Source organism: Hoplias malabaricus, chromosome 5 (assembly GCF_029633855.1).
Source record: "Hoplias malabaricus isolate fHopMal1 chromosome 5, fHopMal1.hap1, whole genome shotgun sequence".
Taxonomy (NCBI): domain Eukaryota; kingdom Metazoa; phylum Chordata; class Actinopteri; order Characiformes; family Erythrinidae; genus Hoplias; species Hoplias malabaricus.
Window position 1 is genome coordinate 9,697,461 of NC_089804.1, and position 60,948 is coordinate 9,758,408.

The following is a 60,948-nucleotide window of genomic DNA, read 5'->3' on the forward strand; positions in this document are numbered from 1 at the left end:
GGTGATTGTCAGCTTTTGCTGCAGGGCAAAGCCAGAGGATTTGACACTTTATTTTATGACATTGTTTGACATTTCTTTTTAAAATAAAGGTTATAAGACTGTAACAACCTTGCTGCAGCTTTTTCTCTCCTCAGAATTCAGGTTATCAGTGTAAACATAGAACATTAAGGATGCCAATCAGAATGGAGAGTGCAGCACTAGGCCTCAGGGGCACTGCACCTTTGTGCCGGGTGCAAAATCAGCAAAGGATGATCCAAAGTCACAATCTCAAACAAAGGCCATTGATATACTGTCATTGTGAAGGGGTGGATCAGGAGGATCATTAGTGAATGGCTTGTGCTTTATGAAGGTGCTCTTTTATTAATGCAATATGAATGCAGCTTGTGTGTGAAATAACTCGGTGAGCAAATGCTACGCTTAAACAGAGCAATTATGTGATATCCATATTAAATGTAAGTGTTCTCACAATTATCTGTTCTACAGTCTGTTTCATCATGCCCTCAGGTTTGGCTTGGGCTTCTATAAAAGAGCCTCGCCCTTCAAATACATTCCTGTTCTTGTCCTGTGTACTGGCTATGGTTATTAGCTTTAGCTCCCAGTTTTGTTGTTTCTAAGAGACAGTAACAAAACTGTGGCCATTTTATCATTCATTATGATACTTGCACAACAGTGCATTTCCCAGAGTAATGCTAAATGTTTGTGGACACCTGCTCATTTACAGGTGGTTTGTCTTCTTTTGCTGATGTTATATCTTTTGTGACTAGAAGTAGGAACATTTCTGGGAGGATTCAATTGCATTAAATTTGTGAGTTAAGGTACTAATGTTTGATGTTTGTTGCCACACACTCCTATCCAGAGGATCTTACATTTTTTTTATTACAGTACAGCAGTAGGCAGGATATAGCTTTAGAAGTTTGGTATGGTTAATGTACCCCAGTAATTGCCAGTTTATGACTTACCCTTTAAGTGAACATTGTAACTACAGTTACAGATAGTTCTTTTTTTATGTTTCTTTTTGTACTTTGTTCTTCCTTTTTATTTTGTTCACCAATAGTCAGAACCCGCACTGAGCAGGTATTATTTTGATGGTGGATCATCCTCAGCACTGCTGTTAAATAGAGCAATTTTCATTACATACAGTACCATCAATACCCTTAGTTTATGGTATTGAATGATGAAATGTGAAATCTCTATGTCTGTAGATCCTTCTGATACCTCATTACCTAAGAATTATTCTGTGAGAGGATGTCTTTTCTGAAATGAGTCCTTAGTCATATCTGAGGCTAATTTTATTCTGTTTACTTTTGTTTAAATCACTCAAAAGTTCAAGAGGTTTTTCACGTTCTAATTTACAAAACCTTAACAGTGAAAGGAATAACTGACACCAACTTCATATGAGGCCTGAAGCTATGAGGTGTGGCTGTTAATCCCTCAGAGGACAGCACTCAGACTCTTAAACATACCATACATAGCACATCTTTAGAGTTATATAATCCATGGGCAAAAACACAGGCCAGTGGAGTTACAGAAAATTTGAGCCTATGCTGTTTCAGCGCTTCATGTGAGAACAGAGGTCAAGTGAGCAGGTGCATATTTGCACATGGCACAAATGTGCAATGTCTTTTTAGAGTATGCTGAAATATATTATACTGCAAACTCCTCTCTGTTCTAATGCATCTTACACATTTTTTGTATACATTGCACTGCAATAGTCTGTAAATAACCTTAGATAATCCTCTAACCTGGATCCCTTATATCTGGTCTCACTTTTTCTTCTGATTATTCATTCATTTATTGTCTGCAACCGCTTATCCAGTTCAGGGTTGCATGGAATCACTGGGCGCAAGGCAAGGAACACACCCTAGAGGGGGCGCCTGTCCTTCCTAGGGCAACACACACTCACACCTATGGACACTTGAGTAGTCAATCCACCTACCAATGTGTGTTTTTGGACCATGGAAGGAAACCGGAGCACCTGGAGGAAATCCATGTGAACACAGAGAGAATAACTCCTCACAGTCACCTGGAGCAAGGCCCATTAAACTTTTTGTTTATGTATATAAAATTAAATATCAAATTTTTCTGACTGTGTTAAATAGTCTGTGTTTATGTGTCATATTCATTCAGTATAACAGACATATTCAGTATGTCATACATTTTTATATATAAAATTCAATTTGGCGGCACGGTGGTGCAGCAGGTAGTGTCGCAGTCACACAGCTCCAGGGACCTGGAGGTTGTGGGTTCAAGCCCCACTCTGGGTGTCTGTCTGTGAGGAGTTTGGTGTGTTCTCCCGTGTCCGCGTGGATAGTGAATGTGTGAGTGTGTATGTTGCCCTGTGAAGGACTAGCGCCCCCTCCAGGATGTGTTCTCGCCTTGCGCCCAATGATTCCAGGTAGGCTCTGGACCCACTGCGACTCTGAACTGGATAATTAGTTACAGATAATGAATGAATAAAGTTCAGTGTATAGTTAATTCTGTCTTGCAGTCATTGACAGGCAGGTGTGTTAAATGGGAAAGAAACTAAAAATATTTTGCTGTAGTTTGGCCACAAGTTAGAATGGTGTTGAAAGAATTATCCATCCATCCATTATCTGTAACCGCTTATCCAATTTAGGGTCGCGGGGGGTCCAGAGCCTACCTTGAATCATTGGGCGCAAGGCGGGAATACGCCCTGGAGGGGACGCCAGTCCTTCACAGGGCAACACAGACACATTCACTCACACCTACGGACACTTTCGAGTCGCCAATCCACCTGCAACGTGTGTTTTTGGACTGTGGGAGGAAACCGGAGCACCCGGAGGAAACCCACGCGGACACGGGGAGAACACACCAACTCCTCACAGACAGTCACCCGGAGCGGGAATCGAACCCCCAACCTCCAGGCTGGAGCTGTGTGACTGCGACACTACCTGCTACACCACCGTGCCACCTCTGAAAGAATTATTATTTTTTTTATCTGACTTCATCTGAAAATGTACAATTTACATGACACTTTGTTTTAAATCACAGTGTAGTCATGCAGTAACTGGGAGAAAGCCCAAGTTTGAAGGCTCCTCCTTCTAGTTAATGCATTCCTCACAGGCTTTTCCTGTTCTCTGTAGTGATTTTTCCCACCTTGCCACCTCCCCATCTCCTCCCTCTTCTCCATGATTCTTTTACTCTACCCTTTTAATGTCAGGGAGAATACTGAAGACGCCCAGAACTGAAAGCCAACTTCCCTGAGCTCTTTCCCTTTCTACTGTTGTTAGGTTGACTCCCCAAACAGCAGTTTATTAAGTGTGGGTGTGGTTGGGGTATGCAGTAAGGTGTTTGGATCTGACGTGTCTATGCATGCATGCAGCTTTAATGTTACGTCTTACTCTCCAGTAAACTTCCAGTTTTCTTTCAACTTACTGTGAGTCAGCGAAGTTCACTATCAGTCAGAGCATTAACTGACCACTGAATCATCAATAATTAGGCACTGTGCACAGACATTACCAGCTGGGTGTTTACCCTGTTGCAGAAGATAATGTCTGCTGCATTGTATTAACCATGGGGCATCTATGCCATTGTCTGGCTAAAGCTTGGAGTACGAAAACATTTTTGCACCCATGGTCAAATTGATTTTCTAAGTGAAAACATGCTAACACAAACTAGGCACTAAATTGGCACTCCTTGGTCCCCTTCATTTTACTTGGCTGGTACCCTCAAGGATATCACTCTTTATAATCATGCCCAGGCATGCAAATAAGTCATAAATGTTCTCCTTATGAAAACATTCTTTTCAGAATGAGAGCAAGTTGTGGTTGTGAACATGAGTTGTTGGATCTGGCTGTGTGCTTACAGTACACTGTACAAGGTTGCATTCTGTAACAAAATGCAGAGTATGTCAGGAAGCACCATGCACTCATTCAGTCAATGGGAATAATGAGTCTAGCACTTGGCAGTGGGAGCAGAACTGGATTTGATATCAAACACTGAATGATTTGGGGGTTTCTCTGCTCGCATTTCTGAGAGTAGTCATAACCATATTTGGAAGTAAGTGTGGTGAGCTTGAATGTGCGTGCCATGAGAAGATGTTTCAGGGGGATGTGGCTTTAAGGGGTGGGGTTCTTTTGGCCTGAGGGTAAGGCTGTGTAGCAGCAGGGAGGAAGCTTTCACCTGTGCTTTTCCTGACAAAGTTAATGTGCCTGAACAAGCTCAAGGTGCTCATGTTCCACAGCAAAATCTGTGCAATCTTTTCTAGCATTATACAGCAGACTCCACTAACACAAGCAAGTTCATCTTTGGGAATAATACTCTCATTACTGTGCACACTTTTATGTATACATTTATGTATTATGTATTCTCAAATCAAAAACCGACGAGTATAACATTAGTAATATAAAGTCTTTATTGCAGGTTCCATTGGTTGCATTTCCAACAGTTGTCTGTCATTTTGGTTTGTTTTTAAAAATCTCTCAAAATATAAAAGCTGTTTTTGCTGACTTACCAGGTCTTGTATGATTAATGATAAAGCACTGAATAGCACCCATTGTTAAATGTGACTAAGCGAATATGTGAGAGTGAGAGTGAGAGTGAGAGTAAGAGTAAGAGTGAGTAAGAACCAAACCCTCACACACACTGCTCTAGGATGAAGAATGGCAATTCAGATTTTGCGTTCCTGAACAGTAACCAGTCATATTTCTCCGAGGCTTTACTAGGCCTAAGAAATATTTACAGCCGACTTGTCAGGGCAAAGTGACCTATTAAAATGACTCAGTGATTAAATATGCTTTGTTGGTTTAAGACATTTGATCTTTCCCAGAAGCCATGGTGCATGTAGTCACCCACATACACAATGGAACCTTTATAAAGGGTTAAATTTGGTTTTAAAACAGTTTCTCACAAATAAGGATGGCAGCAATGACCTCTTCTACATGATCAATACAAATGTCTGATGATGCTGATATGACTGTCTGTGAGGAGTTTGGTGTGTTCTCCCTGTGTCTGTGTGGATTGGTGACTCAAAAGTGAGTGTATGTGTTGCCCTGTGAAGGACTGGCGCCCCCTCTAGGGTGTATTCCTGCCTTGCCCCCAATGATTCCAGGTAGGCTCTGGACCCACCGCGACCCTGAACTGGATAAGTGCTTACAGACAATGAATGAATACATTTCTTCTCCTCTAATTATTAAATGCAGGGATCTATTAGCTATCATTACAAATCAACAGCTATCATTAAGGTTCACCTCCAAGTGTGCTGAACTGTCTAATGGCACTGTGTTAGCAGCAGTTTAAATAGAAGAAGTGACTGGCTTCACATTTCTCCTTCCCAGGAGGTTTCACTTTCCCAGCTTAGCAGTATTGAGTTACTTACAGATTGCACTTAAGTTTACATTGTTTAATTTTATATTTAATTACATATTCCACCTAAATTGGGGAGGCACGGTTGCGCAGCAGGTAGTGTTGCAGTCACACAGCTCCAGGGACCTGGAGGTTGTGGGTTTGAGTCCTGCTTCAGGTGACTGTCTGTGAGGAGTGTGGTGTGTTCTCCCCGTGTCTGTGTAGGTTTCCTCCACAGTCCAAAAACACACATTGGTAGGTGGATTGGCGACTCAAAAGTGTCCGTAGGTGTGAGTGAATGTGTGTGTGTGTGTCACCCTCCAGGGTGTATTCCTGCTTTGCGCCCAATGATTCCAGGTAGGCTCTGGACCCACCATGACCCTGAACTGGGTAAGTTGTAACAGACAATGAATGAATGAATTCCATCTAAATGCGTGAAATTGGCAATTATAAAATGGTAGGAGTATAACTGGGTATAAAATGGTTGAAAATAAATAAACAACATGCAACATTTGCATTTTAAGTAATTTGGCAAGCCCTCTTATGCAAAGCAAATTAATAATTTTAAAGTCAGAGGGCAGCAGAGTTTTCCATGCTTCATGATGAGATTGGCACTTTTTACAACAGCTGCAAGACTTTTGAAGTGTGGTTCACCTTTTATGGAACAACATTTGCTGCAGTTTTCAATTATGTGAATTTTTTGTCTTCGGAAAACACTTCAGGGAAAACCATGAAACTGAAGGACTCACATAACTCGATGGACCTGTAGTTCTTCGGAGTGTTAGCTTTCAAGTGTGTCAATCACACACACAGCTTTAGACCCCGGGGCCAATAAACAGAGTAAAAAGCAGCCGCTGTCATGCAGGCCTGTGGCACCTTACAACACGTCCCAGTGTTTCATTTATTTTTAAAGGGACAGCTTTCATTCCAAAAGGGCGGCGTCAGATTCAGGCCCACAAACTAACATGTTCAGACTGATAAAATTAAGCTGATGTGCTGTACGATGAAAAAGGTCATGCATTGCATTTCATGAATTCAAATGCACAGAATATTTACCCAAAAAAATAAAGTAGAATAATGTACTTACACCTTGTGTCAGCTTGGGCAATACTGATGTTGACATCATATGTATTTTACTCAGTACCACTGTCCAACTGTTCAATGATGGGGAGTTATACACATCTTGCCCACCCTTGGCATTAAGCATGGTGACCTGAGTATCAAGCAAAAGATGGCTTTTATGGCATTTTGTAATGAAATGCTTTATATCGACCTACATTACAGTTGTGGAGTTTGGAAGTCATGAACACATTTCAAACAATATATATTTTATTTATTCTTTACGTATTTGTAATGTATTACATGCAACACCTGATGTATTTTTAAAAGGTATTTAAGGTGTGGTTTTCTTTCAGCAAAGGATCAAGCTCCCTGCTCTGCACCAGTATTCTCACCCTGGCTCTGAACTTACCCCACTGCCACACCCTACTACTACTCTCCACCATGCCTTTAGTAGGCTCTGTTAAAAACTCCCTCCAAAGTTTCTCTTCACTTGGACAACCCCCATGGCTGTGTAAGAAACTGACCTTCCTGTCTAAGGTCTATTTTTAACACCTTAACAACAAACTAAAAACAACATGTTGCTTTGAATCTCTTGAATTCAAACGTTCAACAGCAGTTTGCACAAAGGGGTGAAAAGCACCACTGTTCCATAAAGCAGTGATGTTTAGATGATGTTTAGGCAAAGTTTACCATTTTAATATTAACACTGACTTATTTTTGCTGTTACAGATTTCTTAATGTGGAACTGACTCCAAATTCAGGAGACCACTAACTGTATGAAAGAAAACACAGCAAATTGGCACTTGGGTTACAAATGAGTCTCTGTGGTAATTCAGACAGTGAATAAAAACATATAGACAAGTGAAACCTCAGCCATGTACAAGCTGCAGTCTGTTTCTTACTCAAACATACTGTGCCATCTTGAAAAATGTGGAGTTTCAGAAAGAAAACACTTTTTCCTCCATATTCATCAAAGTAGCCATTAAATTGTATTAAAGGTATTTGTATTTTTTTATCTTTCTGTGAACTCTTAACAATAAACTAATAAATTCAATATGTCCCAAGTTATGCTGCAGCTGAAAGGAGCTGGTTACATTAGTCATGGTCATAAAAATGGATGACTTCACAACAGGCCAGTACATGTAGTTGGATAATGCCACCTATGGTCACACAGTAACAACATGCAAACTGTAGTTCTGTACACACCCATGCTCTCTTAAATGACCAGGTCTGTGCTACATTAAATACAGGATTCTTTATAATGAAAAGTTAAAAACTTTGCTTTTTAGTATTAACATTAATGAGATTCATTTGTTTAAATCACTGTCTAAATTCATGCTTAATGTTCACATAAGACTGACCTTTATGTGCACTTACTCTACAATTCCTCCTCATAAGTACATATAGCCAAAAGTTTGTACATACCTGCTCTGCCAGCATATTTTCTGAAGTCAAGTTTGCCACCATGTGCTGTGCTGTTGAGGATTTGATGGCATTCAGCTGCGAGCACACTAATGAGGTTAAGTACTGATGTAGGATGATTATTATAAATGCTACTCCAATACATCCCAAATGTCCACAGTACAATGGCGGGAGTATTGGGGGGCGGGGGTGGGGGCTGTCTACAGTGGATGCACATTTAATAAACAAGATTCACTATAAGGGATGGCGACACAGTTGGCTGTAATATTTTTGTAAATGTTACAGTAGTTAAATAATAATAAAATTAGACCTGTAGTTAAAAATGTTCAACAAGGATAGACCTGGGACAGTAATTGCATGGTCATTTTTGGCCAGCATGTTATTAAAATCTTGCTCTAGGATACACCTGTGGTAGGTAGTGTATTGACTTGTTTGACCTTTTATGACCGGTCCGGTTAGTACTAAAGCTGTTTAACTGTTTAACTGCCAGCCAGCAGATCTGAACATGGTGGTTCTCCATTCATTGTGGTTCCATAACCCTTGCTTATTGGCATGACATGCCTTGAAATATCAACTTTTACTAAGAGCTTCTTTGTGGACAATATTACTCAGCCTCTGCTAAAGTCTGAACATAGCCTGGTGTGTGTATAAGAAGGGAGGGCACAACTAGGTTGAGTGAACAGTGGCTTGTTAATGGACACAGGAGCCAATGGATGACAATAGCCTCTATGCCAACAAATCAAGTATGCATGCAGTGCAACTGTGTTAAAGGGTACCCTATACAAAACGCCTGCCTTCTGGCTGCTGCCAGCTCAGCATATCTCAGCCTCATGAAATATACATGGCAACACCCTTCACATTGTGTACCATAGCAGGGGTGGAACTGATCCTGAGTGTATCAATTGCAATGGAATATGGCTACATCATGAGCAGAAACTAGCTGCAAATTTCACATGGTCATCAGGTGTGAAGAACGTCATTTGCATTAAGATTTGATTGACTTTCTCCTTCCGTCTAATTTTCTTTGGACTGCACATGTGCTGCAGGTTTGTACTGAAGCCATTTCTCAGGGCGGTACCTTCTCAGGTGAATTTGGGGGGAGGATGTGCTTCAGGCTGAGTGGAGGAGGGCCAGAAGACTTCCCCTTTCTGAGCTCTTTAAAAGCCATCCTCCTCTACAGAGAAGTCACTTGGAGGGAATTCAGTTTCCTCTTAGTGAGCTTACCTGCTCTGATCCTCTCTGCTCTTTCTCTTTCTGTGCCCTCCCCTCAAAGCAACAATAAAAATGAGCCTCAAAGGATCCAGCTACAGCAGCTCTATGAGTGCTGGTGGTGGCAGAAGAAAGGGCTTCTCCAGCCACTCAGCCATTACTCCAAGCCGGAGTGTCAGGGTCAGCTCTTCTTACAGTAGTGTGGGCGGATTTGGTGGAGGCGGCTCGGCTGGAGGCTTTGCAAGAGGAGGTAGTGGTGGGTTCGGAACTGGAGGTGGTTTTGGAAGTGGTTTTGGAGGAGGCTATGGATCTGGAGGTGGTGGCGGCGGCGGCTTTGGCAGTGGCTTTGGTGGCGGTGCTGGGTTGGGCGGTGGAAGTGGTTTTGGCGGCTTCGGAGCTGGAGGTGGTGGTGGCTTCGGTGGTGGCTTTGGCGGTGGTGCTGGCGGTCTCGACATCATGCCTATCACAGCAGTTACTGTCAACCAAAGCCTCCTTCAACCCCTCAACCTGGAGATCGACCCCAATATCCAAGTTGTGCGCACACAAGAGAAAGAGCAGATCAAGACCCTCAACAACCGCTTCGCATCCTTCATTGACAAGGTGAGTTTTTGTCTCTCTTGCAGGGTAGACTCTTCAAAAAATGCATGTGTCATTGAATGTGTACAACAAAGAACACCACATTCAGATATATCTGAATAACTGTAATGCAGTGGTGTCCAGTTCAAGTCAGAACTGAGCAGAGGCCTGCATTGTTGATTTCCCTGATCAAACATACTGCATGATAACTAAATGCTGAGTTGAAGCTTGTTCAGTTGTGTTTGAAGAGGGAAATCATTAAACTCTAGAGCCAGAATTAGGCACTTCTACATGCCTTTGGCTTGGTGATTCACACATCTCCAAGTAACAGTCAGCGCTATTTAATGAGGGTTAATCCTCATTAAATATTTCACAGCCTGCCTTCAAACATTTCTAGTAGTGCTGCAGTTAAAAAACCAAAACACTTTTTTCTTTTTAAGTTTAGCACTCTCTTTGTATTATTTTTATTAGGTGGTGTTTGTAGGGTTTAAGCACATAGCTGTCAGGAGGACAGAGTCTAAACACAACTTGAGTGGTTTTATTTGAAAGCAACAGTTCCTCCTCAGTGGGGCTTGAGTTTGGAAACACTAGCCTAGGCAGATCCAATGACAACTAGTTCTATTCAAATTAGGGCACAGGTAAGCCTTCAATCCCTATGAGAGCTCTGTGTGTGAGGCTGTAGTGTCACAGACCATAAGCTTCATGGGGCAAATAATGCAAACCTTTGAAATTGTCAGTGTTTCTACAGAGTAGGGAGTGGCCATGGAAAATATGGGTCATGTAGCTTGCAAACCATTGTACACAGTCAATAGTATAGTGTTGTTTGGTCTTGGGAGAATTAAACTTCAAACCACACCTTGTTCATTAAATGCTTTTCACAGTATGGTGTTGCAACTGGTTCATCCATTTCTATAGTACAGACAAAGCCATTCACATTCATACAGCTGTAGTCAGTGGAACAAAGTAGAGAAGCTTAGTTTGAAACACTTTTTATTACAAATTACAATTTGAACATGCAATTTCTACAGTTATGTGCCCAGAACTATTGCAGGAATCAACATCAGGGAGAGACTATATCCCTCTATCCCTGGAGGGCAGGGAGTGTCACATGCCTGTTCAAGCCTACCAATCATTCTGCCAATATTTCTTAGGGATTTTGCCAAACTACTGTGTGACAAAGGATATTCTGAAAGCCTGCACCAAAACATGAGTCAGTTTGAAACATGTTGCAGAGCCATAGGGAAGCAGGGTTGCATGATCTCAGAAAGGGAGTGTGCTAATAAGACGTTTAGGAAAGTTACCAGAGGACCACCTCTGCCTTTGGCAGCAGTTATACTTCTCTGTCAACAAGACCAAACAGACTGTTTGCCCTTATGTTAATTAATCTTCCACATGATCGCTTAGTTATGGTTGTTTTAAAGCAAGTGGCAGCTTGCAATGGGAATATACCTTGGCTTTAATTGAGCCATTTCACAACACTTGCCAAAAGATATCCTCCATTTTTAACATGATTAAACCTTTATATCCCTGTTGTAGGTACGTTTCCTAGAGCAACAGAACAAGATGCTTGAGACAAAATGGAGTCTCCTCCAGGATCAGACCACCTCCCGGTCCAACATTGATGCCATGTTTGAGGCCTACATCGCCAACCTGCGCAGACAGTTGGATGGCCTTGGAAATGAGAAGATGAAGCTGGAGGGAGAGCTGAAGAACATGCAGGGTCTGGTGGAGGACTTCAAGAACAAGTGAGTCACTTATGAGAGCTTCTGGACTTCTGACTGACAGGCTTGCATATTCCATGAGGCAAAATTTTAAATTGGTTCTAATCTTTCAGGTACGAGGATGAAATCAACAAGCGTGCTGCTGTGGAGAATGAATTTGTCCTGCTGAAGAAGGTAAGAGGTTTGAATCTTCTCTCAAAAACTAAAACTGTGAATGTAATCTGCCACTCAGAGTAACCCAACATGGTCAACCCTTCTAATTCTCTAATAGGATGTTGACGGGGCTTACATGAGCAAGATCGAGCTTGAGGCTAAAGTTGACGCCCTTCAAGATGAAATCAACTTCCTCAGAGCCATCTATGAGGAGGTGGAAAACTAATCTGACTACATTTTCTTTGTATTGTGGTCTACTTGCATTATTTTTATAAAAGTAAGTTCTCAGGTGTAATGAATTGCTTTTTATTGGCATCTTATGCATTTAGGAGCTGCGTGAGCTTCAGGGACAGATCAAGGACACATCCGTCATTGTGGAGATGGACAACAGCCGCAACCTGGACATGGACGCCATTGTGGCAGAGGTCCGCGCTCAGTATGAAGACATTGCAAACCGCAGCCGTGCTGAAGCAGAGTCATGGTACAAGCAGAAGGTAAAAACAGCTTCTCTGGACACTACAGACACTAGACTCTAATATTCTAGGAACTGCCAACTTAAATGGGTTTGCACTTAACCTGTTTTACCAGTTTGAGGAGATGCAGACATCTGCTGGTCAGCATGGAGATGACCTTCGCAACACCAAGGCTGAGATTGCAGAGCTGAACCGCATGATCGCCAGACTCCAGAATGAAATTGAGGCTGTCAAGGGACAGGTGAGCAGTTTCCAAACACAAATATCTTCCAGTAGCCTTCATGAGGCATTCAATTATTTTGTAGTTTTAAGCGTAGTCCTTGAGTCTTCCAAATCAGTATTTAAAAACGCAGCTGACAGCAGAATGTCTTTTCTTGTATCTGTGTCATTTTTGTAGCGTGCCAACCTGGAGACTCAGATTGCAGAGGCAGAGGAGCGAGGAGAGCTGGCTGTGAAGGATGCCAAACTCCGAATTAAGGATCTGGAGGAAGCCCTGCAAAGAGCGAAGCAGGACATGGCCCGTCAAGTGCGAGAATACCAGGAACTGATGAATGTCAAACTGGCCCTTGATATTGAGATTGCCACCTACAGGAAACTCCTGGAAGGAGAGGAATCCAGGTTAGTCAATTTCATCATCAAGAGTATAATGTGACACAGGAATGAAGAGTTTATATGTAGATGGTCTTGGGCTCAAACTAAACCTGTATGTACCCATCCATAGGATTGCCACTGGTGGTGGAAGTGCAACCATCCACATTCAGGAGAGCATGAGCAGCAGCGGCGGTGGTGGTGGTAAGTTAAACATGTATCCTTACTGTTCCTTGTTTAATCTCCAAAGATTCTGAAAGTACAACTAAATTCATTCTTTGTGTGTTGTTTTGCAGGCGGTGGATTTGGCTACGGTGGCGGTGCTGGTGGTGGATATGGCGGTGGTGCTGGTGGTGGATATGGCGGTGGTGCTGGTGGTGGATATGGTGGTGGATATGGCGGTGGTTCTGGTGGTGGATATGGCGGTGGTTCTGGATATAGCGGTGGTTCTGGATATGGCGGTGGCGGCTCCATTTCTGGAGGTGGAATCTCCTTCTCTCGTACCTCCACGACATCCACTTCACGCCGCAAGTTCTAGGCACCTAAAGTCATTCCAAACCCCTAGTACCCAACTCTCAGCTCCAACCTGTACTGAATTACCTCCACTCAGAACCTATTTCCTATCTGTCCAAAAGCCTCCCTCTGTCAGTTGTTCACAAATTATTTACTTCTTCAAATTTGGACAACTCTGTATGTATTCCTAGAACGTCTGCTGACCTTTATTCGATATGTTTACATGTGTTCAGCACATAGCGTAATCACTCAGCAGCAGAAGCTCAGTGGATCCTCTAGGTTACAGAGATGGTATCACCAGCTCCAGACTGTTCTCTTAGGCTTTTGCTCTTTCTTCTCTAAAATGTTCATACAGAGTACCACCCTGTTTTCTGCAGACATAAAGAAAGTTAAAAAAACAATTAAAGGGAGAGACATAGCAAAGAGCTCACATTCTTGCACGGATGTAACAGCCTGATCTGTGTCTGTTGCTCAGTGTTAAGAAATGCTTTAAAAGTTTTCAAAAAATGAGGCAAATTGTTAGAACATTGGTCAATCCACTAAGCACTGCAAACAGTTTGCGGCATTTTTTGAAATGCACTGTGGTGCAACTAAAGACACCCATCAGCCATGTTTTTGAGGATAGAGAAGTTGTATGTTAAGCATTAAAGTTGTATGTTAAACATTAGATTTCTCCAGCTTTGTCTTGTGGATATGAGGAAATATGCAGAAAAATTTGTTACAACTTTTGTCACATCAGATACTCCTCAAAGCCCAGCTAGTGCAGCCACATTTGTGCAATGTGATTGACCATAACACTGCAAAAATGAATAAATGAGGATTCTATACATCTATTTTCTTGCCTGTTGTTTTTTCTATTGCTTGTGCTCTAAGTAACCACATTTTTGTTCAGAAAGCGTACAAGATAATAGAAAAATACCAGAGTAAGTAAAGGTCTGATTACTTCTAATGCACCCAGATGTCACAGACACATTCCACATGCCGTCATATTTAGGTAAACTATGTGTCCGCATTGGTAGATATTTTGTGAATTCAGCATTTTAAAGCCACACCTTTTGTGGACAGAGATACATCTAGACAAACAAAATAAAGCTTTGTGACAGCTACATCTGGACTCAGCATCACCATGCTCAGGGCTGAGGGTTGGATTGTGGGGTGAAAGGTAGCCCAGGTTTGGGCTGTAGAGTGGTGTAACAGTGTTCTTTGGAGTAATTTTTCACTTTTCAATACCTCTAGCAAGAGCTGGAGAGGCACTGTATTATTATCAGGAGCTTCTCACCCATCTGTAAATAAATCCTTACAGTAATGTTCCAGTATTTTCAGTAAAGCAGTCCCAGAAGAGCAGATACTGTTACTGCAGTAAAGAGCGACAAACTATTGCTTTTTATTTATTTTAGATAAAAATGGTGGATGAACAAAAAAAAAGTGTCTACAAAAATACTGTACTACACTTTTGTTAAAGGCAGAGTGAACACGTTCCTGCACTATGGCGACCTGACACTGTGAGAACAAAAGAGATAAAGCAGAAAGGTGATAAGAAAAGGCAAAAGTACAGGAGGAGCTCCAGTCAGCTGTGCATTATTTGTTAAATGGGTACTTTACATGAAACTCTTGTTGGGCAAACAGATAAATAGTAGCTTAGCGCTGTTCAAGGCAATTTCCATGGGACCATAAAACCTTCAGTGAGTCACCAGAGCCAACGGCCTGAGTTACCACTGCGTATGAAAAAGCAACTTGTATTTAGTGGTGGTTTCCTTTACAGGTCTGTGTTACTTTTACAGTCGCTTCTGAAAGAACATATTCCTGGTCATTTCCAGTGGTGGACAGTAACAAAGTGAATGTAATTCCTGTACGTCAGTACTTTTTTTGTGTATATGTACTTTACTGAAGTATTTCCATTTGGGCATTTTTTAAATTTTAATTCCACTACGTTTCTATGTAAAATATCTTACTTTTTACTCCACTACATTATGAAAACCTGCTGTGACGTTTGGTTCATGTGTGAATAAATCTGTAATGTGTCTGAACAAATCTCCCTGCTCTGCACAGCTCTCCTCACAACACACAGCAGAACTGTTGCTAGGAGATGAATAAACACGGTGAAAATATTTCTCGTAAAACCAATGATACCAAAGACTGACACTGTTGATGCTAATTTGAGACTTTACGTAATCACTTTCGGCTCTTAGAATTAACAAATAATTTGACTGTATTTGAGTCATCAGTAACTAGTATTCATTCATATACACAGTTTAAATATCTGTTGATGTAACAAATCACTCACCAAGGCTGAGAGTTATTTGAAATTATAATCATACACAAGATATAAAATATCCTGTGCCAATCTATTAGAGCTTCACATAGGGCCCACCACTCTCTCTTCCTTCCTGCAGCCAGAAAATTCCTGATGAATCCTACACCTCAACACCGCGGTTGCTGTGGCCATTCATGATCTGATCAGCAACCAGCTATCCTTAACAACTACAGTTACTAATTGAGCCCAGCGCATGAGTGCCCAAACCACTGTATCACTAGCTCTTCACAGGAGTCATCAGGTAGGCACCTCCTCTCATTGGTGTTTTACTGATTTAAGCCCACAACACCTCCAAAAGGCTCAACAGTGAAGTCTGGTGTCCCAGACCCACCCCACTCCAAGCCAGCTTTACAGTCCTTCCTTACACTTTACCATCAACAAGGCTGTACCTAGCCCCACTGGCACCAGTAATACTGCTCAGTGCCACCAGTTCCATATGAACTTTACATGCTACATCACCAACAATCACAAAAGTATCTCTACATTGCATTTCTCCAAGTAATCTGTGCTTTCCTAATCCACAAACACTGACTAGACCTTTTAGCTATTTCTGATAACTTCTTCACAGCTGTCTTTAGTTTCTGGCCCCTGATGCTGAACTGCACAAGCAACGATGTGGCAGACATGGCTACAAATCCCCTAACACCTGTCTCCACCAATCTTATATGCCTGCCACCCGCCAGTCCGCGTACTTCAGCTTATTCCTTTCAAATGCTTCGTCTACTGCATGCTCAAATGGAACCATTAGCTCCATAAAATAAACTCTCCATTTACTTACAGAGTACAGCACCTTGTCTGACCTCAGTGTAGTTAACACAAAGCACTCTGGGACCTGCAGCTTTTTTCCTACATCCACCAGTAGTCTCGTGCTTCACCCCATCTACCTATATTTGTAGTTCTTGACAACATTCCCCCTAACACACAAACCTAACTATTTTATTACTACAGCCACTCGTCAATGCATTAACCTCTAGCCGTTTGCTGTCCAACAAACGTGCTAAAACCCTTAGCACCTAATTATGTCTCCATGTATACTAATTTTACAAGCTGATAAAATATGCTTCAGTTTGCAACCCCTGTATATAATCAACAACTAGGGTCTTCAACCTATCCACTGTTCAAGATTGTGCTCCAGCAAAATCTTAATACAACTTGCCTCCATCACCCACAACTCTTGCCAGGAAATCCTCAGTTTCTCTAGATTCTCCCATCAAAGCCACTGGCCTTTTTTTGCTTGTGACACTGCTGTTGTGCACTGTGCCTCCTCTTTATGCTGGCGAATAAAACTAATCATCATTTGCCTTCTCTCTGGTGATTTGGCCTTACTAAAAGCTTTCCCCGCATCTCGTGACCCAAGGCCTGCTCTTCCGCATTGTACTTGGTTAATCACATACCTTAGCTCTAATGAGTTACTGACTAATTATACTGCCACTTTTGGGTTCCACTTTTCCATCTATTTTCCTCCTCTCTTTTTGTCTCCAATCTCAGCTTAAATCCTATTTGTTCACAGAATACATTCTCTTTCTCTGATTATTTTGTATATTCAGTTGTGAATGTTGCTATATAACATATTATAACAATTGTTATTACATGGTGCACACACAGTGTAATCCCTACAGGAAAGCATGAACAATCTGGAAGCAGCTGCACATGAGCTTAAGGTCACATGATGGAGTGGTGAGGCTGTACCTGACCTCATTAATGAGCCAAAACCAGCGCTTCTCAACACACCTGATGCAACTAATGAGGTAATTTACAGCACTTTCCAAAGGTGAAGTGTGTGTGACGCAGTGAGGAGAAACTACAGCATGGAGGGCAGTGGCCCAATAGGATCAGGATTGAGAACCATTGGCCTAAATGTAATCACACCCTAATAATCATTGAACTAGTGTAAAACCTTGTTTAAAAATGAATAAACTGTTAGTACAGGGAAACAGGAGAAACTCCATATTGATATTCTTCAGTTCAGAAGAAACGTCTGTTGATCACATCTCCACAAACCCCTTCACTGAGTTCCAGGGAATTAATAAGTTATCGATTTCTCTTAAATAGTGTGAGTGAAAGAAGCATCACCTTTTTCTGTGCCCTACTAAGAGCTAACTGCTGCCCCTTAGTGGCACTTCAACTGTCCTCCGTCCACAAGTGAAAACTCACGCATTATTAAAAGAGTGTGTTTAGTAAGATACTGCATAAACACTATTTTTAATTTCTTGTTCTTTTTTTTTTTATTTATTAATCTTTTGAAATGAATCTTTAAAAAGACAGCACCTGTTCTCAAAGCAAATACTTTCTTTAAAAAGTATTTCTCAAGTTGTAAGTGTTTTGTCACTACTTTTGAAATGAGTTAAAAAGAAGATAATACAAATTCAGTTAAAATGACCCTTTTGCAAAGAAATCATCTACTCAAGCAAAAGTAAGATTGCATCTCATTTCCTACCAAACTCAATGACTGAACATCCAAACAATTATGGTGAAGTTGAAACAGACAACGGTGCAACACATCTTTTTATGTCAATGGACTGTTGAGATTTCCATGTTTACAACAGTTTCTCAGTCCAGTTCTGAGGGACTCTCATGTTCAAACAGCTTGGGACGCTGTAATCAAAAGCTCTATAACACTGTGGTGTGTAGGGTCTAGGGCCGAACACTAATAAGAACTGCCTCAGCATCCTCAAGGTCCTGGCCGAAGTTATTCGGTTTAAAACACTTAACTGATCCATGAGCAAATATTTCCGAAACCAAATACACTGTGTGGCCAAATGTTTGTGGACACCTGCTTATTCAAGCTTTCCTCTGAAATAAAGGGTTTTAATTTGCAGTTTATCTGCCTTTGCTGAAGTAACTGCCTGTAATTTTCAAGAAGGCTGTGGACTGCTGTGAGCATTTGATTGCATTCAGCCTGATAAAATGCAGTAAGGTCAGGTGCTCATGAGGCATAATTAATTCTGGACCTCAAACAGTTTACCAACCCATCCCAAAGGCAGTGCTTGACATTACTGAGACTTGTCACATGACCTTAAGCTCATGTGCAGCTGCTCCAGAGAATTCCATTTCATTTATTATGATTTTTAATAGAGATTATCTAAAATGCACAACAGAAACAAAGCTGTGCCCAAGGTGGATGTAATTTAAATATGTTGAGTTCACTTACTGCATATATTTGTATGCAACATTTGAGTAACAAATGTCAAAAAACCTTGCATTAGAAGGAAAAGGAAACAAAAGAAGTAAAACGTATTGTAAAGTGTGGGCATTGTAGGTATTCGTGCCAGTGAAGTAATCTTACAGAAAGACTGAAAAATCCATGGACTCACAAACAAAAATTTGAATGGGCAAAAAAATCAAAACGTAAGACAGAGCTTAAGAGAGCATCCAAACAACATCTCGGCTCCCCATTTCCCTCTCTGCTACCCAAAATAAAAGTCATTATGAGGTTTATGAGAAGATAGGCAGTAGATTGGACCATTTTGCAAGCACAGTCTGCTGAACTGTCGCCAATAAACTCAGGTGAGCTCTTCCTCAGAGTCCATGCTGAGGGTCTCTTTCCTTCCACCAACCACTCTCGCACTATACTCAGTGTGGTATCATCTTTTGACATTGCTGGATGTCAACAGAAAATTTCTGGGAAAGGTCTAGAACTAGAGTGACCAGATCTGAGATGGTAAAAAAGAGGTCCTTTTAGGTACATGAGCTTTGCCTGATGTAAACAAGGACTACTGACGTGCAGACTGACCAATTAAATGTTTACAGAGAAGGTTATCGACCAATAACGGTAGCTCTACAGTCAGACCGTCCATTCAGAAGATTCTAGGCTACTTCACCACTCCCCCTTCTCACTCAAGCGAACCAATCGGAGTAGGGGAGGGCGGGACTAGTTTGTGAACGAAACGCTTCTCGAAGTTCTATGTAAGCTCTAGAAAAACAAAATCCCGGACGTTTGTGAAATTCCGCCCGGACATTTTTTTAAGTCTAACAAAAGAGGACATGTCCGGGAAAAAGAGGACGTCTGGTCACCCTACTAGAACAGAGTAAGCTGTTACAGCGGCTTAAGACGGAGAAGGCTAAGAGGTCACAGGACAGGCAGGACGTATGAGCTCAGTGTCAGATATAGGATGTGGACGATAACTGCTTGGGCACCAGTCTGCATTTCCATGTCTCAAGGCATCTCTATGCTAAGCAATGCTAAGGCCTAGAGCCCAACGTTCTCTGCGTCCAGTGGGCATCTTCTTGAACTTAGTAATGGACGGTGGTCTGTGACGATCACAAACAACTGCTCAGCACCCCGTTAAATGTGCACCAATTCCATCCAGTGCCATTCCACACATGGCTGGCATAGACCACTACTTTCTCAACACCATGCTGTTCCTGAGCAAGAACTGAGCCAATTGTATCAAGAGACGCATCAGTATAGAGTATAAAGGGAAGGGTAAAGTCAGGGTAGGTGAGAACTGGAGGGGATGAGAGAGCAAGGCAGAAAGTATTAGTATTAGAAACAGCAATAGTATGAGCAATGTTCTATGAAAGCTCTAACCTTAATTCAACACTTCCTCAGTCAGCTTATTGTCAGGCCTGATGCCATCCTTCAAGACTATATTTGTTTAGTTTGAGGCCTGCTTGGCGCAGCCTGCTAAAAACTGACATCACTGACAGGGTCAATTAAAGCATTAATTAAAACAATTATGTCATTTAACTAAAGATTTAGACCAATGGGGACCACTCAAAACTAACTCCATAACAGGCTGAAGTGTTGGGGGGGCTGGCATAACCTTGAAATGATACAGGGAGGCATCATTTGTGAACTCTGTTTTGTTCACCCTACAAGACCATCGGATTCCTCCATTTCAATCTCGTCTACATGTCATCTACATGAGGCAAAGGGTGTGCGTCTAAATCTGTATGAGCAATACTGTTTGAGTTCTCACAGCACACTTGGAATTGTCTGGCCCACTGACAGAAGCTTTCGTTTGCCATCTACAGTGAAGTTGTGTGGCAAAACAGCTTTAGGTGTACAGTAGGGGTTGTCACTGTGTACTCAGCCATGTCAAAAATATCTAGATTTCAACGCAAAAGCCTTATTTCTGTGTTGTACTGCTTTAGTCCAACCAGGTCTTTTGCCTTTAGGACATTTATAAAGTCTACCAACAGATTTTGACCAAGAATTGACACGTCTTACGTGGCTGGGCACATAAAGTCCTCATATGTTGTTTCACAGGATTTAGTCACAGAAATAGAGCTGAAGAAGACTTTCGCGCAGTTCCTACATTCGTCCACAAGGTGTCGCCGGAGGATCCGACGAATGACTCAACAACTAACCGTGGTGTTAATCACTACAATTTAGGCAGCACACTCCACCTTACACGGCCCAAAACACAGTAAAAGCTGAACAACAGCGCTAAGAAAACATAAAACTCACACAAGATGACTAAAATAATGGCCAAGAATTATTATAGAAAGAATAGTCCGTGTAAAAACAGTTTGCAGTCCACGGAACAGAAAACTCTAGTAAAATGTCCACCGCTGAAAAGCCTGGCGTAGGTCGCCCATTACAGAACATTTCATTTCTCCAAGATAAAGGTCTTGTTATTTTTCATAATAAACGCTTTATTGAATCTGTTTTAATTATTAACATTAATTATTTCAATAATAATGATGTTTGATGTATAATTTGTGCATACAATATTAAATAAATGATTTCCAACCCACACATTATTGACGGTCTTCCTTGATTCATACAATGAACCTGAATGAACATGAAATAATTAAGTCTAATTTTCAGATTTCTTAGTAATTCTATTAATAACGTTAAAACAGGAACAGAACAGAAATTATATTGTGTTTAGTATGAAATATCAGTAAAACAACACTGTGTTTTACGTCTGTCCCAATATTTTCGTTATCTCTGTTACTTCTGTTTTAAAACCACATAAATATCTGCAGTGTTCTAATAACAGTAATTTTACCTGCACCCAGTGATGTCACTTTGGTTAGAAAGCCTCTGAATGTCAGTGAAGTATGTCATTCTTCCATTTTCAATATTTTGTACAAAATTCTGAGGATGTATCAATAGTAAATTAATTATTTGTCAACTCTGTTATTGTGATATTACAGTATTGTTTCAGTTTCAACAGAATGATAATCTGAGGACAATCCATGAAATGTTTTCAGAAGAGCACTGTAATCGCTGGTTTGAGTTTAGCACATGAAATTAAAGCACAACATGATGAAAAATGTCAATATATGGTTTAGGTTGTTTAACAATAACAGAGTTGACAATGAGTAACAGGTAAATATTCCCAATTACATTTAAGTTAAAAATTTGCATTATTTTACATTTATTATGAATTCTCAACTTTGATGTAGAGCGTATCTTTTGTATTTTTAAAGCTATTTTTTAGAGAAAATACACACCATCTTGGCAGCTTCTCCATTAAAAATTTGAATAAATCAATATGGAGACAAAAGCTCTCTCAGGGAAGACAGTGTTTTAAAATGTATAAAATATGTTGACTGCATATTTCACCCAATTTGTCTGTAACAGAGTTGAAAGATTTTTCTGTTAATACCTTGTTTTTCAGAATAATGTACAATATATAAATGTTCAATTTTAAAACCAGCCAATACTGTGTTCTCTGAAAATAATATATATATATTGTTCTGTTTCTATATTTGAAATGTACCCGCAATTCTGAATCGATGGGCTCATGTACTAACATTTAATGGGGAAAAAAATCTCAACGAAAGACAGCTTAAAAGAGCTCTCGGCTCCTCCTTTCCCTCTCTGCTCCCCAAAATAAAAGTCCTTATTATCCGTCATCCAGTAACATGGGAACACTCTTTACCAAAAATTTGGTAAAGACAAAAATTTCTGTCTCACAGTATCTTTACATCCTCTTGTTAATACTGAATGATAAAACTGTATCTCTTTATCATCATCATCTTCTTTTCCGCTTCTCCATTTCAGGGTTGTGGTGGTTCTCTCTTTATATTTATCATAAAAAACGTTACAGTACCACCCATGTAAAGCATGATACAAGAGTTGGACAACACAGTCATGCACCTTAAACCTTTCAAATTGTTGATTGTTGTTCACCCTCAACATCTGACTGGGTTGTAGGTTGCAGTCTGGCTGGGACTGACAGGGTCAGACTTCATCATCTCCGTGTGTGTACGGCTTGTGACAGAAGGAAAGTTAAAGAAATAAATCTTCCCAGAGGACCTCTAATGAAGGTCTAGTTTTATGAACCTGAGCATTTTCAACTTCTCTTCATCCCTCAAAATTTTATTGTTTTATTTTTATATTCTGATCCTGTGCCTTTAAGACTGCCGGGAGTATAAGGATGACACTGTGATACTGCAAACAGAACTAAGACTTAGACTCAGTAGACTTAAAGAATGAACAGTAAAGTTTTCCCTCACCCTAAGAGTCCTCCTTGCAGCTTTCCTGTTTTCCTCTTGTTTTCTCTGAACTGGACTGATTTGAATTGTGTAGTAACTGAGAATCTGCTGTATTCTGAGTGGCAACTCTGCATTGCAAATGTGCAACTGTGCAAATATTTTTCACCCCATTCATGACAGTTAACACACACACACACACACACACACACACTAGTGAGCTAGGGATAGTGAACACACACACAGAGCGGCACTCAGGGAGCAGTTGGAGGCCTTGCCCAAGGGCAACTCAGCTGTGGACTGAGGGAAGAGAACACTCCCTGAGAGTCGTGGGAACTGAAACAGTGACCTTCCAGTCCAAAGCGGTGTTCTTTTTCATCTCATTTACTGTGAGTTATTCTAAAAGCTCAGCACAAAATGCCAATGTCAATAGTGTGCCAGTTAACAGGCATTAAGTTATATTATAACATATACAAGTTATTATAAAATATATAACTTACATAACCTACATAACATAAGCTTCCATAAATTCATTGCATGGACTGAGAAGTGAATGAGTACTGGGTAACCATATCTACGTTTTAGGGAAGAGCATACTGAATTACCTCCACTCAGAACCTTTTTCCTCTCTGTTCAAAAGCCTCACATCTCTATCAGTTGTTTAGAACCCATTTCCTTCTTCAAATTGGACCATTCTGTATGTATTCCTAGAAAGTCTGTTGACTTTTTATCCAATATGTTTACATGTGTTCAGCACGTAGCATAACCACTCAGTGCAGCAGAAGCTCGGTGGATGCTCTAGGTTACAGAGATGGTATCACCAGCTCCAGACTGTTCTCTTAGGCTCTTGCTCTTCATTCTCTGAAATGTTCCTACAGAGTACAACCCTGTTTTCTGCAGACATAAAGAAAGAAAAAAAAAAAACTAAAGAGAGAGACATAGCAAAGAGCTCACATTCTTGCACTGTCAGTGCTTTAAAAGTTTTCAAAAAATGAAGTTAGAACATTGGTCAATCCACTAAGCACTGCAGACAGTTTGCTGCATTTTTAAAAAATGCACTGTGGTGCAAACAAAGACCTATCAGCCATGTTTTTGAGGATAGAGAAGTTAACATTAGACATCTAAACATCTAAACATTAGATTCCTCCAGCTTTCTCTTGTGGATATGAGGAACTAAGCAGAAAGATTTGTTACAGCTATTGTCACATAAGATACTCCTCAAAGGCCAGATAATGCAACCACATTTGTCATTTGTGCAATGTGATTGACCATACCACTGCAAAACTGAATAAATGTGGATTCTATATATTTAAGTTCTTGCCTGTTGTTTGTTTATCTATTGACTTTGCTCTAAATAACCAACTGATTCAAGGTGTCTTTTCTGCACGTTTTACACATTTATTGAAGTTTATAAATACAACAAAATAGAAACCTACGGGTCCTCGGGTTACGTCAGTCCCGAGTTACGATGTTTCATGGTTACGACACATCTCGCATTTACCATATAAAGCCTTGTTTTGTGTCTTGTCTTGTTTGGTGTGTGCGGAGGAAGAATATGTGGTTATGCGGTTCAGGACTGAGGAGGATAGGTGTTAGGATAGGATAAGTGCTTACAGTATGTTATTTACGTATGTATGTATGTTCCGACTTACAACGTAAATTGATTTACGACGCGACATAGGAACGAATCAATGTCGTAAGTCGAGGACCCCCTGAATATATATACAGGGTGGGGTATATATACACCCATTTTGGATCCAACTGTTTTTTCAATGGGGAGACAGTCATGTGATACATCAAACGTATTGGGAATTTCACAAGAAAAACAATGGTGCTTGGTTTTAACGTGGTGTGCTTGGTTTCTTTCAAGTGTCATTTACAAGTTTCTCTTTGTTTACAGCCATTGACATGTCGCAGAGGTTAACACGTCAGGAGCGGATAGAAATTGTGTTGATGTCTGGTGAACGCAGTAACCGGGTCATTGCAGCAGATTTCAATTCAAGGCACCCTACAAGACCACAAATCTCCCATGCTACAGTTAGCAAACTGCTTGCCAAGTTTCGTGAAATTGGTTCAGTGTTGGATTTGCCAAAATGTGGACGCATGAAAAATGTCACTAATGAAGAATCATCAGTGGCTATCCTAGCTTCATTCAGCAAGAGCCCACAGTGTAGCACTTGACACAAAACAAGGCTTTATACGGTAAATGCGAGATGTGTCGTAACCATGAAACATCGTAACTCGGGACTGACGTAACCCGAGGACCCGTAGGTTTCTATTTTGTTGTATTTATAAACTTCAATAAATGTGTAAAACGTGCAGAAAAGACACATTGAATCAGTATTAGCTACTCACAAATGGCACCCTTACAAACTCCAGCTTCTGCAGCATCTCAACGAGGATGATCCAGATTCCAGCAAGATTATGGGTGTTAGGTCCGAGCATTCCTAGATGAACAGTTTCAAGTGGACTGGTCGTGGTGGGCCAGTTGAATGTCCCCCAAGGTCTCCTGATCTGACCCCCTTAGATTTTTATCTTTGGGGTCATCTGAAGACAATTGGGGGCGGCACGGTGGCGCAGCAGGTAGTGTCGCAGTCACACAGCTCCAGGGGCCTGGAGGTTGTGGGTTCAATTCCCACTCCGGGTGACTGTCTGTGAGGAGTTGGTGTGTTCTCCCCGTGTCCGCGTGGGTTTCCTCTGGGTGCTCCGGTTTCCTCCCACAGTCCAAAAACACACGTTGCAGGTGGATTGGCGACTCGAAAGTGTCCGTAGGTATGAGTGTGTGAGTGAATGTGTGTATGTCTGTGTTGCCCTGTGAAGGACTGGCGTCCCCTCCAGGGTGTATTCCCGCCTTGCGCCCAATGATTCCAGGTAGGCTCTGGACCCCCCGCGACCCTAAATTGGATAAGCGGTTACAGATAATGGATGGATGGATGGATGAAGACAATTGACTATGCTGTGAAGATATGAGATGTGCAGCACCTGAAACTACGGATACTGAAAGCCTGTGCCAGCATTTCTCCTGCAGTGTTGCTATCAGTGTGTGAAGAGTGGGAGAAGAGGGTTGCATTGACAATCAAACACAATGGGCAGCATTTTGAAAATGCTAAAAGTTTGATGTGTCACATGACCCTGTTCCCATTGAAAAAACAAAAGTTGGATCCAAAGTTGGACTTCAAAATGGCCACCATGGTCACCACCCATCTTGAAAAGTTTTCCCCCTCCAATATACTAATTTTACACAGACAGGAAGTTAATATCACCAACCATTCCCATTTTATTAAGGCGTATCCATATAAATGGCCCACCCTATATATATATATATATATACACACTCACACTCAAGATGATTTGATTAAGCCTTCAACTTAATTCTTTCAAGCCCTCATTCTCATAAATTCATAATAAACTTAATATATTGTTAAAATATTTACTAAAAAAAGTAAGCCTACAGTTTAACAACATAAGACAAAAAAAAACATTTTTATTAGAGTCCAAGCAATAATATAAAAATGTATGCTATAACAAGACTGGGGTTTAGTTGGCCTTGATAATTAAAGAACACAAATTTAAGATGTTCAGAAAGTGTACAAGATAATAGAAAAACACCAGAGTATGCAAAGGTTTGATGCACCCCATACTTTTAATGCACCCAGATGTCACTGACACATTCCCAACTTTCACACGCCGTCATATTCAGTTACACTATGTGTCCACACATCTGTAGAAATTTGTAGAGGGGATCACTCAGTTCAGTAACCAGAGGCTTGTTTGTCTTATTGGACACAGGAACCATGTTAATATTCTTTAAAGCACACCCTGAGTGTTATATACTTACTACTGACTATGGCAGTGTTTCTCAAAGTGTGGGGAGCACCTCACTGGTGGGGCATGTAGGTATTGCAGATGGGAGGCCAAGGAATTTAGACCCACAAGACCCAGGAAAAATTGTACTTGCCTCTTTGTAGATGGAATTGGGGTTTTCCTGACCGCTTCCACTATGTCCAGATGTGGGCGTAGTACTCAAGTTCCCCAAGACATATCCTTAGTATGAGACCTCGGGTTCTGCCACTTTGCATTATTAAACACTCACTTGACTCTGTAGTACATCTTTCCACCAACAAGACAATGGATGACAATAGTTACTATGACAACAAATCAAGAATGCATGCAGTACCACTGTAATAAAGGCTTTTATCAAATATTACCCTATACAAAATATCTGCCTTCTGACTGCTGCCAGCTCAGCATATCTCAGCCTTATGAAATATTCATGGCAACACCCTTCACATTGTGTACCATAGCAGGGGTGGAACTGATCCTGAGTGTATCAGTTGCAATGGAATTTGGGCACATCATGAGCAGAAACTAGCTGCAAATTTCACATGGTCATCAGGTGTGGAAAAGATTTGCATTAAGATTTGACTGACCTTCTCCTTCCCTCTCACTTTCTTTGGACTGCATGTGCTGCAGGTTCGTACTGAGTCCATCTCTCCTTACAGTACTTTTGACGTGATGAGAGCTACCTACGACCTACTCAGGTGAGGTTGGGTGGCGGGTTCTTGAGACTGAGTGCTGGAGGGACAGAAGACTCCCTCTTTCTGAGCTCTTTAAAAAGCACTTCTATGTGGTGGGATTCTGAGGGATTCCAGTTTCCTCTTAGTGAGCTCACCTTCTCCGATCCTCTCTGCTCTTTTTCTGTCTGCACACTCCCCTCAAAGCAACAATGAGTACAAGATCCCATGGACCCAGCAGCTTCAGCAGCACTGGCTGTGCCTTCAGTGGAAGTGGTGGCAAGAACCGATAAGTCTGTGGGGGCATATGGGAGTAGTTCTGATGCCTTTTGTAAAAGCACACATGGTAACTACAACAGGGCACAATTTAAATGTAATAATGGCAATCTATATAAAAAGAAAAGGAGACTCTAAAGCAATCAAGTGCAATTAGATGCTTTACTTGCAGCCAAATGGGCCAAGGGGAAATTGAATGATATTTATACGTGTTAAAGATGGGATAAAAGATGAAGTTCCATATGATGTTATACTAGGGATAGGCATGCCAGTGTTATTAGACCTGACATAACATGGCAACAGTGGTGCTGAGGTATTTGTTGCCTCTAGAAAGCAATCTAGGCTTAATCATGAAAATAAGCAGTTGGTAGAACAGCTGCCTTTTGCTAACAAAGGTGTTAAGAAAAGCAAAAGAGATTAAAGACAGGACAAAATTTGTGGTTCAAAAGTCACTGAGCCTCAGCAGCATGTTGTAGGTGAGTTGCCTCATTTGCTCCAGCGGAATTTCTCTATTTGAGGTACTCTACGGCAGAAAAGTAAGGGGACCAGTGGACATTATGAGGGAGGAATGGGAAGGGGCAAAGCCAGAAGAGCAACTCAACGTCCTTACATACATAACCAAGATGAGAAAGAAGATAACTCAGAGACAACATAGAGACGTTCTCTGATTTGCTTGGGTAATGGTATGAGAGGGAAAAAGAGGTAACTCAAACAGGGAGACAAGCACTCATTCTCCTGCCTATTTTGAACATTTCTGGCAAAATGGCATGTTCCGTATGAAGTGAGACAACAGACAGGACAGACTACTTATGAACTGTTTGCACGAGACTCATCATAGCCCTCAAGAAAGAAGTTCAGAATATGCTGGACATGGGAGTAATCAAGGCATCGAAGAGCAAGTTCCCCTAAAAGATGAAGCTAAAGAACTGACAGCATTCAGAGCCCCTAGTGGATTGTAACACTTTTGGGTGATGCCATTTGACCTCCAGGGTAGATTTCCTTTGGAATGGAAGCATTTACTGCTGCATATATAGATAGGTCACCAATAGGGCATCTTGGCAGGAGCATCTGGAGCATGTAAGGAGAGTTCTACAGCCCATCAAGGAGGTAGGGCTGACAATCCTGAGAAGTGTAGTATCGTGCAGCCCGAAGTCTCGTATCTGTGATGTGCGCTGTGGAATGGCATTCTGTGTGCAGGACTGAATAAAGTGGAGGCAGTGCAGGAGGCTCCTGTCTTGACAATGAAACAAAGGGTGAGATCCTTCCTAGGTCTCATTGGATGGTACAGAATGTTCATCCCAGACTTTGCCAGTAGAGCAGCACCCGGCAAGGCAAGGCAAGTTTATTTTTAGAGCACCTTTCATACAAAAGCCATTCAAAGTGCTTTTCAGAAAAAGCAAGAATAAAAATCCTAAAAGTCAATAAAACAATTAAAATATTACAATAAAATAAATAAATAAAAATAAATAAAAAGAGTAAACGAAAATATGATAAAAATGATTAAAACAAATTAAAATGATACAACGAAAGAAGAGAACTAAAGTGCCATTACAGAATAAAAGTGCAGAGTATTTTAAACTGAGCTACTGCTCAAACAGGAATGATTTAAGTCTTGATCTAAACGTGTCTAAAGTCTGGGCTCTTCTAATATTTTTAGTCAACTGGTTCCATTTAAGAGCGGCATAGTAGCTAAATGCTGCTTCTCCAGGTTTAGTTTTCACCTGAAGCAGGACTAACCAACTAGTTCCTAAAGATGCTCTGCGTGGCCAATATCTCTGCAGCAGATCTGATAAAAATGCTGGTCCTACCCCATTAAGACATTTATAGACCAGTAATAACACCTTAAAGTCTATTCTGTAACAGACTGGTATCCAGTGTATCCAGGATTTAAGAATGCGGGAGAGGGGGGCATTACAGTAATCAATCCTGCTAGAAATAAAAGCATGGATAAGTTTCTCCAGGTCTGGTTTAGTCAGAAAATCTCTAATCTTACTTATGTTCTGAAGATGGTAAAATGCTGATCTAGTAACCGCTTTAACATGACTATTAAAACTGAGATGTCCAGATACGCAGCCAGTCTGTGTCTCTCATTGCTGTTCCCACATAGAATCATCTCTGTTTTATCTTTATTCCACTGCAGAAAGTTGTGTACCATCCAGTTAGTGATGTGTTCAAGGCACTTGCTTAATGTGTTAACTGGACCAGAGTGGGGACAGGGCCATGTAAATCTGAGTATCATCTGCATAGCTGTGATATGATAGCCCATAGTCCAGTAGAATCTGGCCACGAGGAAGCATGTATAACAGAGCTTACGTAGAAGGACCAGCCACAGGGGGTGCAGTGGACACCAGAGTGCAAGCAGGCCTTCAAAGAGCTGTAAGTTTTTCCTCAGAGAGAGGAACTATTCAACGATGGGCCTTGGACTCCCTTGAATACTATTTACTAGGGTGTGAATTTATGTTGACCACTGCACTCTGCCGTTGGATGAGGAGTATTAAAGACAGCATTAGCATTACTCAATGGTACCTTGCTCTTCAAACCTTTAGGTGTGCAGTCCAGTATCGGAAAGGTGCAAGCAACATCACAGCGGACTTCCTTTCCAGAGACTCTTGTGAGCTCGAGACTAAGGAGGGGTGTCAGTCACCTTTATAGACCATGGACTAGACTAAGACAAACTGTGGGAGTGGGGGTGTGAGTGAGCATGTGCCAGTAAAAAGAGCAAACAAATGTTGATACAAATGATGACATTTCAGTATATTTACCTGTGACATTTTTTAATGTCACTCCATGCATGCATATTGACTTGTTAATGACATGTGTGATTAATATTTTCTGATTCATCCATTTCAGACAAAGCCATTCATATTCTTACCGCTGTAATCAATGCAACAAAGGCTTAAAGCATAATGCCAGTTTGTACTTAAGGCTGGTCAACTTGAGCGTTTGTACTTCTGTGTTTCTCACTATGAATTTGCTGCTGTCTGTGGCCTCTATAGTGTGGAGTTCATGTTCCTGTACTACTTCAGTTCATCATAAACCATCAGTCCAACTTCTGACTAATTAAAGTCATTGTAAGAGTCAACACGTGCATAGGCTATGATGTAGGGTTCACACTGACACGTTGCCTATAGGGTAGGTTCGATGCAGAAGTATATTGAACATAGCTATAAACACAACACTTTGCTCGCATTTTTCATGAGCTGACCTCTAAGATCTAAGACTTTTTCTATGACCTTTTATTGTGGCCAGCCTAAGGCACACCTGTGCAGTAATCATGCAGGCTAATCAGACTCTTAATATGCCACACCTGTGTGGAGGGATTATCTCGGCAAAGAAGAAGTGCTCACTAACACACATTTAGACAAATATTTAAGAGGAAAATGCCTTTTGTGTACATAGAAAACGTCTTATCTTTGAGGTCAGTGACTGAGTGGGCTGCCCTAGTAGTACTAGTAGTACTGCCCTAGTTGTAATTATAAATGTCTCTAAAAGGTATATACAGATGGAGATGGTGATTTGTCAGCCAGCTGACATCATCATCACACACCCCTGCTTAGTCTCGAGCTCATGAGAGTCTCTGGAAAGGAAGTCCACTGTGATGTTGCTTGCACATAAAGGTGTCAGCTCATGAAAAATGGGAGCAAATACAGAAGTGTTGCGTTCATTTCTTTGTGCAGTGTATATAAATAAAAACTAGATTTGCATTTTCTGAAGGAAATACATAATGCTTGAAGAGCTGAAAGTGTGTATGTGTCAATGTGTGTGTGTCTGTAACTATGCATGTGTGTGACTGTGTGCATGTGGATTTGTGTGCATGCATGCGTCTGCATGTGATTGTGTCAATGTATGTGATTGAGTGTACACTGATCATACATAATGACCACATCCTTTTTTCTGCACCCATTGTCCACTCTCTCAGCTCCTCTGACCCTGCAGTAGCACTTTCTAGTTCTATAATTAGAGTGTAGTTCATGTGTTGCTCTGCATAGTTTTTTGCCCCCTTTCGCCCTGTTCTTCAATGTTCAGGACCTCCTCAGAGCCAATATGATTTGGGAGGTAGATCATTCTCAACACTGCAGTGAATGTAGTGTATGTTGCACGGGTACAAGTGGATCAGACACAGCAGTGGTGCTGAAGATTTTGTTCCCTGTGTCCACTCCTATTCCACTCTGTTATACACTCCTTCCTTGTTGGTCCACCTTGTCGATGTTAATTCAGAGTCAGTAGCTATTCTGTTGAGACAGTTTGTGTTGGTCATCCTCTGGTCCTACATCAGTGGACACATGATGGCGCCGGCTGGTGACCATTCTGAGTCTAGCAGTGACACTGAGAGGTTGAAAAACTCCAGCAGCACTGCTGTGTCTGATCTATTCATGCAACACACAACAACACACCACCACCACATCAGTGTCACTGCAAGATTATCCACCATGTAAATTAAACCTACATTTTGGTGGTCCTCTGGGGTTCCAGACCATTTAAGGACAGGGGGTAAGGGAGTAAAAAGAATGCAGGGCAACAGATGGTCTACAGATGGACTACACGGAGTTACAAAGTGCTCCTATACGGGCAGTGGAGCTGAGAGAATGGACAGGGAGTGTAGAAACAAAAGCAAAGAGAAACTAGTCAAACCTAGTTTAGCAGGACTGCTATTAGCCAAAAATCCATTGTCAAAAAGTTTCATTCATTCATTCATTATTTATAACTGCTTATCAAGTTCAGAGTCACGGTGGGTCCAGAGCCTACCTGGAATCATTGGGCACAAGGTGGGAATACACCCTGTAGGGGGTGCCAGTCCTTCACAGGGCTTGTCACAAGTGTTTTTCTGGCATTTCAAAAACAGGAAAGAAAATACATACCCTTGTCATTGAAAGCTCTGGAGAAGCTTTGGTGCTTCATATCAATGTCTTTGTTTACATGTGGTTTTTATTATGTGATTGTGTTGTACAGAATTATGGAGGGCAGGACTAATAACTTCAGAAATGAAAAAAGTGGAGCAAAAATTATGTTCATAATATATAACATTTTGTTGATTTTAAGAACTACAATTACTTATTTTTCCAATGTATCGGGTTACAGTAAAACATGTTAGGATTAAAGTGGCTGTGCACAACTCTATGGAGCTTTATAAACACACTAACGTCAGAAAATTTCTCCCCACCACAAAGATACACACTGACACAAAACAAGACAAATTCAGCAGTCCTCCTCTCTCTGTGAGCTATAATACGTGTGTAAATGTTGCCGAGTTCTGAGCCGTCCTGCTGAGCCTGTGAACTAAACAACGCCGAGCCGAGGCTCTGCCTAACACGTGTGGTGTCCCGCCAAACATCTCGACGATCACGGAGACACTGAGAGTGTTCCTGCCCTGTGTCATATTATTCAGCCACGGATTGCACTGAAGAACGTACTGTCATTTGGTTCCAGCTGGGAACTAATTTTTCTGGTTGGGCGAATCAGTTTATGTTGGTGGAAGCACACAGAACGGTTCCAAATTTATATCACAAATTGGAGTGTGAAATATGGCTGAACTAACAACAGATGGTGTAGTAGCACCACCACTCTCTGTGAAATATGTCTGTAATGTGTGCCTGGTTCCTGTTTGTTTCCCCTCCATGTGATCACGCTTCCCTCATATTCCTGTCATGTGTATTGATTTTATTCCAAGATCAACAACTCCCAACACCTACCATATTCAGTGTTTGGTGGAAAGCTGCTTTCCCCTCCTGAGTTGCCTGATGGTTTGCCAGAATCTTCTCAGAGCAGACCAAAAGTCCTTTTCCATGTCCTCACTGAACTCCTCCCACACCTGGGTTTTCGTCTCGTGAATAGCCGAAGCTGTAATCCACTTGGCTCTTCGGTACCCGTCAGCAACCTCTGGAGTCCCTTTAGCCAACTTGGCTCAATAGGACTCTTTCTTCAACTTCACAGCCTCCCTACCTGGGGTGTCCACCATTGAGTGCGGGGATTGCCACCATGACAGGCACCGACAACCTTGCGGCCACAGCTCTATTCAGCCGCATCAACAATGGAGGTCCGTAACATGTCATTGTCTCACTGTCATTGCCCAAATGAGCGTTGAAGTCCCATAGCAGAACAATGGAGTCCCCAGAATGAGTACTCCAGCCCCTTTCAAGGAAGTTGGTTCCAGAGCCCAGTCGAGGTGTACCCAACTATATCTAGCCAGTACCTCTCAACCTCACTCACCAGTTCAGGCTCCTTTCCCCACCAGAGAGGTTACATTCCATGTTCCAAGAGCCAGTTTCAGTAACCGAGAGTCAGAACGCCAGGGTCCCAGCCCTCGGCTGCCACACGATCATCATCGCACCGTACCAAGATTACTACCTCTCCCACAGGTGGTGGGCCCATGAGAGATTGGACCCATGTTGCTACTTCGGATTCCTACCTTATTTATTCTTTTCCTGTGAACTAGGGTAAACATATGGTCATTTTTTACATTAGAGATTGTGACTGGGTGAGTGGATGAGTGTGAGACTGTGACTGTGTGTTGGGTGGGTGAGTGTGTGTGTGAGACTGTGACTGTGTGTTGGGTGGGTGAGTGTGTGTGTGAGACTGTGACTGTGTGTTGGGTGGGTGAGTGTGTGTGAGACTGTGACTGTGTGTTGGGTGGGTGAGTGTGTGTGTGAGACTGTGACTGTGTGTTGGGTGAGTGGATGAGTGTGAGACTGTGACTGTGTGTTGGGTGGGTGAGTGTGTGTGTGAGACTGTGACTGTGTGTTGGGTGGGTGAGTGTGTGTGTGAGACTGTGACTGTGTGTTGGGTGGGTGAGTGTGTGTGTGAGACTGTGACTGTGTGTTGGGTGGGTGAGTGTGTGTGTGAGACTGTGACTGTGTGTTGGGTGGGTGAGTGTGTGTGTGAGACTGTGACTGTGTGTTGGGTGGGTGAGTGTGTGTGTGAGACTGTGACTGTGTGTTGGGTGGGTGAGTGGATGAGTGTGAGACTGTGACTGTGTGTTGGTGGGTGAGTGGATGAGTGTGAGACTGTGACTGTGTGTTGGTGGGTGAGTGTTTATCAGTGAGAGAGGAGAAGGGCGGTGTGTGCTGTGTCTGTGACATCTTCGAAGGCAGTTAAGATTTGAATATGAACATTCCATCCATTCATTCCTGTGGGGGATTTTTCAATTTTCAAGGCAAATGTTTTAACAGCAAGTCTGATTGACTCCAAAAGTACACAGCACACTTCTCAGAGCCGAGAGGGCAGGGAGTGTCAAAGGCCTGTTCAAGTTTTCAAATATGTCTGCCAATTTCTCTTGGGGGATTTGGCAAACTAAAGTGTGGCAAAGGATGTTCTGAGAGACTACATATATACATTGTTTTTATTGCAGTGTTAAATCCCTTTCAGAAAACTCATATGAATATCAATATCAAGCCCAAAATGAGGCATTTCACAACACTTGCCAAAAGATATACTTCATTTTTAACATGATTAAACCCTTATATTCCTGTTGTAGGGATGTTTCCTAGAGCAACAGAACTAGGTGCTTGAGACAAAACGGGGTCTCCTCCAGGAACAGACCACAACCCGTTCCAACATTGACACAATGTTTGAGGCCTACATCGCCACCCTTCACAAACAGCTGAATGATCTTGGAAATTAGAAGACCAAGCTGGAGGGAAGAACATGCAGGGTCACGAATCACTTGAGTCCTGTACAATTTCAGAGCTTACGAAACCGTGCCCGACAGACTTTCATATTCCAAGAGTCATATTTTGTAAATGTTTATAACCTTTCAGGTATGAGAATGAAATCAACAAGTGTGCCACTGTGGAGAATGAATTTGTCCTGCTGAAGAAGAAAACTTTGTTCCAGAGCTTGTAAATCTGCCACTCAGGTTAAACCAGTATGGTCAACCCTCCTAATTCTCTAATAGGATCTCTAAGAAGAAGGTAAAAACAGCTTCTGAGGACAGGAAGGAATGTTCTCTACTGTAGGGGAGTCAGTGATTAATTTGTATTTAATTAATAATTCATTATTTCATTCATTTTGTTAAGCTCCATGGTTGGGAGTCATTAAGAAATATGTAGTGTCTTTACCTGTTCAGTCTCAGCTTGGACAAGTAGGCCATCATGCTGTGCGACATTACTCATAATATAGCAGAATTAATTATTATTAATGAATCATTATACTCATTGACCCGCTGTAGGTTCCATACAAGAAAGTGCACACACAAAAAAATTAACCAAGAACTGGTTTCATCATATAACTGGTTTATTAAATGTAATATCAAATGAACATTGATTATACGTTCATATAATGAAGTGTAATACAGTGTTTCATGAGGTAGGAGGGAGATTAATATGAGAGAATTTTTTTTATGATAACTACCCTGAATTTGGTGCTGAGGGTGATGGTGGATTCGGTAGAGGCTCCAGCCTCAGCATGTCTGGAGGTGGATTCTCCTTCTCTCGTTCGTCCATGACATTTGGACTCCGCATGTTATTGGCACCTAAAGTCATTCCAAACCCCTCATACCCAACTCTCAGCTCCAACCTGTATTGAATTACCTCCACTCAGAACCTTTTTCCTATCTGTCCAAAAGCCTCCCTCTATCAGTTGTTCACAACTCATTTACTTTTTCAAATTTGGACCATTCTGTATGTATCCCTAGAATGTGACCATTGTCCAATACCTTTATATGTGTTCAGCACATAGTGTAACCACTCAGCAGCAGAAGCTCAGTGGATGCTCTAGGTTACAGAGATGGTATCACCAGCTCCAGACTGTTCTCTTAGGCTTTTGCTCTTTCTTCTCTGAAATGTTCCTACAGAGTACAACCCTGTTTTCTGCAGACATAAAGAAAGTAAAAAAAAAGTGAGAGACATAGCAAAGAGCTCACATTCTTGCACTGTCAGCCTGATCTGTGTCTGTTGCTCAGTGTTAAGAAATGCTTTAAAATTTTCAAAAAATTAAACAAATTGTTAGAACATTGGTCAATCCACTAAACACTGCAAACAGTTTGCGGCATTTATTTAAAAAGCACTGTGGTGCAAACAAAGGCCCATCAGCCATGTTTTTGAGGATAGAGAAGTTGTATCTTAAACATTAGATTTCTCCAGCTTTCTCTTGTGGATATGAGGAACTATGCAGAAAGATTTGCTGCAGTTATTGTCACTTCAGATACTCCTCAAAGGTCAGATAGTGCAGCCACATTTGTGCAATGTGATCGACCATAACACTGCAAAACTGAATAAATGTGGATTCTATACATCTAAATTCTTCTTCTATTTTTTTCTATTGCCTGTGCTCCTATATCCAAGTTTTTGCATGTTTTACTCATTATATATATATATATATATGCTCACACACATGATGAAATGCATTCTGTCCTTAGTGATCTTTATTTAGACTTCAACTTAATTCCTTCAAGTCCCTCTTGAACATATAAAGTGCAAAACATTTACCAAATAATGAAGCCTACATTTTAATATTCTCAGCCTTATGAAATATACATGGCAACAGCCTTCACATTGTGTACCACACCAGGGGTGGAACTGATCCTGAGTGTATTAGTTGCAGTGAAATTTGGGCACCACATGAGCAGAAACTAGGTGCAAATGTCACATGGTCATTAGGTGTGAGGAAGGTCATTTGCATTAAGAGTTGATTGACCTTCACCTTCCCTCACACTTTTGTACTGAGGCCATTTGTCCTTACAGTACCTCTCTTACCCTTTCTGTCTGATGTGAAGGGCGATACTTGCTCAGGTGAGGTTGGGTGGAGAATGTGCTTGAGGCTGAGTGCTGGAGGGTCAGGAGACTCCCTGTTTCTGAGCTCTTTAAAAGCCATCCTCCTCTACAGCTGGAGGTTTTGGAGGTGCAGGTCGTTTTGGCAGCCAATCAGTAGCTGGAGGTTTTGAAGGTGCAGGTCGTTTTGGCAGCCAATCAGTAGCTGGAGGTTTTGAAGGTGCAGGTCGTTTTGGCAGCCAATCAGTAGCTGGAGGTTTTGGAGGTGGAGCTGGTTACGGCAGCCAATCAGTAGCTGGAGGTTTTGGAGGTGCAGGTCGTTTTGACAGCCAATCAGTAGCTGGAGGTTTTGGAGGTGGAGCTGGTTACGGCAGCCAATCAGTAGCTGGAGGTTTTGGAGGTGCAGGTCGTTTTGGCAGCCGCTTGGGAGCTGGAGCTGGAGCTGGAGCTGGTTTTGGCAACCGATTCGGAGCTGCAGGTGGTAGCGCTGGCTTTGGCGGTGGTGCTGGCGGTCTCAACATCATGCCTATCACAGCTATTACTGTTAACAAAAGCCTCCTTCAACCCCTCAACCTGGAGATCGACCCCAACATCCAGGTTGTGCGCACACAAGAGAAAGAGCAGATCAAGACCCTCAACAACCGCTTCGCAAACTTCATTGACAAGGTGAGTTTTTGTCTCTCTTGCAGGGTAGACTGTTCAAAAAATGCATGTGTCATTGAATGTGTACAACAAAGAACACCACATTCAGATATATCTGAATAACTGTAATGCAGTGGTGTCCAGTTCAAGCCAAAACTGAACAGAGGCCTGTTCTCAAGCCTTCAATCCCTATGAGAGCTGTGTGTGTGTGTGTGTGAGAGAGAGAGAGAGAGAGAGAGAGAGAGAGAGAGAGAGTAGTATTGCATACCATAAGCTTCATGGAGGCAAATAATGCTAACCTTTGAAATTTTCCGTATTTCTTAGAGTAGGGAGTGGTCATGAAACATATGGGTAACATAGCATGAAAGCCACTGTACACAGTCAATAGTGTTGTTTGGTCTTGGGAGAATTAAACCACATCCTATTCTATGTAGTAAACAATGCAGTGGTGCAGTAGAACTACTTTTATAAATCTTTAAAGTGTACAAATTTGGGAGGAGGTCGTTGTATGGGACAGAACATAGTTCACCTGAGATGCCAGGAAAGATCAAACCGGCACGTTTTTGCCACATGCTCCTGCTCCTGGTTGAGTTATTTATTTTCCAGGGACATCTGTATTTTTCCGCTGTTCCACATTTTTATTTATTTCGCCCTGTTCTTCAATGGTCAGGACCTCCTCAGATCCGATATTATTTGTGAGGTAGATCATTCTCAGCACTGCAGTGACAATAACGTAGTGTATGTTGCACTGGTACAAGTGGATCAAACACAGCAGTGGTGCTTTTGTTCCCTGTGTCCACTCCTGTTCCACTCTGTTAGACACTCCTTCCTTGTTGGTAGATGTTAATTCAGAGTCAGTAGCTAATCTGTTGAGACACTGTTTGTGTTAGTCATCCTCTGATTGGTGGCTATTCTCAGTCTAGCAGTGACACTGAGGGGTTAAAAACTACAGCAGTACTGCTGTGTCTGATCCACTCGTACCAGCACAACACACTACCACACCACCACTACGTCAGTGTCACTGTAGCACTAAAGATTATCCACCATGAAAATAATACCTGCATTGTGGTGGTCCTCTGGGGGTCCTGACCATTGGGGGAAACAAAGTATGCAGCGCAACAGGTGGACTACACTTTGTAATTGTAGAGTTACAAAGTGCTCCTATGTGGACAGTGAAGCTGACAGAATGGACTGTGAGTGTAGAAACAAGGAGGTGGTCATAATGTTATGGTGTATGTGTGTGTCGGTGACTGTGTTTGTTTGTGTGTGTTTGTGTGTTTGTGTGAGAGAGACAGTGACCATGTGTTACTACATATATGTGACTACATATCTGTTGTTTTTATTGCTTACCTAATGGCAGTGTTAACTTCATTTCAGAAAACTGTCATATGAATATCGCTATCAAGCCCAAATGAGCCATTTCACAACACCTGCCAAAAGATATCCTCCATTTTTAACATGATTAAACCTTTATATCCTTGTTGTAGGTACGTTTCCTAGAGCAACAGAACAAGATGCTTGAGACAAAATGGTGTCTCCTCCAGGAACAGACCACCTCCCAGTCCAACATTGATGCCATGTTTGAGGTCTACATCGCCAACCTGCGCAGACAGTTGGATGGCCTTGGAAATGAGAAGATCAAGCTGGAGGGAGAGCTGAAGAACATGCAGGGTCTGGTGGAGGACTTCAAGAACAATTGAGTCACTTATGAGAGCTTCTGGACTGAAAGACTTGCATATTCCATGAGGCAAAATTTTAAATTGGTTGTAACCTTTCAGGTACGAGGATGAAATCAACAAGCGTGCCACTGTGGAGAATGAATTTGTCCTGCTGAAGAAGGTAAGAGATTTGAATCTTCTCTCAAAGAACTAAAACTGTGAATGTAATCTGCCACTCAGGGTAACCCAGCATGGTCAACCCTTCTAATTCTCTAATAGGATGTTGACGGGGCTTACATGAACAAGATCGAGCTCGAGGCTAAGGTTGAAGCCCTTCAAGATGAGATCAACTTCCTCAGAGCCATCTATGAGGAGGTGGGAAACTAATCTGACTACATTTTCTCTATATTGTGGTCTACTTGCATTCTTTTTATAAAAGTAAGTTTTATATATAATGAAGTGCTTCTTATTGGCATCATATGCATTTAGGAGCTGCGTGAGCTTCAGGGACAGATCAAGGACACATCAGTCATTGTGGAGATGGACAACAGCCGCAACCTGGACATGGACGCCATTGTGGCAGAGGTCCGCGCTCAGTATGAAGACATTGCAAACCGCAGCCGTGCTGAAGCCGAGTCATGGTACAAGCAGAAGGTAAAAACAGCTTCTCTGGACACTACAGACACTAGACTCTACTATTCTAGAAACTGCCAACTTAAATGTGTTTGGACTTGACCTGTTTTATCAGTTTGAGGAGATGCAGACATCTGCCGGTCAGTATGGAGATGACATTCGCAACACCAAGGCTGAGATTGTAGAGCTGAACCAAATGATCGCCAGATTCCAGAATGAAATTGAGGCTGTCAAGGGACAGGTGAGCAGTTTCCAAACACAGATCTTCCAGTAGCCTTCATGAGGCATTCAATATTTTTGTAGTTTCAGCTGAAGTCCTTGAGTCTTCCAAATCAGTATTTAAGAACGCAGCTGACAGCAGAATGTCTTTTCTTGTTTCTGTGTCATTTTCATAGAGTGCCAACCTGGAGACTCAGATTGCAGAGGCAGAGCAGCGAGGAGAAGTGGCTGTGAATGATGCCAAGCTCCACATTAAGCATCTGGAGGAGGCCCTGCAGAAAGCCAAGCAGGACATGGCCCTGCAAGTGCGGGAATACCAGGAGCTGATGAATGTCAAACTGGCCCTTGATATTGAGATCGCCACCTACAGAAAACTCCTGGAAGGAGAGGAATCCAGGTTAGACAATTTCATCATCAAGAGTATAATGTGACACAGGACTGAAGAGTTTATATGTAGATGGTCTTGGGCTCAAACTGAACCTGTATGTACTCATCCATAGGATTGCCACTGGTGGTGGACGTGCAACCATCCACATTCAGGAGAGCGTGAGCAGCAGCGGCGGTGGTGGTGGTGGTAAGTTAAACATGTATCCTTACTGTTCCTTGTTTAATCTCCAAAGATTCTGAAAGTACAACTAAATTCATTCTTTGTGTGTTGTTTTGCAGGTGGTGGATTTGGCTACGGTGGCGGTGCTGGTGGTGGATTTGGCTACGGTGGCGGTGCTGGTGGTGGATTTGGCAGTGGAAGTGGATTTGGCAGTGGTTCTGGATTCAGCAGTGGTTCTGGATTTGGTGGTGCTTCTAGATTTGGCAGTGCTTCTGAATTTGGCGGTGCTTCTAGATATAGCGGTGGCATTGCTGGATTTAGTACTAGCATCTTCGGTGCAGGCACTCTCCTCAGCGTGTCTGAAGGTAGATAGTGCGGCCACATTTGTGCAATGTGATTGACCATACCACTGCAAAACTGAATAAATAAAACCAACTGAATCAACGTGTCTTTTTATTTGCAGACATATATATATATGCGCTTACACTCATGATGATTTCATTCTCTCGTCAGTGATCTTTATTAAGCCTTCAACATTTCAACTAAATTCCTTCAAGTCCTCTTACTCATAACTTTACAACATATATAAAGGTTCAATATATGAGCTAAATATTAAGCCTACTTTTGTATTAAAGTCCAAGCAAACATATTAAATTATATGATGTAATAAGACTGGGGTTGAGTTGGCCTTGATAAGGAACACAGACATAAAATGTTCAGAAAAAAACGTACAAGATAATAGAAAAATACCAGAGTAAGCAAAGGTCTGATTACTTCTAATGCACCCAGATGTCACAGACACATTCCACATGCCGTCATATTCAGGTAAACTATGTGTCCACACATTGGTAGATTGGTTTATAATTTGTGAATTCAGCATTTTAAAGCCACACCTTTTGTGGCTTTGTGACAGCTACATGTGGACTCAGCATCACCATGCTCAGGGTCGAGTGTTGGATTGTGGGATGAAAAGTACCCCAGGTTTGGGCTGGTGGTGGAACGGTGTTCTTTAGAGTAATTTTTCACTTTTCAATACCTCTAGCAAGAACTGGAGAGGCCCTGTATTGTTATCAGGAGCTTCTCACCCATCTGTAAATATATCCTTACAGAAATGTTCCAGTATTTTCAGTAAAGCAGTGCCAGAAGAGCAGATACTGTTACTGCAGTAAAGAGCGACAAACTATTCCTTTTTATTCATTTTAGAGAAAACGGTGGCTGAGCAACAAAAAAGTTTCTACAAAAATACTGTACTATACTTTTCTTAAAGGCAGATTGAACACGTTCCTTGGCGTCGTTATGGCGACCTGACACTGTGAGAACAAAAGAGATAAAGCAGAAAGGTGATAAGAAAAGGCAAAAGTACAGGAGGAGCTCCAGTCAGCTGTGCATTATTTGTTAAATGGGTACTTTACATGAAACTCTTGTTGGGCAAACAGATAAATAGCAGCTTAGCGCTGTTCAAGGCTATTCACATGGGACCGTAAAACCTTCAGTGAGTCACCAGAGCCAACGGCCCAAGTTACCACTGCGTATGAAAAAGCAACTTGTATTTAGTGGTGGTTTCCTTCATAGGTCTGTGTTACTTTTCCAGTCGCTTCTAAAAGAACATATTCCTGGTCATTTCCAGTGGTGGACAGTAACAAAGTGAATGTAATTCCTGTACTTCAGTACTTTTTTGTGTGTCTGTACTTTACTGAAGTATTTTCACTTTGGGCAACTTTTTACTTTAACTCCACTATGTTTCAGAGTAAAATGTCTTACTTTTTACTCCACTACATTATGAAAACCTGCTGTGACTTTTAGTTCATGTGTGAATAAAACTGTAATGTGTCTGAACAAATCTCCCTGCTCGACATAGCGCTCTGTACGACACCCATCGGAACAGTTGCTAACTTTGCCGGTCATATCTGGTATGTGGGCTACCATCACCCCTAGTGTAACTACTGTAAGACTCAGAGTCCTCATGACCAAGGGCTCTCCTGTGAGGGCTAAAGCCACAGTCAGTGTGTTCTCTTTGTGAAGGTTTCTCATAGCTCCACCTGTGATTCTGACTTGGACTAGGCCTTCAAGGGGTCAACTACGTATGTCACCAGAGAAAGTGGTAGGTCACCTTTGGTGTAGAGCTTGTTCAATGCACTGGGACATCGATAACTGGGTTGTGCAGTGTAATGGTTATCACTGTCTCTTTTTGCTGAAAGTGATCTCTGGTGAGATGCTACGATATGGTCAGGGGACTGATCAGGGTTAGTCTGACATGACTTTGTCTGGTTCAGCATTGCTACAGTGAATTGAAGTTAGTCAACCTTCAAAGCCAGTTTATTACGCTGGGCTACAAGCCTGTAATTAGGAAAAGTTCCAAGGCTATGGACAGAGGCAGGAAGAGGTGGAGAGACTAGATGTGATGAAGAGAAATCATGGGTCATTGACCATGCTCTTTCACACCGACTAGGTACTTTAATAGCTTCCTCAAGAGAGATAACACTGAACTCCTATAGATTAGCTTGTAGCACAGAGTCAAGTCCAGCAATGAATTGTCTCCAAATGTCTCCTTTGACAGCAGTCACTCCACTGTGCACAAGACGGGTTAACTCTGCAGCATACGCTTCCAACGGCTCATGGCGACTATCTCAATAGTTGAAAGCAGCTCCTGCCAACCTGGATGGAAGTACTTTGGCAAGCTGAGCTTTATCCATACCTGAGTTCTCACAGCACACTTGGAATTGTCTGGCCCACTGAGAGAAAATTCGGTTGCCCTCTCCAGTGAAACTGTGTGGCAAAACAGCTTTAGGTGTACAGTAGGGGTTGTCTATGGAAGCAAATCTGTCTCATCAGCCCATTTTTCTGCTTTTGAATTTAAATCTTCAGATTTCAAAATTGCTCAAATTCGGTAGATGAAGTACAGATACCAAAATACAAGTTACAAAAAATTCAGATACACATCCGGGACACCAAGGTTGAGCAATCGATTCATTTTGATTTTCTCTTTCACCTTAAGTTAGATTAGAAAACGTGTTCTATTCAAGAGCAGTTATATTCAGATGCATAATTTCGAAGCAAAATATTCAGAGGTGTAAATCTGAAGACTTAAATTCAAAAGCAGAAAAATTCAGATGCATAATTTAAGTGCAAAAAAAATCAGTGCTACAAATTCAAAGGTGGTAATACTTCAAAGTCTGATGAGACAGATTTGCTTCCATAGTTGTCACTGTGTACTCAGCCATGTCCAAAATATCCTGATTTCAACGCGAAACCCTTATTTCTGCGTTGTACTGCTTCAGTCCAACAAAGCATTTTGCCTTTAGGACATTTATAAAGTCTACCAACAGATTTTGTCTAAGAACTGACGAGGTAAGTGCCGCTACACAAGACTGGGCACATGAAGTCCTCATATGTTGTTTCACAGGATTTAGTCACAGAAATAGAGCTGAAGAAGACTTTCGCGCAGTTCCTACATTCGTCCACAAGGTGTCGCCGGAGGATCCGACGAATGACTCAACAACTAACCGTGGTGTTAATCACTACAATTTAGGCAGCACACTCCACCTTACACGGCCCAAAACACAGTAAAAGCTGAACAACAGCGCTAAGAAAACATAAAACTCACACAAGATGACTAAAATAATGGCCAAGAATTATTATAGAAAGAATAGTCCGTGTAAAAACAGTTTGCAGTCCACGGAACAGAAAACTCTAGTAAAATGTCCACCGCTGAAAAGCCTGGCGTAGGTCGCCCATTCCAGAACATTTCATTTCTCCAAGATAAAGGTCTTGTTATTTTTCATAATAAACGCTTTATTGAATCTGTTTTAATTATTAACATTAATTATTTCAATAATAATGATGTTTGATGTATAATTTGTGCATACAATATTAAATAAATGATTTCCAACCCACACATTATTGACTGTCTTCCTTGATTCATACAATGAACCTGAATGAACATGAAATAATTAAGTCTAATTTTCAGATTTTTAGTAATTCTATTAATAATGTTAAAACAGGAACAGAACAGAAATTATATTTGTGTTTAATATGAAATATCAGTAAAACAACACTGTTTTTATGTCTGTCCCAATATTTTAGTCAATTCTGTTACTTCTGTTTTAAAACCACAAAAATAAATAAACATTCATTCATTCATTATCTGTAAGTGCTGATCCAGTTCAGGGTCGCAGAGGGTCCAGAGCCTACCTGGAATCATTGGGCGCAAGACGGGAATACACCCTGGAGGGGGCACCAGTCCTTCACAGGGCAACACACACATTCACTCACACACTCACACCTACGGACACTCTTATGTCGCCAATCCACCTACCAACGTGTGTTTTTGGACTGTGGGAGGAAACCAGAGCACCCGGAGGCAACCCACACGGACACGGGGAGAACACACCAACACCTCACACTTTACCACCCTAATGAATGAATGAATGAATGAATGAATGAAATTTTACCAGCACCAAGTGATGTCACTTACTTTGGTTAGAAAACCTCTGAATGTCAGTGTCATTCTTCCATTTTCAATATTTTGTACAAAATGCTGAGGTCAATGGTAGATAAATTATTTGTCAACTCTGTTATTGTGATATTACAGTATTGTTTCAGTTTCAACAAAATGATAAACTGAGGACAATCCATGAAATGTTTTCAGAAGAGCACTGTAATCGCTGGTTTGAGTTTAGCACATGAAATTAAAGCACAACATGGTGAAAAATGTCAATATATGGTTTAGGTTGTTTAACAATAACAGAGTTGACAATGAGTAACAGGTAAATATTCCCAATTATATTTAAATTAAATATTTTGCATTATTTTAAATTTATTACAGGTTTTCAACTTTGATGTATGTATGTTTTTGGTGTACCATTCCAGGTTAAGGAAACAGAATAATTTCTGTTCTCTGGGAGATGCTTACCATGCAACGAGGGCAGAACATTTTAAATAAATAAATGAATAAATAAATAAATATGTGGCCCAAAATGAGAAATGCAGGGCAGATTAGCAGTGGCAAATTTGAGCGTGGTCCCTGAAGGGGCAGCATGAAGACTACAAATGTGTTGGGTCTGTAGCCATAGACTAATTAGTTGGATCCTGTCTAATGTGCTTGTCTATGGTCTGGATTCACACGAATTAGCTACAAAATGTTGCCATGTATATTCTGAGATTAGGGCGTCACAGTGGCGCAGCAGGTAGTGTCACAATCACACAGCTCCAGGAGGTTGTGGGTTCGATTCCCGCTCCAGGTGACTGTCTGTGAGGAGTTTGGTGTGTTCTCCCCGTGTCCGCGTGGATTTCATCCGGGTGCTCCGAATTCCTCCCACAGTCCAAAAACACATATTGGTAGGTGGATTGGTGACTCCAAAGTGTCCGTAGGTGTGAGTGAATGTGTCTGTGTTGCCCTGTGAAGGACTGGTGCCCCCTCCAGGGTGTATTCCCGCCTTGCGCCCAATGATTCCAGGTAGGCTCTGGACCCACCGACTTGGATAAGCGGAAAACCTGTAATAAATTTAAAATAATGCAAAATATTTAATTTAAATGTAATTGGGAATATTTACCTGTTACTCATTGTCAACTCTGTTATTGTTAAACAACCTAAACCATATATTGACATTTTTCTTCATGTTGTGCTTTAATTTCATGTGCTAAACTCAAACCAGCGACTGCAGTGTACATCTGAATACAACATTTCATGGATTGTCCTCAGATTATCATCTAAAACAATACTAAAACAACTGAAACTATACTGCAATATCACAATAACAAAGTTGACAAATAATTAATCTACTATTGACACATCCTCAGCATTTTGTACAAAATGATATATGACATACTTCACTGACTTTCAGAGCTTTTCTAACCAAAGTAAGCGACATCACTGGGTGCTGGTAAAATTTCATTCATTCATTCATTCATTCATTCATTTATTAGGGTGGCAAAGTGTGAGGAGTTGGTGTGTTCTCCCCTTGTCCGTGTGGGTTGCCTCCGGGTGCTCTGGTTTCCTCCCACAGTCCAAAAACACATATTGGTAGGTGGATTGGTGACTCCAAAGTGTCCGTAGGTGTGAGTGTGTCTGTGTTGCCCTGTGAAGGAATGGCGCCCCCTCCAGGGTGTATTCCCGCCTTGCGCCCAATGATTCCAGGTAGGCTCTGGACCCACCGACTTGGATAAGCGGTTACAGATAATGAATGAATGAATATTCTGAGATTATTAATACTTAAGGCACATTCTGTTGTCATCTGAAAATATTTCATTCAGACGGAATGGAAAAACTTTTAACTATAGGTGGTCAACTCTGTCATTCACATTAACTCTTTTACTATCAGTGTCAGCTCTGTTTATTTGGGGTTTTGCTTTAAAAAGAAAAAAGATAATTAGATATATTTTATTGTTACCAAGTTGATCAGAAGCTGTGTCACAATTACATTTCTTAACACATTACATTTCAAAGCATATCTTTCACTTTTAAAGCTATTTTTAGAGAACATTGTTTTTAATGAAAAATGTGAATAAATAAATACAGAGACAAAAGCTCTCTCAGGGAAGACAGGGTTTTAAAATGTATAAAATATGTTGACTGTAAATTTCACCCAATTTGTCTGTAACAGAGTTGACTGATTTTTCTGTTAGTACCTTGTTTTTCAGAATAAAGGTTTTAAATGTACAATTTTAAAATCAATTTAAAGTGTGTTCTCTGAAAATAAAAAAGGTTTCATGAAAAAGATTGTTGTTCACCCTCAACATCTGACTGGGTTGTAGGTTGCAGTCTGGCTGGGACTGACAGGGTCAGACTTCATCATTTCCGTGTGTGTACGGCTTGTGACAGAAAAGATATTACAGAAATAAATCTTCCCAGAGGACCTCTAATGAAGGTCTAGTTTTATGAACCTGAGCATTTTCAATCCCTCAAAATTCTACTGTTTTTTTTTCTGATCCTGTGCCTTTAAGACTGCCGGGAGTATAAGGATGACACTGTGATACTGCAAACAGAACTAAGACTTAGACTCAATAGACTTAAAGAATGAACAGTAAAGTTTTCACTCACCCTAAGAGTCCTCCTTGCAGCTTTCCTGTTTTCCTCTTATTTCTCTGAACTGGACTGATTTGAATCGTGTATTGACTGTATTATACCACACCTTGTAAATGTACTTTATTCTGAGTGGCCACTCTGCATTGCAAATGTGCAAATATGTTTTGTACAATGTACAACCCATCCATGGCAGTGAACACACACACACACACACACACACACAGTGTCAGAGAGAGAGATAGACACTAGTGAGCTATGGGGTAGTGAACACACACAGCAATCCTTGGCACTTACGAAGCAGTTGGAGTTGCCTTGCTCAAGGGCAATGCTACTCTGGACTGAGAGAAGAGGACATTGCTGTTCCTTCACTCCTACTGCCTCCAATTTCCCTGACAGCCGTGGGAACTGAAACAGTGACCTTCTAGTCCTAACCCTGTAAAACCCAAAAATAGCAAAAAAAAAAATAAAAATGTTTTCACCTCCTTTTGAAGTTAAAGAAATTGAAGGGTTCCCTAATTTTTAACGTTTTACTAAGTTTTTAAATATAAAGAACAACAAAGGGTTGATTTGCACTGAGGACTGCTTACAAAGGTCTATAACAGTAAATATCATAATTAATAGTCATACAGCGGTCATACAATATACAAATATAAATCTATATTTGATGGGCAAAAAAAAAAAAAAAACCCAGAATGAAGACTTTGTGCAGACACAGTAAGCACTGGCTGAACCCAGATCAGTGGGAGATGATGGCAATAGCCACTTGTGTTCATGTGTTCAGTGGTTCTCCAAAAAACATTTCCTTTAAAAAAAAAATACCATAGATTTACACCACACTTATTGCAGAGGGTATTGGTCTAACATTTATTGCTGTGTCTGCAGCGTCCTCTCTTTATTTATTTTATTTTATTTATTTATTTTCTTTTATTGTATAATTTTAAATTGTTTTAATCATTTTTAATAATTTCCTCATTTTACTCTTTTTATGTAATTTTTTATTGGACTTTTATGATTTTATTATGGCTTTTAATTTAATTTAATTTAGTTTTTTTTCTGTAAAGCACTTTGAATTGCTTCTGTATGAAATGTGCTCAGTAAATAAACTTACCTTGCCTTGCCTCTCTTTGTTTTTACAGGGAAATGTGTGATCATGTTGTTGCGTACAGCCACTGGTGGTACACATCCTCCTCAGAGCAGTCACTGTCTCTGTGCTATTACTGTCATGGATGTCAAAGGGCTCCGTGATGTAACTGGCACTACTGGTGGCGTGTGGACCAGTCCGCGGACTAGTGAAACCCTGTCCAGTGATATCTGTCCCGGGGCATAGTCCGATGAGTTGTTTGGCTTGGTTTGGTTGCCTCAATGTCCTTACCACCATCAGCTGTGCAATCAATGGGTGTCTGATTCTGTCCTCCACTGAAGCTGCATCCTCATCCACCTCTTCATCACTTGATTCCCTGGTGTCTGATTCCATTTCAAAGTCACTCTCTCTGGTTTGGACAGCTTCAATGAGGTCTTTCACAATGTAAACAGGTTTCCTTGCTCTTAGCTTTCTGGAATGGAAATAATAGTGGGAGGAGTTAGAGAATGATAAAGTCTGAATAATTTCAATGCAAATTAATGCTTATTATGTGATACATAATTCACTTAAGTCACTCAGAATTTTGTGACCTCTTAAATCAACAGAGTCCAGAACAATGCACTATATTTATAACCCCCCAGACTATTCACACAAGCAAGCAAAGCCCAGACAAACAGCTGTATGTGTATTTTTACAGATAAAATACAGATAATAGATTCAAACACTGCTACTAGAGGAGCTTGAAGTACAACAATAAATCATGTTTTCATTCAGGATTACTCAATTCTGTTATAAACAGATACAAAAAACATTTAGAAAGTGCAGTTATTTAGTCAAACACATCATATTTCTTGTAGTAATAGGTAAGTATTTCACAATATGTGAACATTTGAGAAGTGCTATGTCCCCATACATTTTGGAAGGTCCATGTACCATTTTGACTACCCTTCCTGCAACTACAACAAACTACAACAAAGACATAACAAGCTGAAAATCTAAGTTGGTGCATGCATTCAACAATAGTTTAGTAATTACATGTTCTAGACATTCTAATAATCGCAAAAAGAAAAGAAAAAAGAATTCAGAATTTTACTTACTTCAGTGCTGAGATTTCCACTTCAGTGAAAGAGAGAGATCCAGGAAAGTTCACAAGTTGTATGATTTTATGGCCTGATGGTCAGACCTATTTACTCATTTACCATCCAATGGCATTGCAAGGCTAAACAATAAGAACGAATGACTATGTAAATATGGTCTTACAAAAAAAAATATATTTGCAGGTTTGGTTTTGATACAGCTAAAAATGATGTTGTAATTGTGCAACAGTGGCCTGTGTTCTTATTCATCTCATTTACTGTGTGTCATTATAAAAGCTCAGCACAAGTAATATTTGAACATATACAAGTAATTATAACAACTATAAGGTAACACATAAGCTTCCATAAATTCATTGCATGGACTGAGAAGTGAATGAGTACTGGGTAACCCTGTCTACATGTTAGGGAAGAGCATACTGAATTACCTCCACTCAGAACCCTTTTCCTCTCTGTTCAAAAGACACCCATCTCTATCAGTTGTTCAGAGCTCAGTTCCTTCTTCAAATTTGGACCATTCTGTATGTATTCCTAGAACATCTGCTGACTTTTATCCAATATGTTTACATGTGTTCAGTACATAGTGTAATCACTCAGCAGCAGCAGTAGATCGGTGGATGCTCTAGGTTTACAGAGGTGGTATCACCAGCTCCAGACTGTTCTCTTAGGCTCTTTCTTCTCTGAAATGTTCCTACAGAATACAACCCTGTTTTCTGCAGACATATAGAAAGTAAAACCTAAATACAGCTAAAGGGAGAGACGTAGCAAAGAGCTCACATTCTTGCACTGTCAGTCTGATCTGTGTCTGTTGCTCAGTTAAGAAACTCTTTAAAATGTTTTAAAAAAATGAGGCAAATTGTTTGAACATTGGTCAATCCACTAAGCACTGCCAACATGGTTCAACCAAAGACACCCATCAGCCATGTTTTTGAGGATAGAGAAGTTGTATGGTAAACATTAGATTTCTCCAGCTTTGTCTTGTGGATATGAGGAAATATGCTGAAAGATTTGTTACAGCTTTTGTCACATCAGATACTCCTCAAAGGCCAGTTAGTGCAGCCACATTTATAAGCCTATCTGTCTTTATATATATAATATATATATATATGCTCACACTCAAGATGACTTGTAGTCATCTTATAGAATAAATATAGGATCCAACTAATTAGTCTATGGCTACAGACCCTATATGTATGATGTAACAAGACTGGGGTTTAGTTGGTCTTGATAATGAAAAACCACAAACATAAAATGTTCAAAAAGCAAATAAGATAATAGAAAAACACCAGATTATGCAAAGGTCTGATGCACCCAATACTTTTAATGCACCCAGATCATGTGTCTACATGCACGGAGAAAGCCTTTTCTGAGTTATACTCATAAGCGTAAACGGGTTTGCCCGTTTTCCAAATTGTACTGTTTGCCTAATTGTACTGGGATTTTAACTGGGACCGTGTGCTTTGGTCAGATGAGACCAAGATAGAGCTTTTTGGCAACAAAAAGCTAAGTGGGTCTCTAAGTGGGTCTGGCGTAACACCAAGGATGAGCATGCAGAAAAATACCACATGCCCACTGTTAAAAATGGGGGAGGATCAGTGATGCTGTGGGCCTGGGAACCTTGTAAGGATACATGGCATCAGGAACTTTTTGAAACATCAGGACAGTTTGAAATAGAATCTGGTGGCCTCTGCCTGAGGTGATGGGTCGTCACAAAATCAATCTCCTCTCATGGCCATCTCAGTCCCCAGACCTCAACCCAATAGAAAACCTGTGGGGTGAGCTGAAGAGGAGAGTGCATAGGAGAACCAGGACTCTGGACGATTTAGAGAGGTTGTGCAAAGAGGAATGTTTGAAGATCCCTCTTTCTGTATTCTCCCATCTTGTGAAGAGTTAGAAGATTAAATGCTGCCTTGTTGAGAAAAGGAGGTTGTACAAAGCACTAATACCAGGGGTGCCAAAAGTTATGGAGAACATTTGAATATTACTTAAGACAGTACAAAAAAAAGCATTCTTAGAAATGCTGGCCAACTGAAAAGTATGAGCATTTTCAGCACTCAGAGTCAGGACAGAGAATAAAGCTTATAACAGTATTTTTCTAGTATTTTGAAGTAAGGCCCTGCTGAGCCTGTGAACAGTGGAGTATAGTAGCCATTGTACATCGTGAGCTGGTCTCTATGTGAAGCTCTAATGGATTTGTGTATATTGTCCTGTGTATAATTTTAATGAATTGTGCTGATATTTCTGAAATTTGTGCTGAAAAATAAAATTGCCTAATGTGACAGTCCCTTTTCACCATTCTGTCCTTATTCTGCTTTTAAATATGATCCTTGCATTTATAAAGCAGGGTTAATTTGCCATATTTTACAGCAGTAAAACTTTTTTTACAAGGTAAGAATATGATTGAAATAATATTGAATTTCTTTTGATTTATTGTTAGAATTTCAATGTGGTTTCAGCATTAAATCAGGGTAGAATCAACATCAGACTGCAACGCTGATTCAAAGAAGTTCAATGTCAATGCAATGACTGATTGCTATCTGGGTATTTTACCTGAGATGCCAAGAAAAAAAACAAATACAAAGCCAGCACATTTCTCCCACGTGGTTCCACTCCTCATTGAGTTATTTATTTCAATATTATTCAGTACAGTATTTTTCCTCTGTTCAACATTTTTATTTATTCCTGACACCCACACCATGTCTGAGGAAATTTCTCACTATGAATTTGTTGCTGTTTGCAGCCTCTATAGAGTAGCAGAGGAGTTCATGTTCCTGTACTACTTCAGTTCAACAAAAACCATGTCAATCCGACTTCAGACCAATCAAAGCCATAGCGGTATGGATCCACACAAAGCACAGATACATTTCTGGAGAGGTTCTTAGGTGCATAGGCTACAGTGCAAAAGAATGCTGAACAAAACTATAACTGCAACACTTTTGTTTTTGCTCCCATTTTTAAATTTCACACAAAAGTTTTCATTTTCACACAAATGGTTTTTGTTCATATATTTGTAGAGTATATAAATAAAAACTAGATTTGCATTTTCTGAAGGAAATACAGTGTGAATTATATCTGAATTATACCTGCATTTTGATGGTCTTCTAGAGGTCCTGCTCAATTTAGAACAGGGGGAAATAGGGAAATTAAGTATACAGCGCAACAGATGGACTACACTTTGTAAGTGTAGAGTTACAAAGTGCACCTATACAGGCAGTGGAGCTGAGAGAATGGACAGGAAGTGTAGAAACAAGAGCAAAGACAAACTAGGCAAGCCTAGTTTAGCCGCACTGCCATTAGGAAAAAGCCATTAACCATTGTCACAAATGTTTTTCTGGCATTTCAAAAACAGGAAAGAAAATACATACCCTTGTCATTGAAAGGTCTGGAGAAGCTTTGGTGCTTCATATCAATGTCTTTGTTTACATGTGGTTTTTATTATATGATTGTTATTATATGATAACTTTATTATATGATTGTTATTATATGATAACTTCAGAAATGAAAAAAGTGGTGCAAAGTTATGTTTATAATATATAACATTTTGTTGATTTTAAGAACTACAATTACTTATTTTTCCAATGTATCGGGTTACAGTAAAACATGTTAAGATTAAAGTGGCTGTGCACAACTCTATGGAGCTTTATAAACACACTAACACCAGAAAATGTCTCCCCACCACAAAGATACACACTGACGCAAAATAAGACAAATTCAGCAGTCCTCCTCTCTCTGTGAGCTATAATACGTGTGTAAATGTTGCCGAGTTCTGAGCCGTCCTGCTGAGCCTGTGAACTAAACAACGCAGAGCCGAGGCTCTGCCTAACACGTGTGGTGTCCCGCCAAACAGCTTGACAGTGAGCTCTCTGTGAAATATGTCTGTAATGTGTGCCTGGTTCCTGTTTGTTTCCCCTCCTTGTGATCACGCTTCCCTCATATTCCTGTCATTTTATTCCAGGTGTTTCTTGTCTGAGTGGTCTATATAATTCCTGTGTCTGTGGTCCCTGGTGGTTGGCCATTTGTTGATCTTCTGTTTGTTCCATGTGTTTCAAATTCCTTGTGTTTTCTATGGGTATTCTAATCAGTGTTTGTGCCTCTGTGTGTGTTTGTGGAGTGGGAGTGAGAGAGAGACTGTGACTGTGTGTTGGGTGGGTAAGTGTTTGTCAGTAAGAGAGAAGAGGAGTGGTGTGTGCTGTGTTTGTGAAACTCAGTGGCAGTTTGTTACTGTGACCGTTAAGATTTGAATATGAACATTCAGTCCATTGACTGGGGATTTATTATTGTGTTTGGGCAAACTTATTAAAAACACCAAATCTGATTGACTCCAAAAGTACACAATCCACCTCTGAGAACCGAGAGGGCAGGGACTGTCACATGCCTGTTCAAGCCTACCTATAGGCCAATATTTCTTAGGGGTTTTGCCAAATTAATCTGTGACAAAATGTTCTTAGAGAATTTTGTTTAATTATGATCATACACAAAATAAGATGTAAAATGTCCTGTGCCAATACAAATGTTTATCATCTGATCAGCAACCAGCTTTACTTAACAACATCGGCTACTCATTGAGCCCAGCCCATGAGTACCTAAACCAGCCACTGTATCACTAGCTCTTCATAAGAGTCATCCTACATCTCTAATCTCATTAGCAACTAGCATGGTACTAAACCCTGGGACCTTTTCTCAACAGTCACAAAGCTCTTTAAATCTCCTGACAGTACCCCTGTCCCCTCTCCAGCACTCTGTAATGCACCTCTGTTTGCAAAATTGAACCCTTCCAATCTGGATTTTGACCTTTTCATAGTACTGAAACAGCTCTGGTTAAGGTTTTAAATGATTTCTGCAGATGCTGGCTCCCTCAGCATCCTCATACATCTGGACTTAAGTGCTGCATTTGACACAATTAACCTTTCCATCCTCCTATCTCTATTGTGTGAACTTGGTATTGCTGGCATTGCCTTGGATTGATTCTCATCCTACTTAACAGAGAGAAAAAAGTTTGTCACATTCTCCGACATACATCCGCCACTTCTGTGATTACACAAGGTGTCATGCAGGGATCGGTCCTTGGACCTCTCCTTTTCATTATCTACATTCTTCCTCTCAGGCATATACTGCATCACTTTAACATTGCCTTTCACTGTTACGCGGATGACACCGAGACCTACCTCAGTACCAACTCTTTCAATGACCAACTCATCACTTACTTTGAAAGCTGCCTATCTGGGATAAAATAAATTGGGTGTATCAAAATATTCTAAAGTTAAATGGTAATAAGATTGAGATCATCCTCATTGGCTCTAGATCAACGCTCAGTCATACTTTTGATGTTAATTTCTCCCTCCGTTATGGTCTGAAATCTGGGTGTCCTCCTTGATTCTACTCTTTCTTTCACAGCCCACATAAACTCAGGGGTAAGAACTGTATTATTTCGCTTATGTAACAACACTAAAATCAGGCAATATCTATCTCAGTCCGCTGCAGAAATCCTCATTCACACGTTCATTTCAAGTTGACTAGATTACTTTAACTCCTTACTGGCTGGCATCAGCTCCTCCTCTGTCTGTAAGCTTCAGATGGTACAAAACTCTGCTGCTCACCTTCTTACCTACACTAGTGTTCACAACCACATTACACCCATCCTTCAGCAATTTCACTGGATTCCTGTTAAATATCAGATCCATCCATCCATCCATCCATTATCTGTAACCGCTTATCCAATTTAGGGTCGCGGGGGGGCCAGAGCCTACCTGGAATCATTGGGCGCAAGGCGGGAATACACCCTGGAGGGGACGCCAGTCCTTCACAGGGCAACACAGACACACACACATTCACTCACACACTCACACCTACGGACACTTTCGAGTCGCCAATCCACCTGCAACATGTGTTTTTGGACTGTGGGAGGAAACCGGAGCACCTGGAGGAAAATATCAGATCCATTTCAAGATACTTTTACTTACTAACAAGGCTCTAAACAATATTGCACCTTCCTACCTGTCTTACCTACTTTCTTCCTCTTTCTCGCTCTCTCAGGTCTTCAACTGCTGCACTTCTTACTGTTCTGTCATCCAAACTCTGTGGTCTTGGTGATTGGGCTTTCTCTCGACTTGCTCCCCTGCTCTGGAATTCCCTATCAACTCTGGTCATCTTCTTCTCTTCCCATATTTAAATCTAATCTTAAGACTCACTTCTTTTCTCTTGCTTATGGAGACCTTTCAGCTGTTTTTGATAACTGCTTCACAACTGCTCTTAATTTTGGGCCCTTAATGCCAAACTGCACAAGCAGGGATGTGGTCAGTTTGGCTAAAAATCCTCTAACACCTACCTCCACCGGTCTTACATGTGCCTGCCACCCACGTTCCCTCACCTCAGCTGCCAGGTCTGCATACTTCAGCTTCTTCCTTTCGAATGCTTCATCTACTGCATCCTCAAATGAAGCAGTTAACTCTATGAAATAAACTACCCATTTACATCCACATTAGAGCACCTTGTCTGGCCTTAGTGTAGTTAACGCAATGCGCTCTGGCACATGCAGCTTTTTTCCTACATCCGCCAACATTTGCACAATTGCACATTTCTAATCTCGTGCTTCACCCTCATCTACCACCCTCATCATGTAGCCTGTGCACTTTCTCTAAAACATTCCCACTCAGGCACAAAGCATTTTGTTCAGTTTTATTACACTGATTATGTCTCCTTGTATACCAACCCTGTGAACTACTAACTTTACAAGCTGATAGAATATGCTTCAGCATGCCAGCCCCTGCACATAATCCACAATTAGGGTCTTCACCTACACACTGTCCAAGATTTTGCAGTGTTGAAAGGACGACTTAATATGACTTGCCTCCATCGCCCTTAACTCTTGCAAGAAAAACATACACCTCTCTAGATTGTCCCATTGAAGCTACCGGCCTTGTTTTCCCTGTGATGCTACTGTTGCACACCATGCCTCTTTCTCCTGCTTGCAAATAAAACTAGTCATCATTTGCCTTCTCTCTGGTGATGTGGCCTTACTAAAAGCTTTCCACGAATCACCTGACCCAAGGCCTGCACTTCCGCATTGTACTTGGCCAATCACATTCCTTAGTTCTAATGAGCTCTTGACTAGCTGCATGGCCAGTTTTGGATTTCACTTCCTTCCTTCCTTTTTTGATTGGCCCTGCTGCTTTTATCACTGCATCTTTCGATCCTGACAAAATCATCTCACGACTCACCTTTGCACATTTATTTTCCTCAACTAAACTTGTGAGTGGTAGATCCTGTACCACTCTCCCATACCATGCTATCCATCATTTCATCCATCCATCCATTATTCACTGCTTATCCAGGTCTAGTTCACAGGTGAAGCAGTCCAAGTAAAGAAACCCAGACCTTCCTCTTCATAGCCCCTTCTTCCAGTTCTTCCGGGGGGATATGTAGTCAAGAAATGTAGTCTCTCCAGCATGTTCTGGGTCTTCTCCAGGGTCTCCTCCCCATTGGACATGCCTAGAACACTACCCAAAGCTCATGACCATAGGTGAGGGTTGGGGGTAGATTGGACGGTAAATTGAGAGCTTTGCTTTTCTGCTCAGCTGTCTCTTCACTACAATGGACTGGTACAGAGCTCGCATTACTGCTGATGCTGCACCTTTCTGCCTGTCAATATCTCTCTCCATTTTTCCCTCACTTGTGAACAAGACCCTGAGATACTTGGCCTATTCTAGGGTATCCTGATGCCAGGTGTACTTATGGACACCCTTATGCTCGAACATGGTGTTTTTTATGGATAAACTGTGACGGGCACAGGAATCCAACAACTGAACACCACTTGGGTTCAGATGAGGGGGGCTGTCTCTCCCAATCATGCCCCTACAGTTGTCACTGTCATTGCCCACATGAGCGTTGAAGTCCCCCAGCAGAACCATGGAGTCCCCAGAATGAGTACTCCAGACCCTTTCAAGGAGATTGGTTCCAGAGCCCAGTCAAGGTGAGCCCAACTATATCTAACAAGTACCTCTCAACCTCACTCACTAGTTCAGGCTCCTTTCAAACCAGAGAGGTTACATTAAATTTTCCAAGAGCCAGTTTCAGTAACCGAGGGTCAGAAAGCCAGGGTCCCCGCCCTTGGCTGCCACACGATCCTCAGCACATTGGACCAAGATTACTACCTCTCCCACAGGTGGTGGGCCCATTGGAGAGTGGACCCATGTTACTCCTTCAGGCTCCTACCATATTTATGTTTTTCCTGTGACCTAAGGTAAACAAATGGTCATTTTTTACATTAGAGACTGTGACGTTGTGGGTAGGTGAGTGTGAGACTGTGACTGTGTGTTCGGTGGGTGAGCATGTGTGTGAGACTGTGACTATGTGTTGGGTGGGTGTGTGTTTTTCAGTGAGATAGAAGAAGGGTGGTGTGTGCTGTGTCTGTGAGACTCAGTGGCAGTTTGTGACTGAAACATCTTCGATAGGAGTTAAGATTTGAATATGAACATTTCGTCCATTGATTCCTGTGGGGGATTTTTCAATTATCCCAGGCAAATTTATTAACAACAAGTCCAAAGTACACAGCACACCTCTCAGATCTGAGAGGGCAGGGAGTGTCAAAGGCCTGTTCATGTTTACAAATATGTCTGCCAATTTCTCTTAGGGTATTTGCCAAACTAATGTGTGGCAAAGAATGTTCTGAGAGACTACATATACGTTGTTTTTTTTTATTGCTTATCTAAGAGCAGTGTTAACTCCCTTTCAGAAAACTCATATGAATATCACTATCAAGCCTAAAATGAGCCATTTCACAACACTTGCCAAAAGATATCCTCCATTTTTAACATGATTAAACCTTTATATCCCTGTTGTAGGTGCGTTTCCTTGAGCAACAGAACAAGATGCTTGAGACAAAATGGAGTGTCCTCCAGGAACAGTCCACAACCCGTTCCAACATTGACACAATATTTGAGGCCTACATTGCCAACCTTCACAAACAGTCGGATGGCCTTGGAAATTAGAAGATCAAGCTGGAGGGAAGAACATGCAGGTTCATGAGTCACTTGTCCTGTACAATTCCAGAGTTTACGAAACCGTGCCCGACAGACTTACATATTCCAAGAGTCATATTTTTAAAATGTGTATAACCTTTCAGGTATGAGAATGAAATCAACAAGCGTGCCACTGTGGAGAATGAATTTGTCCTGCTGAAGAAGATAAGAGGTTTGAATATTCTCTCAACAAACTAAAACTTTGTTCCAGAGCTTGTAAATGTTTTCTGCCTCTCAGGTTAAACCAGCATGGTCAACCCTCCTAATTCTCTAATAGGATCTCTAAGAAGAAGGTAAAGAAACAGCTTCTGAGGACAAGAAACAATGTTCTCTGCTGTAGTGGAGTCAGTGATTAATTTGTATTTTATTAATAATTCATTATTTCATTCATTTTGTTAAGCTCCATGGTTGGGAGTCATTAAGTAATATGTAGTGTCTTTACCTGTTCAGTCTCAGCTTGGACAAGTAGGCCATCATGCTGAGTGACATTACAGAATTGATTATTATTAATGAATCATTATACTCATTGACCCGCTGTAGGTTCTTGGCTCTGAAACTGAATCTGACCCAAAATTAAAAATTCCATACAAGAAATAACCAAGAACAGGTTTCATCATATAACTGGTTTATTAAATGTAATATAAAATGAACATTGATTATACGTTCATATAATGAAATGTAATACAGCGTTTCATGAGGTAGGAGGGAGATTAATATATGAGAGAATTTTTTTAGGATAACTACCCTGAACTCTAAAAACTATAAACTAAACTATACTCTATACTATACTAATTCCCAGCAAAGCATGCAGCAGCAATCTCCTGAGTCATGAAGGAATTTAACCAGTGACCTTACGACGCCAGCAGAAGACTTCAAAGACGGCGGGTTTTCTGGCTGTGAAGGATGCAAAACTCTGCATTAAGGATGAGGAGGAGGCCCTGCAGAAAACCAAGCAGGATATGGCCCTGCAAGTGCAGGAATACCAGGAACTAAAGAATGTCAAACTGGACCTTGCATGAGCGTGACAGTGTGAGCAGCAGCAGCGGTGGTGGTGGTGGAAAGTTAAATATGTATCCATACTGTTCCTTGGTTAATCTCCAAAGATTCTGAAAGTACAACTAAACTCTTCCTTTGTGTGTTGTTTTGCAGGTGGTGGATTTGGTTATAGCGGTGGTGCTGGATTTGGTTCTGGAAGTGGATTTGGTGTTGGGGATTATGTCGGATTCAATGGAGGCTCCAGCCTCAGCATGTCTGGAGGTGGATCCTCCTTCTCTCGTTCCTCCATGACATTTGGACGCCGCGTGTTCTAGGCACCTAAAGTAATTCCAAACCCCTCATACCCAACTCTCAGCTCCAACCTGTATTGAATTACCTCCACTCAGAACATTTTTCCTATCTGTCCAAAAGCCTCCCTCTATCAGTTGTTCACAACTCATTTACTTTTTCAAATTTGGACCATTCTGTATGTATTCCTAGAATGTGACCTTTATTCAATAACTTTACACGTGTTCAGCACATAGTGTAACCACTCAGTGCAGCAGAAGCTCAGTGGATCCTCTAGGTTACAGAGATGGTATCACCAGCTCCAGACTGTTCTCTTAGGCTTTGGCTCTTTCTTTGAAATGTTCCTACAGAGTACAACCTTGTTTTTTTGCAGACATAAAAAAGTAAAACCAAATACAGCTTAAGGGAGAGACATAGCAAAGAGCTCACAGTATTGCACTGTCAGCCTGATCTGTGTCTGTTGCTCAGTGTTAAGAAGTGCTTTAAAATTTTCAAAAAGTGAAACAAATTTTTAGAACATTGGTCAAT

The 60,948-nt window shown here is 41.2% G+C and overlaps 2 protein-coding genes across 2 annotated transcripts; both read left to right on the plus strand.

Moving 5' to 3' along the window:
* The first annotated feature begins 8,978 nt into the window (after positions 1-8,978).
* On the plus strand, positions 8,979-13,869 carry krt5 (keratin 5). The gene is made up of 9 exons (XM_066670950.1): positions 8,979-9,597; positions 11,110-11,318; positions 11,408-11,468; positions 11,566-11,661; positions 11,777-11,941; positions 12,036-12,161; positions 12,318-12,538; positions 12,642-12,712; positions 12,805-13,869. The coding sequence occupies exons 1-9, from the start codon at positions 9,073-9,075 to the stop codon at positions 13,044-13,046; spliced, it is 1,716 nt and encodes a 571-aa protein (XP_066527047.1). The 5' UTR covers positions 8,979-9,072; the 3' UTR covers positions 13,047-13,869.
* Positions 13,870-33,493: 19,624 nt separating this feature from the next.
* Positions 33,494-60,446, plus strand: LOC136696485 (intermediate filament protein ON3-like). The gene is made up of 14 exons (XM_066670924.1): positions 33,494-33,551; positions 33,750-33,876; positions 35,409-35,424; positions 37,227-37,242; positions 37,337-37,887; positions 39,351-39,559; positions 39,642-39,702; positions 39,801-39,896; positions 40,011-40,175; positions 40,270-40,395; positions 40,550-40,770; positions 40,874-40,944; positions 41,040-41,135; positions 60,286-60,446. The coding sequence occupies exons 1-14, from the start codon at positions 33,494-33,496 to the stop codon at positions 60,444-60,446; spliced, it is 1,974 nt and encodes a 657-aa protein (XP_066527021.1).
* Positions 60,447-60,948: the final 502 nt, after the last annotated feature.

What these genes read in the sequence shown, in the direction of transcription:
- krt5 (XM_066670950.1), top strand. Translation starts at nt 9,073, where the DNA reads ATGAGCCTCAAAGGATCCAGCTACAGCAGCTCTATGAGTGCTGGTGGT. An exon ending in AGTCATGGTACAAGCAGAAG is followed by an intron (nt 11,942 to 12,035) that starts GTAAAAACAGCT and finishes CTGTTTTACCAG; the next exon opens with TTTGAGGAGATGCAGACATC. An exon ending in CAGCAGCGGCGGTGGTGGTG is followed by an intron (nt 12,713 to 12,804) that starts GTAAGTTAAACA and finishes GTTGTTTTGCAG; the next exon opens with GCGGTGGATTTGGCTACGGT.
- LOC136696485 (XM_066670924.1), top strand. Translation starts at nt 33,494, where the DNA reads ATGACAGGCACCGACAACCTTGCGGCCACAGCTCTATTCAGCCGCATC. An exon ending in TCAGAGCCATCTATGAGGAG is followed by an intron (nt 39,897 to 40,010) that starts GTGGGAAACTAA and finishes ATATGCATTTAG; the next exon opens with GAGCTGCGTGAGCTTCAGGG. An exon ending in CTGGAAGGAGAGGAATCCAG is followed by an intron (nt 40,771 to 40,873) that starts GTTAGACAATTT and finishes ACTCATCCATAG; the next exon opens with GATTGCCACTGGTGGTGGAC.